Source organism: Cololabis saira, chromosome 11, assembly GCF_033807715.1.
Source record: "Cololabis saira isolate AMF1-May2022 chromosome 11, fColSai1.1, whole genome shotgun sequence".
Classification (NCBI taxonomy): domain Eukaryota; kingdom Metazoa; phylum Chordata; class Actinopteri; order Beloniformes; family Belonidae; genus Cololabis; species Cololabis saira.
The window spans coordinates 45957541-46018488 of record NC_084597.1 but is presented as its reverse complement, the minus strand read 5'-3'; the positions used below and the strand labels follow the sequence as shown (position 1 = coordinate 46018488).

The window sequence follows — 60948 nt, the reverse complement described above, 5'->3', positions numbered from 1 at the left end:
TTAATAGATTCTTTTTTGGGTTTAAAATCCCTCGGGAGTCCTAGATTTGTTGTCCCACAGCCACCTATCTTTTACAGTAATAAACTTGTTGGGTACAACCTTTGCTTACAAAGGAAAAATAAATTGTATTTATCAATCGTTCATATGAAAGCAGGTTCTAAACTGGATTGGTCTGAGTACATCAAATAAACAACACAACAGATCAATTCAATTCAAGGAAAATGTATTACAAGTTAAAATAAACAGACAGATATATATATATATATATATATATATCTCTATATATATATATACATATATATATATATATATATATATATATATATATATATATATATATATATATATATATATATATATATATATATATACATATATATATATATATATATATATATGTATATATATATGTATATATATGCATGTATGTACATATGGAGGAGAATACGACTTAATAAGGTGATTATAGGATCTTTAAACTAACATCAGAGAAGAACAGAAAGAAAATGAAAAGGAGAGAGAGAAAGGTTTTCTTGACCAAAAATCTGATATCAAATGTATATAAAAGGGACTAAAATACATCTGGCAACTAACCAAAAATTGATGATTAACCTTAAAGAAAAAATAGTAATAATGGGCTGTAAATCCTGTACATTCAAAAGATTCTTCTTTGGGTATAAAATCCCTTGGGTTTGATATCCTGTAAAATGTTGGGCTATTGGAAATCCTCCATGTTAACCTCCTGTAAAATCTGTGTATTAGTATTCACATATTTTTCCCTTTTCCGTTCGTTCACAAGTTTAGTTGTTACTTTGTTTTATGTTGTCTTCTTTTATTGAAGAAATAAATATTTGTGGAAGAGTGGTTGTGGGACTATGTGACGGAGTGCAGTCCTTCCCTGACTGTGGGTGCCGCACACACATACTGTACATCCGAACAACTACACTCATACACATACGCTGTACTTTCTCTCCGCTCCCTTTCTGTCTTAAGCACCATTAATGATCACCATTATCCTTTTTTCCCCCAGTTTAGTAGCACAACTGAGGGTGCACACTTAGTTGTCCTATGTTTATTTATGTATACTGGCACGCACGCACGCACGCACACACGCACGCACGCACGCACGCACGCACGCACGCACGCACGCACGCACGCACGTGCACGCACGCACGCACACACACACACACACACACACACACACACACACACACACACACACACACCGCATGGTCGTCAGCTGTGTCCCATTTAGTCTGATTGGCAAAAGGAGGGCGTTCCCAATCAGTGATTGAATCCAGGTGTAGTGGGAGGGGCTACAGGTATAAATGAAGCCGGTTTTGGCTTGGAAAACAGTGTGGAGTCAGCTGTATAGAAGCCAGCATCTCAAGTAGAAACTTAGATTTTTGATTAACTTCCTGTTCCATTTTCAATTAATTTCGTTTTTCCATTGCAGTCTATATTTTTTTTTGCGTTGTTGTAAATGATGCACCTTTGCATCTCGAAGGCTGACAACAATAAAATGTTGACTTAACATTATCTGACAGCCAGTTTTTTGGGGGGGGATTGGAGAGGTTTTCCGGAAAGAACCCCGTCACGGACTAGTTGACTGTTAGGCTGAGTAGTGTCTTTGTGTGAACTCTGGGGAGGAGACCTTATGACCTCTGTTTAACCAGTTTTCACGCAGAGTGGGCCGATTGCTGGCTGCTCTCCTTGCTACAGTCCCACAGCCACTTGTATTTTAAGACAAATTTGTGTTTTATATATATTATGTATGTATGTATATACATACAGGACTGAAAATTAGAATATTGTGATAGTTCTTTATTTTCTGTAATGCAATTTAAAAAAAAAAAAAAAAATGTCATACATTCTGGATTCATTACAAATCAACTGAAATATTGCAAGCCTTTTATTATTTTAATATTGCTGATCATGGCTTACAGTTTAAGATTAAGATTCCCAGAATATTCAAATTTTTTTAGATAGGACATTTGAGTTTTCACACACACACAGTCCTGTGTGTGTGTGTGTGTGTGTATATATATATATATATATATATATATATATATATATATATATATATATATATATATATATATATATATATATAGTAGGATATATTAACAATTAAGATTAAATGTATCTTATATTATAGAAAAGAATCATACAAAAGATTACATTTTATCATTTTATTTTATTTAGATTACATTATTTGAATGTGTGCGTGGAGTGAGAAGACCATTCCATTTATTTTCAGAACATCACTGGCATCGGGTGGACAAAGAACAAATTACATCAACAACACACTGCAAACAAATAAATTACATCAACAACACACTGCCAACAAACTCTCCTGGTGGAGAAGAGGTATAACACGCTCTGGTTCTATCTGGTGGACAAAGCTGTAATTGCAATTAACTGATACAGCCCCAGAAAACCCCACCAAGTAAGATCCCAACAACAATCCTTCCTTCATGACCCCCGTATTCACGAAAGGATCTATTAAACTGTCTAACTTACAAACTATTTTCTTATTGGATATTCTAATGATTTGTATTAAATAACATAATTTCGATATCTATTTGAGAATGTATTTTTACATCGAAGATAAAACAGAATGTATAAACTCATTTAGTAATTTAGTAAGTACATTGGTCATTCAGGCATTTCAGAAGATACCACAGTCCAAAAACCGGGTTTGTCAGGTTGACTGGTGATTCTACTTTGCCCAGGAGTGAGAGTCGTGGTTGGTTGTCTATATGTGGCCCTGTGATGGACTGATGATCTGTCCAGGTTGTCCAGGGTGTCCCTCTGCCTTCTGGCAACTTCCCTTCATCCCTTTTGTTAGTCAACATCTTCTTTAATTCCCTGAACCTTTTTTAATATATTTTTGTATCTAGCACAAACAAAGAGCACCTCCCTGCTCATCGTCTTGTATCATTTGGGGTAGTTATTGGATGATCTAGACTCCTCTCCCTGGCCCTGCCCCTTCTCAACCTTTCCCCGACCCTGCACCCCAACCTGGGACTTGATGATTGGGCCGGAGCTTCGGGAGCTGCGTGCTGGCCTGCGGTCCCCACCCCTGGTCATCCCGTTGCTGGCCCCCCCTTCTCCTCCCTTTTCTCTCTTTTGTCCTGCAGGTGGCCGTGGGTGGCTTGTAGCTTGCATTACGGAGCACAAGTCTTTTCCTGACCCTGCACCCCAACCTGGGACTTGCTGATTGGGCCGGAGCTTCGGGAGCTGTGTGCTGGCCTGCGGTCCCCACCCCCGGTCATCCCGTTGCTGCTTCCACCTGCTGTTGCCGTCCCTGACCCACCAGTCTGGCCCTCGGCAGGAGGGTCCCCCCTGATGAGCCTGGTCCTGCTCAAGGTTTCTTCCCTCCTAAAGGGGAGTTTTTCCTTGCCACTGTTTGGCTTAAGGTTTTTCTCCCACTAGGGGAGTTTTTACCTGCCATTGTTTATGTAATAACTGCTCGGGGGTCATGTTCTGGGTATGGGTCTCTGTAAAGCGTCTAGAGACAACTCTGTTGTATTAGACGCTATATAAATAAAATTGAATTGAATTGAATTGAATCTACATGTTAGTTGGGGCTGTTACAGAGGTGTGTGTAACGGATGAGCTGGATGAGTTACGAGCAGGCAGAGCTCAAACTTAGCGCCCTTGGAAGCTGAAGGAGATTTCACTGTAGTGGCCCACTTGGATTCACACACATGACTGTTGTGTGCTGCTGACGCCCCCCCCCCCACCTCTGGTCATCCCGTTGCTGCTTCCACATGACTGTTGTGTGCTGCTGACGCCAACCCCCCCCCCCACCCCGGGTCATCCCGTTGCTGCTTCCACCTGCCTGCTGTGCTGTTGACGTTCCTGACTCCCCCAGTCTGGCCCTCAGCAGGAGGGTCCCCCCTTATAATCCAGGTCCTGCTCAAGGTTTCTTCCTCCTAAAGGGGAGTTTTTCTTGCCACTGTTTGGCTTAAGGCTTTTCTCCCACTAGGGGAGTTTTTACCTGCCATTGTTTATATAATAATTGCTCTGGGGTTTATGTTCATGTTCATGTTTATGTTTATGTTTATGTTTATGTTTATGTTTATGTTTATGTTCATGTTCATGTTCTGGATCTCTGGAAAGCGTCTAGAGACAACATCTGTTGTATTAGACGCTATATAAATTGAATTGAATTGAATTGAATTGAATTGGATTCAACACACATACTGCTCAGAGCTTCGACTGGTGCAACTTTATTTTGCTCTCCTCTTTCTCCGCGTGCACCACTGTAGCTCTTCTATCCCTGTCCAACACCGTCCGTTTAGGGTGACTTTCTGTCAAGTCTATTACTGGTGTTGTTTCCGTTTGGTCTCCGTTCTCAGAGTGCAGGTTTACTCGTAGTTCCTAGAGTATCTAAATGTAGATTTGGAGGGCGGGCGTTCTGCTATCAGGCACCACTACTATGGAACCAACTTCCAATCTGGGTTAAGGAGGCTGACACCACCTCCACCTTTAAAACTAAACTTAAAACCTTTCTGTTTAGTAAAGCCTATAGTTAGTGTTTAGTAAACCTCTAGCTGGTGTTGGTAAATCTCTAGTTAGTGTAAACTCTAGTGTGTTAGTCAGTAGTCATAGTTGCAGCTATAGAACAAGACTATAATAGTTAGTCTCAAACATAGCTTGGTGGTAGATATGCTGCTATAGGCTTATGCTGCAGGGGGGACCGACATGATCCGCTGGGCGGTGCCTCTCACCCTTCTTCTCCTCTCCTCTTCCCTTCCTCTCTTCTCCATTACCATTTTTATTTATTATAAATATCTCATAGCTATCATTTTTGTCCATCGTTTTTGTAGTTTCTTGTGCCGGCCTCCCTTTTTTCTCTTTTGTGCATGTTTGCAGGCCGGCGCTTCGGGAGCTGCATGCTGACCTGCGGTCCCGGTCCCCCCACCCCCCTCTGGTCATCCCGCTGCTGCTTCCACCTGCCTGCTGTGCTGCTGACGTCCCCGACCCCCAGTCTGGCCTTCGGCAGGACGGTCCCCCCTTATGATCCTGGTCCTGGTCCAGTTTTCTTCCTTCCTAAAGGGGAGTTTTTCTTGCCACTGTTTGGCTTAAGGTTTTTCTCCCACTAGGGGAGTTTTTACCTGCCATTGTTTATGTAATAATTGCTTGGGTTTATGTTTATGTTTATGTTCATGTTCATGTTCTGGATCTCTGGAAAGCGTCTAGAGATAACATCTGTTGTATTAGACACTATATAAATAAAATTGAATTGAATTGATATGTTGTCTTTTGCAAAACTGCAGCTGTGGAAAAGCCCACCTAGGATCTGTCAGGTCAATGTATTGCGGCGGCATGGTGGCATTCACGGCCTCCATGTCGACTCGGACTTCCGACAGCGGCGGGGCGTCAGGGAAGGTACTCAAGATCTCCACATCAGACTCGTCTGAGCTGATGGTGATCACGTCCTCCATCTTTTTTGTGAAGCTCCAGTCCAGATACGTTTTTCTGATTGGCTATTCGTGTATCCCATTTCTTTTTTTTGATTGGCTGATAAGTGGCACCTCATGGCAGAACTCCAGGGGATTCTCCGGGGGAGAAGTGCTTGATTGCCCCATGGCCAGTTCATGTTTGCGGGCTGCGGCACAATAAATGGCTTAGAGTTTTTTTTCAGCGTGAGAAATACGATCTGTGGCGGGAGGGCATGACTTAAGACCGAAATAAGTGACAGTCACGCTCAAAGCGTGACACTTGAGAGCCCTGATGTTATTCTCCACCACCCAGACCTCCTCACCTTCCCCGTGATGCTCATAGAGCAGCCTTCTTTCTTTAACCTCCACTATTTGATTTTCTGCTCTCTTTGTTATCCTACATGCTACCATTCTATACTTTCTGGCATCATTCTCCCCTCTCATATTCTTGACCTATCCACTCTTCTTCTTTCCGCTCACACCATCTGCAAAGAATGCAGTCTGTCTAGATCAGGGGTGTCAAACATACGGCCCGCGGGCCGTAACCGCCCCCCAAGGAGGTTCGACCAGGCCCGCAGGATAATTTAAAAGTGAAAAAATGCATAAAAGACATGGAATTCAAATTTTTAATAAGATGCAACTCATGTATTGTCCGCTAGGGGGCGCACTGTTTTGATCAGAGTAGAAGACAACAGCGGTATCAATGCGCCATCTGCTTCTTTATAAATCTCATTTAATCTTAAAGTGCATTGCTATATTTTTCAATACCAATTAATTGTTAAAGTTGTGTGCCTTTGCACAATCAGTGGGATCAGTTGCAATGCATATATGTGAATGATAAAAGTAAATTGCACATTTGTCTAAGCCTAAGGAAATATGAGGTGTTCCATGAAATGTTTTGTAAAAGGAATGTTCATTGAATTTCAACATTTTCCTAATGTTCTTGCGCTTTTTTACACCAAAACAAAGGAAAGACATGATATTTTGAGTGCGGCTTCCATACATGCTATAATATAGCATAATAATAATAATATATATATATAATAATATATAATTTTAATGGTCCGGCCCACTTGACATCTACCGAGGCCTTATGTGGCCCACAATGTGAAATGAGTTTGACACCCCTGGTCTAGATGCTTCTACCGCCGCTGTTATATTCATGATCATTAAAGTCTCCTACTACAACCACCAACTATGTTGGTAACAAACAAACAAACAAACAAAAGTGATAGTATTTTATTAGCACAGTCAAATTCTGCACTGTGATGGGATGTCGCCCTCTACTGCACGCATGTAAACCGTTGCATTGCAGTGTAGTGATCCAGAGTCACGGACAGACTTCCCCCAATCAAGGGAGTGAAATACACGACATGACCTTTATCAGTAGGTCACACCTGGAAAGGTTTATATTTATTTTTTTTCTGCTGGCAGACCAACCATAACATCTGTAATGCCAGAGGAGCATCCATCCGGCCCCAGAGCTTCCCACTGAGGCCGGCTCTCACAATCCTAACCCAAGAAGCCCAAACTTATTTTTTCTTTCAAGTTAATCATCCATTTTTGGTTAGTTACAGTAACAGGATATCAAACCCGAGGGATTTTAAACCCAAAGAAGAAGCTATTAAATTTACAGGATTTACAGACCAATATTATTATTTTTTTAAAGTTAATCATCAATTTTTGGTTAGTTGCCAGATTTATTTTAGTCCTTTTTATATACATGTACTTGATATCAGATTTTTGGTCATTTTTGGCTCTTTTCTTCTCTGATGTTAGTTTAAAGATCCTATAATCACCTTATTAAGTAGTATTCTCCTCCATATGTACATATATGCATAAATATATAGATTACTGCGCATTTATCTGTCTGTTTATTTCAACTTTTAATACATTTTCCTTGAATTGATCCGTTGTGTTGTTTATTTGATGTACTCAGACCAATCCACATTAGAACCTACTTTCAGAAGAGAGATTGATAAATACAATGTATTTTTCCTTTGTGATCAAACGTGGTGCCCCAAAGAGTTTATTAATGTTGCCATAGATCCACTTTGATATTATATGTGATGTTTTATTTCAGGTGCTTGACTCATATGGTAACTTGTCACATTCATACAGTACACTATTATATCAATATCTACTTGTATGAAAGATACTGTACAAAATAAAAGCATTTAAAAATCATTCTTACAAAACAATTCTTTTAAAAAAAAGAGGAAATATCAACACTGATTTTTTTGACTGTCATATACATGTTTTGTTGTTGCTTTTTTTACAACAAGCAAATAAAAGGCAGCCTTAAAACATTCAAAATAATTCAGTTAAAAACCAAAACACTTCAACCACAAATCGATGTCAAGCTTAACACATAGTTATTTCTTTTTTGTCATTGAAACATTAGTTCCCATTAAACTTGTAGGCCCTAGCCTGGCCACCCCTTCTCCCTTAAAAAAAATAGATTTGGTTCCTCTGGATTTCACTTTGATGTCCTTGGGGAGTCCCAGCTAGAAGAACTGTCTCAGGACACCGTTGGAGACATAAAACCAATCAGAGAAACAATACATGATGCTGGCAGAGCGACTATCAGACTAGGATAAAAAAAAAAAGCATCCTCATTCACGTCATTTATATCTTTGACCTTTCTGTGCAGTCACATGATGACATCTCATAGTTCTTTGCATCAAGGACCTCACAAATGATACAGCCTTATCTCTAGATAATGCCAAAATGTTGGCATGAAATAATTATTTTAATCACAATCCTTGACATGTGGCCACAAAAAGTGTTTTGCTTTTATTACAAAATGTAAATAAATCAAATAGTAAAATGATTCTCTTCCTTTTGATCCATCTACTTTTCCTTCAAACGATGCTGTCGTGCAGCAGTGGCTCAAAGTCCTCATCCCCAGCAGTGGGGGGAATCTCTTCATCCCTGCCAGGGAGGGGGGTGTTACTGTGGATGCCAGCCAGGGACGGCATCGACTCTTTGCTTTCTGGGTGTTGCTTGTCACTGAGAGAGAGCTCAGAAGAGGAGGACTTCTTTTCAGGGATGAAGAGAGCAACAATGAAAGCAATAACCACTGCACAAGCCCCAACCAGGAAGGGTGGGCCGGGGATGAGGGGTTGCTGAGAGAGACAAAGAGAGAGGAAAGAGAGTTTAGCTAATAGGACTTGTTACAATCGCTAAGAAAAATACAAAGGGAGTTTGTTGCTTTGAGTTTTTCATTAGTAATTATTTTCTAATGACAAAAGTATATACAGCAAACCACTAATTGTTACAATAAGTAATTGAAAACAATACAATGAGAAAAAGGTCACAGATGATTATGATTCTGAAGGCTGAATGTTTTATAATTCTGGCTGGATGTCAGCTTTCAGCAGCTGAACAGTTTAATTTTGGCCAGTGCTAGTTAGTGCTGGGCAGTATGACCAAAAATGTATATCACGGTATTTTTCAAAATTATATCGGTTTCACGGTATATCACGGTATTTTTTTTTTTCATGCACAACTGGGTGTTAACCACATTTTCTAATGATTTGGAAAGGAATTGCTGCAGTAAATTGGCTTAGAATGGCCTATTTTACTGTCATGAGGAGGAAATATTGTAGAAAAACATGAATGTCCACACTAGTATAAATACAGGTTTGCATGGCCTCACAAAATGATGTCGTTTACAATGAGGTGGCAGCACTTATGATTCTAATGAAGTGAGAGAATCAGTCAGACAACACTTAAAGACTTTAAGTGTTGTGTGACTGATCTTTTACAAAATTACAAGGTAGAAAATATTTATCGAACATAAAAAACTGAAAATTCTTTTAATTTCCCAGCATTTTGTTGTTTTGGTTCCACCTCCTGGTGAATGTTAGGTAAAATTCTTATGTGGTTACTCATTGATTTGCCAGCGATTTTGCGAGTTTGTGGTGCGCAACCGGTACGGGAGCGGCCAGTCTATTTCCTTATATTACAACGCCGTTATTAATTGTTCGGTTTTTTTCCCACTTATTCCACCGAACACCGAAAGTGTTTTTTTGCCATTTTCGGCCGAACAATTTCGGTTACCGAACAATCGGTGCATCACTACTGCTAAACAGCCCCCTCACGCGCGGCGGAACGTAGCGCCGCGCGGCGTTCCCAACGTTGTGTACGCTACTGTACACTCACCGGTATTACGGTATATGAAAAATTCATATCATAAGAAAAATAAACACCGGTATTCGGTATGAACCGGTATACCGCCCAACACTAGCGCTAGTTTTCTGTAAGACAATTAGAATCAACATCGTAGACATTTCAAAGTACAATAGTGCACCTGATACTAGGAAAAGTTGTTATGGGCTTTTCGGTTCCAGTCATAAGTCAGATTTGTTTCAAGTGAGAGATGGACTCCGTCAGAGCTGCTTTTTGTCACTGATTCTGTTCAGAACCTTTATGGACGGACTTTCTAGGTGCAGCCAAGGAGTAGAGGGGCTGAATTGATGACCTTAGTACTAAATCTGCTTCATGCAAATAATGTGGTCCCGTTATCTTAACCACGTCGTGATCTTCAAACGTCACTGGAGCAGTTCACAGCTGGAGCATATCTACATGTGGCCAAGTCCAGACACGAACATGGGACAAGTTACGAGGCCCAAGCCTACCCAGTCCTCACTGGTATCACTGGGCTGCTCAAAAAGCCTTCTGCTGGTTCTCAACAAGAACCCCACTGACGTGGATACATGTAGAAAAAGATACTACATCCCTCCTTCTATCTAACTCATATTTACACTCAGCTAAAAAATTAAATAATCATGCATACAGTCCCTTTGTAAAAACAAATTTCAGGTATGGTAGGATATACATAAATATAAAAGAGAAATACCAAAACTCTCTTGATATCTGGGGCAACAGCAACTTCATACCTGGTAAGAATATGGGCTTTAAAATCTGGGCTGAGGAAGGTTTTGGTAAATTTACAGATCTATTCAACAAAGATATACTCCTGTGCTCGAACATTTTAGAAAAAGAAATTATGTTCAACCAACGCACTCCTTCAAATATATAAAATGTATATATAAGACGAAATTCTTTAACCCTGCTTGCCCTCACTTCTCTAAAAGAATATACTAGTAAAGAGCCACCCTAAAAGATACTGGACAAGATGGCGGCGCTTGCAGATGGAGCTCATAGCTGTAGTGTTTACGTTTTTGTTTATCTTATTTTTATTATGTTTACATTCACCACACTGCTGGAAGCTCTGACGCAGTACAGTAGGTCAGAACTATGTAATATTGAGCTACAGTTAGGACTCCACACACCCCCAAACTGGGCTTTATTCGCAGTTGCTAGAGACCCTAGAGTTCACAAAAGAGATGTGTGCTAGGCTACAAGCTAACCCACAAAGAACAGCGCTCCCCAGTCTCTTCCTCACCAACACCAGGTCTCTCGCCAACAAAATCGACCAGGTGCGTCTAAGGATTGTCTCTTGACGGATGGACAGCTGTGTCATCGACGTCACAGAGACCGGGCTGGACGACAACATCCCGAACGCAGCATTAGCCATCAGGACCATGACGGACTACAAACGCAGGAGTCGGCTGGCCGGCCGTGACCGCACCCTGACACCCTGAACAGCTTCTTTGCCCGCTTGTAAACGTTGAGCAGTACAAAGACCACACATCCCCCCTAGAGGAGCAGCACCAGCCCATTGGCCCACAGGAGGAACCGGTCGGCAGAGGACTAAATGACAGTAGTAGTAGTAGGATGCTGTCTCCATCACCTTGCACCAGTACTGGAGTTGAGGGGGGATGAGGGGGGATGGCATCCCCCCCCGAAATAAAAACGGTAAAAATCATCCCCCCTGTAAAACTGCCATCCCCCCTTAGTCATCACCAGAAAAATAACTTATTTGACAATTTTCACCTGTTTCAAGTAAATTTTCACTTGAAATAAGTAGAAAAATCTGCCAGTGAGACAAGATTTATCTTCTCATTACAAGCAATAAAATCTTGTTCCACTGGCAGATTTTTCTACTTATTTTAATTGAAAATCTACTTGAAACAGGTGAAAATTGTTGTTTTTTCCAGTGATGAGTCTTGTTTTAAGTGTAATGAGATTTTTTTACTAAAATTAGACATTTTAACTAGAAATAAGACAATAAGACTCTTGTTAAGATTTTGAGTTTTTGCAGTGATCCATTTTACTTATCCTGTGAAGGACAGAATCATATTGATAAATTCAGAAAAGTGTTTTTTATTGTTGTGTTTTGATGTATTTGATGTAAGCCCAGTGGATATTTAAAGCTTACAGAAGGCTGCATTTAACTGCTGCTATGTCATTCCTGCAGTATTTCTGCAGGTGTTTTGGTCACTGCTATTATTTGTAATATATTATATTATTTGTAATCAGCACAAATTATCTGTCCCCATACGATAAAATCCACCATCCCCCCTGATTTCTTTTTACAACTCGAGTACTGCCCTGCACACAGCCCTGACTCACCTTCAGCATCCCAACACCTACGCCAGGATGTGATTCGTAGACTTCAGCTCGGCTTTCAACACTGTTGTTCCAGACAAACTGGCGCTGAAGCTACGTGAGGTGGGCCTGCCTGCATCTCTGCGCCACTTGATCAGAGACTATTTCACTTTTTGACCTCCGGTGGCAATGCCAGTGGCACCATTTCCAGTAGCACCGTGTTTTCAAGTCCTTTTCTACGCTGTGGTGTATTCAGGAGGTAGCATCATAAAGAGGGACGCAGGGCGACTAGACAGACTGGTGAGGAGGGTGGGAGCTGTTGTTGGCACTGAACTGGACTGTCTGACAACAGTGTCTCAGAGTCGTGAAGTTCACTAACCCTAACCCTAACCCTAACCCTACTACTACTACTACTACTAGTACTACTACTACTGTCATTTAGCAGACGCTTTTATCCAAAGCGACTTACATCTGAGAGAACAACACAAGCAAGAAATCACATATGAGGTCCAGCTGGATCAGTGCTGGTCAGACTGCTGAGAGCTCAGGTGCTGCCATGCTAGTGCTCAATATTTTTTTTTGTTCCCCTCCCGCCCAACACAACAGTCCCTTTACACAACAAAGTTACGTCTTAAAAGACACCACCATACGTCATCATATCATAAGTGCATGCAGTTTACTCAGTGCTGAAGGTAGTCATGCAAAGAGCTAGATCTTCTAACTAATTCTGATGAGCAGAGAAATTTACTCGATACAGAAGTCTTTAGCTTGCTCTTAAAAATAAGTACAGACCCTGTAGATAGGACAGAGTTTGGTAGGTTGTTCCACCATCGGGGAACAATGGAGGAGAAGAGTCTGGCTACTGATTTCACGCCACGAGGTGGTGGAAGCACCAGGCGTCTTTCACTGGCTGAGCGGAGCTGTGGAGACTCGAGAGGGAGTGTAGCTCTGGATGAAGGAGTGATGGTAGGCAGGAGCCGTTTGGGTAATTGTTTGGTAGCCAGAAGCAGAGCTTTGAACTTGATGCTGCAACTGGAAGCCAGTGCAGAGAGATTAACATCAGAGAGACATGAGCTCTCTTGGGTTGGTTGAAGACCAGACGTGCTGCTGCATTCTGGATCATCTGCTGAGGTTTAACTGAGCAGCAGGAAGGCCGACCAACAAGGAATTACAGTAGTCAATGCGTGACATGACCAGAGCCATAACCAAGAGCTGTGTCCTATGTTCTGTCAGGAAGGGTCTGATTTTCCTGATGTTGCAAAGAGCGAAACGGCAAGACCGGAAAACTGAGGCAACATGGTCCTTAAAAGGTCAGCTGGCTGTCTAACATGACACCAAGATTCCTGGCAGAAGACGTGGGCACAAGTGTGGGGGAATCCAGCTGCACGCTTATCTGAGGAGGTAATGAATTACTGACTGGACACTAGACAATAAGCTCAGCCTTGGATAGATTTAGCTGAAGGTGACGGTCCTTCATCCAAGCAGAGATATCAGAAAGACAGGCCGATATTCCCATAGAGATGGCAGTGTCGCCAGGTGAGAAGGAAAGGAAGATCTGGGTGTCATCGGCATAGCATTGGTAGGAGAAGCCATGAGATCTGATTATTTCACCTAGTGAAGTGGTGTATAGTGAAAAGAGAAGAGGGCCGAGCACCAATCCCTGTGGCACCCCTGTTGCCAACTCATGGGATCTGGACACTTGTCCTTGCCATGAAACTCTGAAGGATCTTCCTGAGAGGTAAGACATGAACCACAAGAGGACAGATCCTGAAATGCCAAGCTTTGAGAGTGTGGAGAGGAGGATGTGCTGGTTGACCGTGTCAAAGGCAGCAGACAGGTCAAGCAGTATGAGGACTGAGGACAGACCAGCAGATCTGGCAGCCCGTAGTGACTCAGTAACTGACAGAAGGGCAGTTTCAGTTGAGTGGTCCTGGTCCTAAAGCCAGACTGAGGTGGATCATAAAGGTAGTTGTCATGAGTGTACTTATTGTACTGGTGCTGTTGTACTTTTTCTTCCTTTTCTTTGCACACGAGGGCTGCATTGCAAATTTCGCTGGACTAGTTCAGCGACAATAAAAACTTCTAATTCTAATTCTAAAAAGGATGTGATGTCCCGCTTCTACGATACCAGAGTGGACTACTATCAAACGGCCTCAGAAAACAAAAGGTTAGCATGGTGTGAAGACCTGAACAGCCAGATATCTGCTGGGGATGGCTGGGCTCAAACGCACCAACCTTGCTGAATCAAAGCTGCCTGGACGGAGATTTTGAATGATGTTTCTAATATTACCAGTGTGAAGATAAAAGTATGCCCTAAATTATTTCTTCTGGAAATCTATCCTGATGAATGCCAGAAAAAACTGACTTACATGATGAGGGATAAATACTCTACTTTTAAGAAGATATCTTCTCACAAGGAGGCGCGGTGGTGCAAAGAGAATGGGTCTCTTTGCCACCTATTAAATTCCTTGTGTTAAAAAATTGAATAATTAACAACCAAGTATATTATCTCAGCTGAAACTAGCGTCTCATTTATTTTGTTTTCTCCTGAAACCCCAATTCCACATTGGGCTGAGTGCATGGTATCTCACAAGGGGAAACACGCAAAACATGCATGGCAGTGGTACTTGGGGACTGGAACTGAGAAACCCTGTATGGTGGTAACTGCGATCAGTATCTAGGATGGGTTGGGTCATTCTGTACCTCCGTGGGACTGTGCACAGGGATGGGGTCGATGTTGAAGTCTCCCTGGATGGGCTCCATAGTATTGAGCTTGACATTGAAGAGGTAGAAGATAAATCCGTACAGAGCTGGACCGAGACCGTTACACAGACCTCTGATACCGGTGACCATGCCTTGGACAACACCTGCAGAGAGACCGGTCACGTTGGTCATGAGGACACAGTGGCATGTTTTTTATGGAGCTAGAACAGTCTCATAATTCGCAAATGCACACACCGTTTCATAAATGCACAGGACAAGTTTCACAAATGCACAGAACAATTCACACGTGCGTAGGACAAGATATACAAATGTATTTTTGATGCGCACACAAATATAACCCGATTTACAAACGTTTATTGTCTGTGAGCTGTGCTGGATTTGCGTGTGACTTTTGTGACTCCCCTGACGTGACTCGATCCACAAATACGTTTTTTTTTAAACACGGAAGGATCTGCAACCAATCAGATGTCTTCCTTTGTTTCAGCCAATCATAAGAGCGCACCCCACGTGGGGGGCGATTTACTCGTAAACCAATCAGATTAAAGGGGCGGATACACCTGCTGTTTGAACTGCGTTTGTGAATTTGTGAATGTTGTCTTGTGCATTTGTGAAACGGTGTGTGCATTTGCGAATTATGAGACTGTTCTAGCTCCATACTTTTTCACTTAAAGGGCATTTATTTCAAATTGTCAATAAGCCCTAAAAATAATGCGCTGACCAATTTGATCTGAGGGGAAGAGAGAGTTCATGTGTCACCTTGTTTATCAGGATCAGCAGACTGTGAGACCAGAGCAGAGACTGCTGGAAAGGTGATCGAGGACATTGCAGCTACAGCGCCAGCTGCCCACATCATCCTGTTAACAAACACCAACACACACACACACATTTACAATACTGCCCCCTGGTACCACTGAGACTGTGTCACTTTACACACAGCAGATTGAGCTGGCAGGAAACCAGACACAAGAATGCCACGGATGAAAGCAGTAAAACATCCTGATTTAAAGTCAACTGAAAGCAGAGTAGCAGCAGCTAAAACTGTTTTTCATTTCTTTGACTGGTTTACACGTTGCACAAAAATGAGTGTTGCATGCAAATAATTGTATGTTAAACCCTGTTCCTCAGGTCTTACCATGGCTCTGATCCAAATCCATACCAGGCCAGCTGGAGGATCTGGAAGCCCAAACCCAATAAAACAGTGTTTTTGTTGCCCAAAGTTCTCATCAGCAGGGTGAGGAAGAGAGTCTGAACATGGAGAAGAAAAATAAACATTAATTTTGTGAATATATTGTGTAAAATTAGTAAACAGTACATACCAGATAATATATCTGGTGAGTACATCTCTCTACAATGGTACAGAATTGTATTTTTAAATACGAAATTATATTTGGATGTTCTTACAAGTGTTATAAAAGGAGGTGGTGGGCCAGATTTGGGTTTAAAGTGTCAGTGATGTTGTAATATCTGCACATAGGGCCTTTTTGACCATTCATCCTGGTTGCCATGCACCTGATATGAGTTGATGGTTCTGTGACAGACTTGATAACAGGTTGAGGCTGATACATTGTTGGAGCAGAGAAACATCTGAAACATGGTGGGCAGTGACCCCAGAGCCTGAATTAAGCAGTACTGACCTTGGGTCTATCTAAAAAAATAAGAACAATGATGATTCATTTTACATAAGCACCTTTCGTGGTATTCAAAGTCACCGAAGAAATAAAGATTGAACGCACAATAAGAATAAAATGCTGTCCACCCGAGTCCAGCAAAATGAACACTTTCATCGACACTGGACCTGGGTGATATTTATTATCTGCGCTAGACTCAGGTGGTACTTTCAACTACGCAGCTGTTTTTGTGGACTTTTGTTATGGTAGTTATCTTTCGGAACTGCAGATCTACGGGATGTGAGTAAAATGTTTATGCTTTTAAGTAACTGAACATACACCCGGCTGTTTGTTTTTTTTTTTTACTGCACCCACACATTGCAAAACGTGTTTAAAAATGTTAAAATGTTGAATACTTGCGTAGTACTTTAATTCATTCAGTTAAGCAATAATTTGACACACAAGGTTTCACTTGAAGCAGAGCAACATTTGCCCGAGCATATCATAGCTCTGACTTAAATAATTAAACTTTGTCCACCACTGCCTCAAATACACTCAGGTAATAGATCATTTGTTTTACATAAGAAATGAACACAATAATGCTCTTTGTCATTTTTTTTTTAATTTTTCATTCTTCATCTGCAGTCACTTACTGGCGGAGCATCATCAAAGCCAGTGACTTATAAAACTGAACAAACTGATTTGAAGGGCGACTTTGTTCAGGAGACAGTCTTGGAGTCTGACTGTGTGAAGACAAATGCTTCATTAAAAGAAACAAAACACAGCGAGACGCCTGCACCACCTCCTCACAGTGTAATGATTCAACAACAAGCACCTTCTGTCTGAATGTTGTACAGATGGATGGATGGATGGATGGATGAATGAATGAATGAATGAATGAATGAATGAATGAATGAATGAATGAATGAATGAATGAATGAATGAATGGATGGATGAATGGATGGATGGATGGATGGATGGATGGAGGGACGGACGGATGGATGAATAAATGAATGGATGGATGGATGAATGAATGAATGGATGGATGATGGATGGATGAATGAATGGATTGATGGATGAATGAATGAATGAATGAATGAATGAATGGAGGATGGATGAATCAATGAATGAATGGATGAATGAATGAATGAATGAATGAATGAATGGATGGATGGATGGATGAATCAATGAATGGATGGATGGATGGATGAATGAATAAATGAATGGATGCATGAATGAATGGATGAATGAATGGACGATGGATGAATGAATGAATGAATGAATGAATGGAGGATGGATGGATGGATGGATGGATGGATGGATGGATGGATGGATGGATGGATGAATGAATGAATGAATGAATGAATGAATGAATGAATGAATGAATGAATGAATGGAACTGAACTGAATTGAGGACAGTGGGGCTGAAGGACCAGAATTGGACATCATAGGCCTAGAAGTTCTGAATTACCCGCCTCATGAAAATGACTGACTGTTAGCTAGATATTTTAATGGTATTTCAAAGTGTGGTCACTTTTTTCCTCTCTCTCTTGCACTGTATTGTTGGCCATTTATCGTGCAATTTGAGATCAGAAGAAACATGCCTCTGGTGTTGCTTCTCCAATCTACGATAACTCATGTGCTGGAAATCATTTGCCTCCTCCACATGATCTTGTCAGGGGATTTCCAGCTCTGCTGGAGAAGCTGAACACGTCTTGCCCTTCACATGAAGGTGCACGTAATCCAGCTATGTGGGTGTTTAAGAGGATAAGTGTATAAAAGGAAGACCTGTGTAAATGTGTTTGTTACCTGCGCTACGATGGACAGAATGCCCACAACGCCGATAAAAACAGCAAGGGTTGTTGAGGAGAAATTGATGACCTGGTAAAAGAGAGAAGGTTTTTGAAATTATAATCACATTCATATTTCTTGAAAAAAAAAAATTACAGTTAAGAACATTGAAAAGTTAATTAAAATGAATTAAAACAGTTCAGCTCTAATGAGGAATCCCAGTTGAAATTGACGGTTCAGGTTAGGGTGTACTCAGAAAAGTTGGACTCTGGACCACAGTAGTGTTTCCAGTCTTGGGTCTCCAAATACTAAGCTGCCCTGCATTTGTTTGACATTTCCCTGCTCCGATAAACACTGCTTAAAATGAATATCCCGGTATATGTTGGTTCAGTCACCACATAGCTTGTCTATTCAGGTATTCTTTTGTATGCCATGGTCACTTCAATGGATAGTCAAAGCCATGTGTAGAACCAACATGTGGACGGGATGAATGTCTGCCGGCAGCTCTGCTGCTTTTTTGGCGGGAACCAGCTGGTAGCTGGTTCCCGCCAAAACCTACTTTTATTGACAAACAGACGGCGTGCCGTGGCCTCCCAAGCTACCTGGCTGCACGCCATACTAAACAAATGACCTTCAAAACCAATGGGCCACGTGACTGTGGGTGTACCACCATAGCTCAATCTAACAGGGCCTTAACAGATTTGTCCAAAAGCTGATGAGCTACGGAGGTGACCCATTTGACTGGATCAGCTCAAAACTCCCCACCAATTCCTCTGCATGGAAGGAGATACATTTTCAAGAACTAAGAAAATGAAGTCCAGCTACCTTGATTCATTATTTTTCATTTTAAGCCTAAAGAAGTTACCAAATATGGTATTTTGACAAAAGGGTAAAGGTAATACATGAAAAATAATTATGAAAATAAAAATAAAGACAGTATTACTCTACAAATACCAGTTTTTAACATTTCTCTTAAACAAGAAGTACTACAGTTCACTGAATCTAGAACCACTGGAGAGAAGTGGTATCACTGTGTATCACCTGTCTTAGGTAGAGGAAGAAGCTGGAGTACTGCCCAGCCTCCGGCAGGTACGACAGGAATACGGTGATACATATCATTAAGACTGTGGGGTCCTGACCCACCTTCCTCAGAGACTAAAAGCAAGCAGAAATGGACAGAAAAAAACAAGTGAGCAGGATCAAATCTTTGATTAAAAAAATGAATAAATAATTCAACAGTAACCAGAAACACAATAGTAATTTAGCTCATTATTCAACCTGGAAATCAAACACTGGAGTGTAATTTTGTGTGGTTACTGACAGCGAAAGGGTCGGCCTGTTCCCAGGATATGGGCATCCCCCAGGTGTTGAGCCTCATCTTGTCCGGCAGAGACTCTGGAACAGCCAGCAGAATGAAGCAGATGTCGACGAGGGCAATCAAGGTGGCCAACAAAACCACAAGACTGTCCCCATACCAGGCCGACAGGTAGGCACCAATGGCTGGACTTGTCACCAAGCTGGCTGCAAAGGTGGCCGACACCTACAGGTAGGGCCAGATGCATAACACTTTGTATAGTTCACATGTAAAACCAAATGTGAGCAAAAAATGCAGACAATGGCTTACACTTGTCGCCCCTTATAAAGCTGTGCATTCAAATGGTTGTCTTTTATATACATCAAAGACATTGCTTCCCCCCTTCCCTGACGGACACACATTACACATTACTCATGCAGGGCCAAGAAGATAGTTGAGAACAGTCTCGACCTCAGGCATCAAGGCGAGAACAAAGACACTCAAAGACCTGAATAGTGCACTCATTTTCTCCTCCATTACAGCTTGTGCAAAAGCTCCTAACATTGCAATATATAACTACAGTTAGGTCCATAAATGTATGGACAATGTCAGATGTTTTTTTATATGTGAATATTTTTTCATATTTTAATTTTATACACCACCACGATGGATCTGTATGCAGTTACTACTACTACTGTCATTTAGCCTGGGTTCTCCAGACCTAAGGCCACCTCTGTAGCCACTAAACTACCACCCCCCACAGTTCTCCCTACATGGTACCAGTACCATGAAGTTGGTTTGCTTGTGACTGTTAATTTAGTAGTTATTGGGATTTAGTTCATGTGTTGAAGATACACCTTTAACACTTGTGTTATTCTTCTTCTGTTAGCTTAAGGAGTCACCACAAGGTAGTTGTTTGCCAGGCACTAACTAGCTTTGGATGTTTTTTATCTGCTTCATCGGTCACACCAGGTCAAATTTTGTATACGGGGGGAGGACTCTGTATCCGGAGATTGTGGAACAAATATGAGCCAGTTTCGTTGGAGCCATGGTGGATCTGTTTGCATCAAGAAACAATGTGCAGTGCGCTGTTTTACTCTCTGCACAGCATATATACTTGTAGGCAGTAGCGCACATCTGACCGCGTGAGTGTCTGTACGCGTTCCTTCCACTGGCCTTGAAACCCCCCACTCCGTCCAGAGTAAGACAGCACGGCCACGCACTGATTTTGATAGCTCCGCATTGGCCGGCGATGCATTGGCTAGCAGAGATATTTCAGTTGCTGTGCGCTCAACCCCGGCAGCCCCTGCTGCGCAGGGACCTGCTGTTGTCCATTTCTATTTGCTGGCCGTCTCCACTCCGTGCGTGGCACGTGCGGTTTTGCTGTCCTGATTGGAACCGAGTACTTTACCCTGTGTGCTTGTCTGGCAATACAGGAGCAACCATATCTCATAGTGAGACTTCGAGCAAAATATTTTGAAAGAGAACTTTAGGTTATTGACATAACCCCGGTTCTCTGAGTAATATGAGTGGGATGTCTCACCAGACAACCCTTCTTGCTTGGGCGAGTAAGAAGAGGTGCTTATCTTGAATGACATGGTGTCGTCCGCACGGGATGTTTAAGGTAGGTGGTACTACCTGCGGTGGACGGACACGTTTCACCAGCCAATCAGGATTGGCGTAATGAGATTAATCCTTCTGAGGTCTGCAGCGAGGCGTGCAGCCCATAATGAGACATCTCACTCATATTACTCAGAGAACCGGGGTTATGTAAGTTTTCTTTTTGCTTACTCTAGACCTCTTTCCTACTAGTTCCAACCTCATCATCCTTCGACCAATAGTTTTACTGTCCCTCTTCTGTAAATATTCAAATCATCTCAGTTTAGCCTCTCACTTACAAACACATGTAACGTGTTGTCCTTCTGATGTACTGATGTACTTATTCTTGACCCTATCCACCTTTGCCACCCCCAAAGAGAACCATAACATTTTAACTTCTGCTACTTCCAACTCTGCTTCCTGTCTTTTCCTCAGTGCCGCCGTCTCTACACCATCACTGGTCTCACCACCGCCTTGTCCACCGTTCTTTTCATTCTTGCTGACAATCAATATCACATCAATATCCCGACACTTTTCTCCAACGATCTCCGCTCATTGACACACATCCCGTCTTGCTGCAGCTCACCTTTATCCCTCTCCTTTCCTGTGGATACCTCCACCTCTCCATATTTTCCTCCACCTGCAGCCTGCTCTCAATACAGATCACAATATCATCTGCAAACTTCAAAGTCCATGGATATTCCTGTCTAACCTCATCTGTTAGCCTGTCCATCAACATAGCAAACAACAAAGGGCTCAGAGGTCATCCCCTCTGCAGTCCCACCTCCACCTTGAACTCCTCAGTCACACCTACAGCACACCTCACCGTTTTACAACCCCCATTCATGCCTTGTACTACTCTGACATACGTCTTCCTTGTTCTTAAAGATCGGCACCAGCTGACTTCTCCTTTTCTCAGGCATCTTCTCACTGTCTAAGATCTTCTTGAATGTCCTTGTCAAAAACTCTACTGCCACCTAGGAATGGGCGATATTTTACCGTTCGCGATATACCGTCAGAAAAATTCCCCACGGTAAGAATTTGTCATCTCGCGGTAAAAACGATAAATCCCAGTTGATGACGTTTTTGTGTAACAAACATGGCGGAAGGCGGATCTGAGAGCGAGGAACTCGTCGTTAAACGAGGCTCCAGCTCTGGAACTGGTTTGGATTTAAAAAGAGTGACGAGGAGAAAACTTTATCTATTATGTGCAGAGTCTGCAAAAACAGAAGGAAATGGTTGTTACATTTTGATATAATGTTTGACTATTACGAAAAAAAATTGCAATAGTATCTAATTTGTGGCATGTTCCAACCACAGGTTAATTTGCACATTTTATTTATATTAGAAGAGGTCATCACTGATAGGATTTTATTTTCAGTGAACTTTTTTTTATTTGTCCTGTTTCTTTATTTATCAGGTTGTATTTCTTTCTACATTGTGATTTTATTAGCTGAGAAAACTTGAAGGGCAATGGTACTTTTGCTGTTTGCACTGTTTAAGCCATACAGTTTGAATAAATGTTGAATCTGTTCTTACATTTCAAACTTGTTTCATTTGAGTCATTACAGTTTTGCAGTACAGGTGTAATAATTTAATTGGTTTTTATTAATTATTAATACTAATTAATACCACCCCTACTGCCACCTCTCATAAATACTTCCATACCTCCACAGGTATATCATCACATGTTTTTCCACTCTTCATCCTCTTCAAAGCCCTCCTCACTTCAGCGTTACTAATCTTTGCTACCTCCTGGTCCACGGCGGTCACCTCTTCAACTCTTTGTTCTCTTTCAGCTTCCTAATTCTTAACTCTAGTATGTACTGTCTCTATCTTCCCATCACACTTTGTCCAAATGTAGTTGGGGAGGTTGCCTCACAGTGGGAAGGTCAATCCTGGCTATATGTGGGTAACATGTTCTCCCTGTACTTGTGGGGGTTCGATCAGGAAGGCATAAAAACACCTGTCTGTCACTGTGTGCAGGATACAAAACCCTCCTTTGAGGGAAGGACAGCCAAAATATGATTACTATATTATTAAAGAAAACAACATATATTTTGAACAATCCTTATTTAAATTATTCTTACTTCATCACATCAGGCTTAAAGCACCCTCAATGCACATTTTTTGTTCTTAATACCAGTTTTATGTGTAGGCAGGATTTATGCAAATTATAGTTTTGAGGACTGAAGCAAAAAAGATGGAAAACATTATGATTATTATTGTTGAAGTTAGAGGAAGGAGAGAAAGGGCTAAACACAGATTATGTGAATTAAAGAATGGTACCGCTCCAGTGGCATCATGCTGCAGTTGCTCTGTCAAATTACATTTTTCTTTGTGTCACTGACATTTTTCTGATGAGCTTTTATCCATCTAAACTGTGATTTTGTTTTGCTTTTCTGCCTGGAGGATCTTCACTAGTAATTCTGGCATTTTTTTTACTAATGCTACGATGAGTGACTATAACAGTGGAAAGTTGTTGTGGAGTCAGAAATTCAAGTTCAAAACACCAACTAATAATAACTAGAAAACACCTCAAATGCAGAAGAGTTGAAGAAAATAAATTCCAGGATGTAGAAGAGTGATGAGGTCAAAGAGACTTTGTTTCTCCCTTAATCATGATGGGGACTGTGAAATCCTTGAGTGGTGGGGTGGATGTCTGTGCTTTCTTTATCTTTCAATTAAATATTTATATTCAGGGTTGACACGACAAAAAGGAGTCCTTACCAGACCATAGGCTGTACTCCTCTCTCTTTCTTCTGTCACGTCAGCAACATAGGCGAAGATGACTGAGAAGGTGACCGAAAAAGCTCCTGACATAGATATCATGGCAAAATACCACCTGGGAGAGTAGATAATAGGAACCAAAAGGAAACTGTCTCAGTTTTCAGCTGGCACACAGATTCCTCAAACCAACAGTGAAACTAAGACTGTAATCCTACACAAGATGGAAGAAGTTGTTAGAGTCTGGACTGACTTTTTATAGCAGGTACAGTATTTGACCAAAGAATTAAAGACTGGATTAGCTCGAGGAAATCACTGTGGAACCGTGTGGAAAACATGAACTGAATATGAACACAGAAGTGTACTGTCATTCTTCATGACTTTAAGAGTATCATATCATATTAAACTTATGATGACTCCTTATATCTGCATATCGTTTGACAGGTTTTCAGCCAACAGCAACTAGGAGTCCTACCAGGGGCTGAGCCTCATCAGAGGGATCGGAGCGCAGGTGAAGAAGACAGTGATCAAAAGGAAGGTCCGTCTTCCCCATACATCCGATAAGGCTCCGATCAGGGGAGCCGACATGAACGAAAGCAAACCCTTGACAGAAAGAGGTTGAGTCAATGAAAACTTAAAAACAGCCATCAATAAAGCCAAGGTCACAGAGCAAGGATTTTAGTCCAATCAGTGGAGCCCAGATACAGGCCAGGTACATTGTGGGGGTTGATGACAAATGCCAAGTTGTCATTCAATTAGCTGCCATCAATCAATTTGGCGGAACACTTCTGGTATGTGGTCTTTCCAATTTGTAGATACACTGAAAAAAATAAATCTAAGCGCATGTAAATATAACATATTTAAAGGAGCTTGAGGCAGGATTGAGGCAGGATTTATGAAAAAAATTTGTAAACGTTTTAAGTTTTTCTAGTAATAATGTCAGATGAAGCATTCTAAACCAAAAAGAATGATTCCTCTAGTGTATCTCTCCGTTGCCTTGAACAGGCTGTGTGCTGCAAAATGTGCTGCAATTCCGGGCCGGAATTTCCCGCGCTGTCCTGCGGATGTGACGTCACATGACGCTGCATGCACCTTCTCCCAGTTCTCCCCCGTGCTCCTTTAAAGGAGCTTGAGGCTCCTTTTAAGAAATGAGACTCTCTAGCGCCACCCTTCACCACGACGGCCGTCGGGGGTACTGCAGCCAACAGTGAAGCCGGCACGGGAGAACAGGGAGAACGCACATGCAGCGTCATGTGACGTCACATCCGCAGCCCAGCGCGGGAAATTCGGGACCGAATTGCAGCACATTTTGCAGCACGAGGCCTGTTCAAGGCAACGGAGAGATACACTAGAGGAATCATTCTTTTGGGTTTGGAACGCTTCATCGGACATTATTACTAGAAAACTTAAAATGTATACACATTTTTTTCATAAATCTTGCCACAATCCGGCCTCAAGCTCCTTTAAATCTGTGATATTAACAATTAAAAATGAAGTTTGTTGCTTTACATGAACACATCTAGTTTTGAACTTAATCTGCATTTGTTCAAAAAACAAGACATTGTGCATGTTTTCCTTAACAAGCAGTATTTATGTTAATCCCAGTAATCTTTTCATTTACACACAAACAACAAGCAATGATCTTGTTGTATTTACCTTTCCTTTAACAATTTTAATCTATCCAACGTTTAGATGAAACATGCTTTATTTGTTTAAGTAGAAACCACAGTAAAAAATATCTTGCTTGATCTACTTTAGAAAAATTAAGGCAACTTTTTCGCATGAGATTTTTATGTAGATCAAGAAAGACTAGTCTTTGTATAAACTACTTAATTTTTAGTATGTACAAAATTCATTTGCAACTAAAGTCAACTTATAACTTACAATTTTGATAAATAAAGTAAACTTAACACAATTAAGTTGACTGTACTTGCAAAATGTATTCATATTTACATACAAAAAATTAAGTAGTTTATACAAAGACTAGTCTTTCTTGATCTACATAATAATCTCATGCAAAAAGTTGAAAAAAAGTGAAGTTGAAGTTTTTTTTTTAAGTAGATCAAGCACAATATTTGTATCAGTGTATGGAGGAAGCTTCCACCAAGTATCTGGGATGCTAAAGATTTTGGAGAAGTTAGCACGATGAAGGCTGTAAATCTTAAAGAGCCAGAGTGATAAGTGAACAACAAAATGCTCCTGAAATAACACGACCCAGTCGGCATCCACAAAAGTTGGAGAACTAGGGGCAGCTGGACTGGCTGTGTTACGAACTGGCCAAGTGGCTGCATCATCCGCCACCAACGCAGCGTCTCCCTTCTACATTAGAGAACCGGCTACAACATTCATTCATTCAAACCCCAACATACACATTTAAACAATACTATCATATTACATCTCCATTGGTAATGGTTGTGACCATGCTGAGAGCCGAATGTTTTGCTTGAACTCTGCTGAAATACAAATAATCAACAAACTGAGAACAAAAATGGAGCGGTTTGTTTAAGTTCTAACCTTCACACCCTGGATGAGTCCATTCATCAAGAAAGTGTGCTCTGGGAATGTTTCGTGTAAAACCTTTGTGAAAAAAAGACAAAGATGAATAAAACCAACATATTTAAGGCATCAAGGAAGAATTAGGGATGGATGGATGGATGGATGGATGGATGGATGGATGGATGGATGGATGGATGGATGGATGGATGGATGGATGGATGGATGGATGATGGATGGATGGATGGATGGATGGATGGATGGATGAATGAATGAATGAATGAATGATGGATGGATGGATGGATGGATGATGGATGGATGGAGGATGGATGAAGGATGGATGAAAGATGGATGAAGGATGGATGGATGGATGGATGGATGGATGGATGGATGGATGGATGAATGAATGAATGAATGAATGAATGAATGAATGAATGAATGATGGATGGATGGATGGATGGATGGATGGATGGATGGATGGATGGATGGATGGATGAATGAATGAATGAATGAATGAATGAATGAATGAATGAATGAATGATGGATGGATGGATGGATGGATGGATGGATGAATGAATGAATGAATGAATGAATGAATGAATGAATGAATGAATGAATGATGGATGGATGGATGGATGGATGGATGGATGGATGGATGGATGGATGGATGGATGGATGGATGGATGGATGGATGGATGGATGGATGGATGGATGGATGATGGATAGATGGATGGATGGATGGATGGATGGATGATGGATGGATGGATGGATGGATGGATGATGGATGGACGGATGGATGATGGATGGATGATGGATGGATGGATGGATGGATGGATGGATGATGGATAGATGGATGGATGGATGGATGGATGGATGATGGATGGATGGATGGATGGATGGATGGATGGATGGATGGATGGATGGATGGATGATGGATGGACGGATGGATGATGGATGGACGGATGGATGATGGATGGATGATGGATAGATGGATGGATGGATGGATGGATGGATGATGGATAGATGGATGGATGGATGGATGGATGGATGATGGATGGATGGATGGATGGATGGATGGATGGATGGATGGATGGATGGATGGATGGATGGATGATGGATGGATGGATGGATGGATGGATGGATGGATGGATGGATGGATGGATGGATGGATGCATGGATGGATGGATGGATGGATGGATGGATGGACGGATGGATGGATGGATGGATGGATGATGGATAGATGGATGGATGGATGGATGGATGGATGGACGGACAGACGGATGGATGGGAGTGCTACTCACCGTGAGCATGGGTGTGGTGAGCAAGCCCCAGGCGAAGAACTCCAGGAAGATAACCACCACAGCATGATATACGCTGGGCCTCCCCACACCTTGCCGGGACTGAGTACAAATAAACAACAAATATATTAATGAACCAAAACTAATTTTACATTTAAAAATAATAATGATATCACACTTTTTTTAAACAATGTCACAAAGCCACTCAGCAACAAGAACCAACACGAAAACAATATAAAACAAAAGAATTCCCTTCGAAGAAGCTCCTGTCTACCCATAAACCCTCCCAACAAGTGGAGGACCCTGGGGGATCAAACCTGCGTGCCTTAAAGAGTGGGACCAAGGCTGCCAGAACTAGCAGCAATACAAGCCTCACATTGATCAAGCAATGTGTTCCCGAGTGCAGGGGAGCTTTCTCTATAAGGTGGGGGCTCTAATGGAAAAAGCCTGATCCGCTTTTGAGACCAACTGTGACCAGGGGTTAGTTACTGTGTACTTCATTTTTTTATTCATTTTTCAGCCCTATTATGATGTTTTGCCTTTACTTTTTAATTATTTTACTAGCCATTATGAAGGGTAATCAAAGCAACAAGAGAGTGATTTAAAAGTGAGAGCAGCTGATCAAGATATTAAGAAAAAGACAAATTATACCCAGACTGAGACATCAAATCCCCTACGAACTGAAGAGTAGACTTTGTGGATGTGGAACAGGAGCAAAGTAGGGACAGAAAAAGAGGAACCACATTTAGTTTAAATTAGCACTTCCCTTCTTTATTATGGGGGACGTGAGACTTTCATGAATAAGATGTAAAATATCAGCTGACAAGGACAAAAACTTTTCAGCGATGCAGTATTTAGTGTTTTACCCATATATGGCTACAGGAGCACGTCCCCGACATCGGTGTCTCTCTGGCCGACATTCAGACGGTACAGGCAGACGGAGACTTGACGAGGACAAGGCAAACGCGATGCAACTGTAGTGCTCGTCAACAACCGATGGTTTAATCCAGGACATGCTACTGTGAAACATCATTTCTGCAGCCCAGATATCAAACTGTGAGCTGAGTTTCTGTAATTATTTATCGAGAGAGTTCACGTGTTATTGTAGTAGCAGTTTACATCCCACCATCAGCTGGTACAGATGTTGCGTGATTGAACTTGAGTTGCAACCCTGAGAATGTTCATAAGAGGGAACACAGCAGATTTTACTGCTTGAGAAAACTTAGGTCCTTCAACGTTTGCAGCACGATGTTGTATATCTTCTATAAGTCTATTGTGGAGAGTTCAATCACATCAGCAGTCGTCTGTTGGGGAGCAGCATCAGAACCAGCGACAAACTGATAAAGAAGGTTCTGTTCTGGAGCCTCTGGAGTTATTTGCGCAAAGGAGTAAACTTCATAAAATGAAAAACATTAAAGACAACCCTGAACATCCTCTCCACAACAGAATAATTCAGCAACAGTGTGTCTTCAATCATTCCTCTTCAGATCCGCTGAACACACAGCGCTGCAGGGGATGCTTCCTGCCCACAGCTAAACATCTACAATGAATCTTCAAAGATATTTAAATCATGACAGCTACTGCAACAATGTATTTCCTTTTAGGGTGATTTATAAAGTATTTATTCAAAGAAATTTTACTTTGAATCAGCCAAAAAGGTTAGTTACTGAAAGAGGTGCATAGAGGAAAACCAGTACCACGTGTCCATCAAACCTCTTCAAGGGGTAAATCAAATGCAAGGGACAGATTTTTCTGTTGTTTCCCACATTCACTCCAGACCAGACGCTCCATTAGAGGGATCAATACAACTGTGTGTGGCTGAACAATACAATATTAATATGATATATTTTTATATATGTATACAAAAAGCCATGCACGTTCTGATAAGTATTTTCAATTTATTAAATTTTTTTAGTCTTAGTTCATTCTTTTGTCTGTAAACAGTATGTAGATATTTATATACGAACAAAGTAAAATCAACGATCGGCTCATTATTTTTTACAAGTTTGGACACAGTTACTGCTGACTTTGGAGACCACCTTCTCCCATTAACCATGACTTCTCACACGTGGTTGGTGACTGTGTTGGAGCCACAACCCCAAGACCTCATACTCCTTCTGAGAAGGTCCGTTCTAGTCTTCACCCCCTGGAGACAATGATAATCAGCAGGTCTGCACGTCTGGCTTGTACCTGAGAGTGAGGACTCTTTTACTGTTCAACATCCTGTACCTGGGAGAGAGAATTTTATTTATATCAAGCAACAACAGTGGAATATTTTTTGTGTTGTGTATGAATACGATTGTCAATGTATTTAAGTATTTAACTTTTTCTGCAAATAAATATATAATTCCACTCAGATAACTACAGTGATTTGCCAAGCAGATGTGTCACAAATTTAAGGTTAAAATCAAAACTTTCTATAAAAAAAAAAAATGTTCTAGATTCCTCCCATGTCTAATCATTAATAACATGTATTTGTAGACTGGTTACTTCAACCACCGTTCAACATGTTTCTGCATCAAAGGCAGCTGATATCTTCAACTTCAACGATCTCGTCAACTATGTGATAACTACTCACTACTGACTCACACTAAAACACTAACGTTGCATTATCTGAACTTGTTGCAAAGAAATTGACAACCAGGTGTAGTTTGACTCGGAAATAAAACCACTGCTCCTGGTAAAAATAGCAACGAACATGCTAACTACTGACACCAGTGTTACAGCCAACTCTGTGACCCCTCAGACTCTGTGACCTTTGCTGTTTCCTCGATTCACTTCAACACCCTGTCCAAGAACGCTACGTAGATAGTACCCTAAACTCCATGTGGGGGGCTGAGGTATATGCAGTCGGTGGGAGTTAAGTGCATAGTCTTGTTTTAAATCACGATGCTCTTTTAAAGATGCTCTTTTAAAGATGCTCTTTTAACTCTTTATCTTTCACATCCCTTCAGGTTCAGTCATTTAGATTTAGTCATGCAATTACTGTTGTCACTAAGCTGACAGAAGTTGAAACATAAGCCAGGATTGATGTGTTTGCCACTTTTTCAGTCTCACATTAAGAAAAAGCCGTATGAAACAAGGAAGTTGGTTGTCAGTGAAATAAGAGCTGGTGCTGGAGCTCCAGTTGCAGTCCTAACTGTAAACACCGACCCTTCAAGGCCAAAGTGACTCTGTCAGACTCTGTTATAAACACGTTACACATCATTTAAAGTTAAAGAATAATTTGTACTAAATGCACTGTATGGCCTTCATACACAAGAAGACCCGTGAATTTAGATCAAATTAATTGTTTGGAGTTTCGTTCACTTTCCCACTTTCAGTATTTCCCAGTATTTTCTGAACTGTGACCATCAGAAAAATGTCAGTATTTGTCCTTCAGTAGAGATGTTGATCATAGAGGTGAACAACTGGAAAATAAAATAAAATGAATACATTTAGTTAGTGTCACTCTTTTATTTTGTAATTTTTTACTGAAGTCTCTGAAATCTGACAGAGAAGACATTGGAGTGAAAAAAAGAGAGACTTTCTCTTCCAGCATATTTATGGATAAATAAGGAAATAGTCCATTTAAAAATGTCCCTGCTCAGTACTATCTCACAGAGTCCTTCCAGGCCCCGTCTGTCGCTTTTTGAGAGTTAAAGGGGACCTATGATGAAAAACAGGTTTTTTCTTGCTTTAACATATATAAAGTGGTCTCCCCTCAGCCTGCCAACTCAGAGAAGGAGGAAAGCAACCAAATTCTGCAGTGTCTGTACAGCCGCCCGGATGAGCCGTCCAGTGTGATGTGGATCTACGAGCCAATAAGATTCTGCTCCCGTCGTTACGGAACCAAAATGCAATTTACATCGGTTGGCCTCCGATGCGTGAAACCACGCCCACAACTAACTCCGCCGGCCGGAGCTTCCGCCATTTTTTCGTAGCGGTGTATCTCGTCATTCAGGCAGCCAATCAGCACAGAGCCTCATTATCATAGCCCCGCCCACTCAGAATCCCTCATAGATAATGAGGTTAGAGAATGGGAAGATAAAGACATGCCTCAGAGGCTGAATTTCTAATTTATTTAGCAAAAACAATCAAAAGCGTGTTTTTAAGACTTTAAAAACCTGTTTAAAAAGGTATTAGATGCCATAATAGGTCCCCTTTAAATAGTCCAGGAGACGTATACGTGCTGGGTGCTGCTCGTGTGGGGTCGGTGCAGCAACAGCTGGGCCGTCCTTCCTCCCAGTCTGTTTGGTCACGTCGTTGGGGGCACCAGCTGGTGCCTCCAGCGTGTTCATCTTGGATCATTGTAACCTATACCATTTCTTTTATTGACGCCATTATTCTCTCAACTACCTGCTCAGTAAACTCAAAAACTCTTATTATATATACCCCCCTTGAGTCTAAACTCAAAACTCTTAAAACATAAAATCATATCGTATATTGACCTAAAAAATAAGCATGTTTGAAAATGTAAAATTACATTTTCTATTTCTTAGATAATCATTCAAATTTCCCATTTCCAGCCATGATCGTTTTTCAGAAAAAAATTACCTCCTTGTGTGAAATGAAACTATAAAATGGATGCAGACAGAGCGGTTGGATCCAGCCACCCTGGACGTGTGTGGTGGTAGAGATCTGTTATGTAACAGCAAATGGGTCCATCTTGCCAACATCAGCACCGCACTGAAGGCTGCTTTATGGTTCCGCGTTACACCAACGCAGAGCTACGCCGTAGGTTACGCGGCGACTCGCGAGTCGCCGCGTACCCCACAGCGTAGGCTCTGCGTCGATTTAACGCGGGACCATAAATTAGGCTTGAGCTGAGCCGCCGACAGCGAAGCCTCCATTACTGCGCACGGTTCCCCGTCCTCAGCTGATTACACCTCCTCTGCTCCAGATCATTGATCTGGATTGGTCTTTTTTTTTTTTTTTTTTTTTTACTGCAACCTGTTATAATTAACTTGGTTGTTTTTTTTTTGTTTTTTTTTTTTAATTCTAGCTTTGAAAATGTACATTAAAAACACAATTTCAGAAATCAGCGGCAATCTGCGTCGTGCATGGGTATTAGTTTCATGCTGCACCATACAGGCCACATAAGAACGGTTCTGTTTATTCATCCGTGGACAGAAATGTAAACTAATAACAGTGTCAGCTATTTTCAAAACAGTCCAGAATTATTCTGGATCCACTTCGGCATTAAACGATGTTTTTTCCTCGATGTGAGTGAAAAGACGCCTGAATGAACTGCTCCGCCGTGCACCCACCGTGGCTCCATCCTTCATGACCATCTTCTTGACCAGCACCACTCGGCCGGTGCCCGGTGCCGGAGGTTCTGCCCCGGCCATCCCCTCACACCTGCCGCGGGTCCTGAAACATCCTTGTCGCGTTGAGATCCGCGGGGTTTCGGATTCTTCCAGGATTCCTCTCTTATTTGGCTCCAAAGGGATTAAACGTATCAGTAAAAGAAAAGCAACACTGACAGATAATACCCACTAAGCGCCTCCGCGGCTCCTACATCCCGTCCGATAGGCTGCGGTATCTGCTACACTCATTTACACCGTCAGATTAGACACCACCAGGACCACACTTCCGTTTATAGTGCAGCTCCTTTTCAAAACAACAGCCTAGTGCGTTCATCTGTTCATATGCAACACACCTCAACACCATCACTTTCTGAAGATGAACTATTAAGACTTCTGTTTTAGCCTGCAGCAAGGGGGAAATTGTGCATCTCATTCATATGTATGTGTATATATGTGTATATATATATATATATGTATATATATATATATATATATATATATATATATATATATATATATATATATATATATATATATATATATATATATACATATATATATATATATATGTATATATATATATATATATATATATATATATATATATATATATATATATATATATATATATATGTATATATATATATGTGTATGTATATATATATACACATATATATACACACATAGCCTATATATATACACATATATATACACACACATATACACACACATATATATATATATATATATATATATATATATATATATATATATATATATATATATATATATATACTATATATATATATATATATATATATATATATATATATATATATATATATATATATATATATATATATATATATACATATATATATATATATATGTATATATATATATATATATATATATATATATATATATATATATATATATATATATATATGTATATATATATATATATATATATATATATATATATATATATATATATATATATATATGTATATATATATATGTGTATGTATATATATATACACATATATATACACACATAGCCTATATATATACACATATATATACACACACATATACACACACATATATATATATATATATATATATATATATATATATATATATATATATATATATATATATACACACACACACACACAGGACTGTCTCAGAAAATGTGAATATTGTGATAAAGTTCTTTATTTTCTGTAATGCAATTAAAAAAACAAAAATGTCATTTGCAAGCCTTTCATTTTAAGATTAAGATTCCCAGAATATTCAAATTTTTTGAGATAGGATATTTGAGTTTTCATAAGCTGTAAGCCATGATCAGCAATATTAAAATAATAAAAGGCTTGCAATATTTCAGTTAATTTGTAATGAATCCAGAATGTATGACATTTTTGCATTACAGAAAATAAAGGACTTTATCACAATATCCTGATTTTCTGAGACAGTCCTGTGTATATATATATATATATATATATATATATATATATATATATATATATATATATATATATATATATATATATATATATATATATATATATATATATATATATATATATATATATATATATATATACATATTTTATACATATTTTAAAACTATTCTCCTTATTTATTTCATTTAACCTATATTCAACCTATGGATAAGCAGGTTCTCTTTTGCTGTGAAGATCTGGAGAGGCGGGTAGTTACAGTGTCTGGTGTATTAATAAAGGTGGTGTGCTCACTTAAATGTCATGTAAAACTGACAATTTGTAGTTATTGACATGAATCATGATACAAGAAGCCCCCAAATATCTGAAGTGGACCTGCAAATAGACAGCAAACCTTTCATATAAAACTGTGAAGCCAGCTGAGGGTCAGCCTGCAGTATTTTAAGTAACTAACAATTTAACACCACGTTACTGTAAAACCTTAACATAACTGTTTCACTATTTTCTTTCATGTATTTATCCATTTTATTTTCATGTGTGTAATTATTTTCGTGGTCGATCAGCGGCGCTTCCGCCGGCGCTGAGCGGCTCTGCGTCTCCTGCTGTAGGACTGTTATGTAACTCTAGAAACGACCCGCCTCCTTCCACCTGCCAATCAAAGCGTGCGGCCTCTTCTGCTACCAGCGTCACTCTGTGTACTAATCATGCAGCTGACTACTACATGAAGCTGTGTAACTCCAAATCTTCATAACAACTCCATGGCAGAAAGAAATGAGGGTTTTTGTCAAAGAATAAAGTCACAGAGCAAGAGCCCAAAGACTCGTTGGCAGTACTGGAGTTGAGGGGGCATGAGGGGGAGGAGGGGGATGGCATCCCCCCTGAAATAAAAACGGTCCAAATCATCCCCCCTGTAAAACTGCCATCCCCCCTTTCCATCCCTTATGTCATTTCATCAATGAATGTGGTTTTACTGCTATTTCAACATTTAGAGTCATCACCAAAAAAATAACTTATTTGACAATTTTCAGCTGTTTCAAGTAAATTTTCACTTGAAATAAGTAGAAAAATCTGCCAGTGGGACAAGATTTATCTTCTCATTACAAGCAAAAAAATCTTGTTCCACTGGCAGATTTTTCTACTTATTTTAAGTGAAAATCTACTTGAAACAGGTGAAAATAGTTTTTTCCAGTGATGAGTCTTGTTTTAAGTGTAATGAGATTTCTTCACAGTGAAGAGCAGCTCAGGTAGATTCCAGTATGATGGCTCCGCCAGGTGATGATGTCAAGACGACCAAGCCCTATTAAAAGCCTCCAAGAAATTCAATTGTACATTAAGTTTAATTTTTAATCAATGTACTTAATGTACTGTAGTCATAATGAAGGGAAGATAATCAAACTTTTTTCTTTTTTTTAATTTTTAATTGTTTCAGTAGCGTTGAAGACATGCAACAATTCTTTTAATTTGAAGGCAACCATGCAATTAACAATCCTCATTTAACATACATGTTTTTGGACTGTAGGAGGAAGCCGGAGTATCCCCAGAAAACCCACGAAAGCACGAGGAAATGGGCTCAACTACTTCAAGTTTATTATGACTTTTCTTGTTTTTTTTTCCCACCATTATATGATTTGCTGTTTACAATCAGTAGAGGGAAGCAGGGCGGTCACAGCATTTTTGGAGCCCAGCATTCATCTTTGAATGTAACTTGGCTGTAACATTGTATAATGTGGCCCAAATTTGATGGATTTGTTGCAGTCTGAGTCTGAACACATCTGCATTGTAATGTTTAAGAAAGGTTTAACGCCCAAAGAAATCCAATGTTCAGCATCACCACCTGGTGGTGAAAGGAAGACACTGCCCTAATGTTCCGATTTGTCCTTCCTCTCGATTAGAGACATGTCCAACTTTTCTAGAAAGTACTTAAGAAGTTGATGATGCCTCCAAGAAATAAGCAGCATCTCTCACATACAGCATCTCGATTGCTCATGAAGCTATATCAACACCTCAGACACACTAACATATTGCATATGTTCATACATATTATTTCTTAACATTGACCGGTGACACCAAATAAAAGCTAAAAAGAACTGCAAAAGATTTTTTTTTAATCACTCATTTCTTGACATGTATCCATCTTTAGGCAAGGTTAGGCAAGGTAAGTTTATTTGTATAGCCCAATGTATCAACAAGATGATTCAAAGTGCTTTAGAAATACATGAAAACATAAATAAAAAGCATGATTTAAAATTTAAACCAAAAAGAAAGAAATCTGATAAAATCAGTTGTTGAAATATGATTAAGTTTTGGGACTGAAGATTCTGAGCTTTATTCAAATGCAGCTGAGAACAGGTGAGTCTTCAACATGGACATAAATAAACTGAGTTTTTCAGCTGATCTGAGGCTTTCTGGGAGTTTGTTCCAGACACGTGGAGCATAGAAGCTGAATGCAGCTTCTCCATGTCTGGTTCTGACTCTGGGAACTGATAAGAAACCAGATCCAGATAACCTGAGGGGTCTAGAAGATCCATGGGTCAGGAGGTCACTGGTGTCCTGGACCATTCAGAGCTTTGTAGACCAGCATCAGAACTTTAAAGTCTATCCTCTAATGCAGTGTCTCCCAACCTGGGGTCCGGGCCCCCCCTGGGGGGGCGCCAGAGATCTCTGGGGGGGCGCGAAACTTTGTCTGCTTTGAAATTATGCAGTTGTAAAAATTATATTCATAAGTCATTCATAAGACATTGTTAGGAATAATTTATGAATGTCTTGAATATTTTTTGTGTTTTTTTTTACACTGGTGACAAACACAGGAAATTATTTCATTCCATATCATTATAATCATTACTCAACATTGAATCTACACCGACAGGTTGTTAAAGGAAAAATGTAAAAAAAATGTTGGTCTCATATTAAAAGAGACATTTTTCAGAAATATTTTTATGTCCTTTTATGTCCTTTTGTGCGTATTTTATACATTAGTGACATTAGAGAAAAACAAAGTCTACAGAGTAAACCAAAGACAAATGTATCAAAAAAACATAATTAATGTTCATTTTTTCCAATTAAAGACTATTTTGGTGCCAGTACGTACGGGTCGGGGGGCCTGGCTGGTCTTAGACGTAGGGTGGGAACAAGGAAAAAAGGTTGGGAACTGCTGCTCTAATGGACAGGTGGTCAGTGTGAAGACCTCAGAGCTGGACTGATGTGGTCCACTTTGTTGGTCTTAGTGAGGACTGGAGCAGCAGAGTTCTTGATGAGCTGCAGTTGTCTAACTGACTTTTTAGGTAAAGCTTAAGATGCTGATAAAATAATCAAGGTACTAAAGATGAATGCATGGACTAGTGTCTCCAGGTCCTGCAGAGACATCAGATCTTTTAACCTGGATATATTCTTAAGGTGATTGTAGGCTTTGTTATTGCCCTCATGTGTTTTTCCAAATTTAGACCCGGGTCCATCACTACACCCAGATTTCTGGCCTAGTTTGTGGTTTTCAGGTGTATATGTTGAAGCTCTGTGGTGACCTGTTATCATTCTCTTTGGCTCCAAAGATAATTACCTCAATTTTGTTGTTGTTTAACTGGAGAAACTTGTGGCACATCCAGTCATTAATCTCCTCAATGCATTTACCAAGAGCCTGTACTAGGCCTCAGTCTACTGGTGACATTGTTATATTATACATATCTGCATGTCATCTGCATAGCTGTGGTAACTTACTTTGTCGTTCTTTATAATCTGTGCCAGTGGGAGCATGTAGATGTTAAACAGAAGAGGTCCCAGGATGGAACCTTGGGGAACTCCACATGGGATTCTTGTCTGCTCAGAAATAAAGTTACCTGTTGACACAAAGTACTTCCTGTTCTCTAAGTATGTTTGCGAACCATACAACAAATTTCAAACAAAGATGATCCATGTGCAGGATAGTTCAGTCTGAAGATGCTGGAAGGAGTCAGATGTTTTGTTGGAAGTGTTTAGGTCTCAGCACATCAAGGAGTTCATGATATTCTGGTGAATTTCTTGAATAGAGGTGCTGTTTCTGCCACTGGATCACACTTTGTTCTGCTCTCCTGTCAATGACGCCCAGACTGCAATACTCTTTCACCAGCAGCTCCCCTCCCATGTCATGGTACCGCCTTGTTGCTTTTCCAGACAAAACATCAGATCCTTTGTTACATCGGGTTATTCCTGGAGAATCAATGTTCACAAAACAGAAATTATGATGTTTATTTCATATTTAATAAACCTTTCATGCTGTCACACTCAACATGACCACCTTATGGCTAGAAGTAGGAAATATAGTATATTTGTGTTCAATTCTATATTAGAATATCAGGGAAGGTGTTTCAAACTAATTAAATTATTCACAAACATGGACCAATATTTGCAGTTTTGCGATAAATTAAGTGACCCTGACTCAAAAAAAGAAAAAGAAATATGTTCAACACTGTCCATCAATAAATCAAAGTAAACATAAGAATCACTGCATATGTCTTTATTTACCTGCATTTTTCATATAATTGCAACCTTTTCTAATATGGAATTGTACTTTCAATGTACATCAGCGGGTGGAAACACCTGACATACCTGCATCCTTCCTGAGAGACTCCGACATCTCTGGGTTGGCCACAATCAATGACATCTTCATCAGTTTAACTTCATCACCACTGACAAGAACATCAGCCAGCTTAGCCCTGCAAGTAAGGAGAAAATACACTCAACTATCCACAAAGAAAACATGGCGGTTTAGCTCAGACATGAAGAAAAGTACTTTCACCTGATTTTATGGGACGGTTTGCTGTTGCCCGTGGTCAAGGCAACTCTGTGATGTTGTGTAAGAACCTCTCTGCATCGACGGTTTCCGTTTTCATTAATCATCGCATAAAGTTGTGGGCGCTCTTTCATAAGCTTCTCCCTCTGGTCTCTGTTTTCAGGCTTCTGCAACATTTCACGAGCTCTCTGAAATGTGTTTATAGGTGGGATGTGGTCTGCATTCACAGGAGAGCTGCCGCTGTTAGCTTTGACATTCGCAGGTCCAGCTGCCCTCCGGAGACCTTTTATACTTTGGAAAGTACAAAAATTTACAATAAGATTTCATTCAAAATAAATTGAATAGTCAGAAAATCTGATAATGATATGCAGTGTATTATAAAAGCCATGATGTACATGTATGTGCTAATTTTGAACAACCCACAGGGCCACCACAGAAAATAAAAAACAACTTACTCATCTGATTTTCCAACCAGACCCAGATTGTACGTTTTAATAATGGAAACCTCTTTTTCAGGTAAATCATTCATCTCTGCCAGGTTGAGTCCATCCTTAAACCTTTCTTTGGCCACATGTTGAGTCTTTTTACCTCCCCCCACGATGGTGTATTTGCAAGGAGACTTGTATGTTTCTTCATATCCTCTCTGCAGCTTCAGAACTGCTGCATATCTGGACTTATCCTGTTGAAGCTGAGTAACGACAGGAATACCATGATTCTTTATTTTGTTCAGATGTGTTAGGTTAAGCTTTGTGTGAAACCTTTTTACATGGCATACGAACAAAACTCACAGAAGACTTGACAACGTTCCGAAGGACCACGGCTTGCTGTTTCAGGTCCTGTGGGACTTTACTGGTAACCTGGGCAACAGCGTGATACAGGCAGTTCTGAGCCTCTGAATGGACCTGCGTCACTGAGCCATCCTTGTTTGGAATTTCAAAATGTCCACTGTAGGCGGTCTGTTCCCCGCTGATCTGTTTCGCCAGGAACCCCTTCTTCCTATCAAAATTATTAAACACAAGGGGATTTGTTCTAGATGAAAAATAAAAGATGTGTCATTGAGGAATTGAGGTTTTTCATAGAAAAGTCAGATGTACTGTATTATATGGCTGGGCTCAGAAATGTTAAAAGTCAGAGAATATGTTGTCACTTTCTTTTTTTTTTGTACATTTTAAGTAAATTTCCTGCTGAGGTCAAATGAGACATCAGGAAACATAATTGTTTCAGTTATGGAGCTTCAAACAAACAAAGGACAAATATACAGATACAACGGTTTTCAGGAAATAGTTGGACTTCAGGTGTTCATTAGTTTAAAGATGAATCGTACTGTTAGTTCAACACTAAGAAGAAATTCTGCACCTGCTCGGTGAAGCTAACAGGGAAACCTGAGAGATTGTGTGCAGTTCTTTATAATGTGAATTAAATTATAAACGTGGCCATGTGTTGTTTTTGCTTATGGGAGACAATGGTTCAGGGAGAAGAGTCAAGAAGGACTGATTATCACAACTGCAGTACATTTGTAATTAGTCTCTCTCTCTCTTTTCATAGTAACATGTTGCGACATGGGTCTTATTTAATCCAGTGTTTTATTTATTTTTTCCTTTCTCTAGAACATAATAACAATCACCTGATCATAGTGAGTCTTAGAATTAGGTCAATTCAAGCTCACTTAAACTAAAACATGCAGTAGCCAAGTCAAACACCTTGGTGCAAGAAGGATCAAAAACAGATCCTCGTCAGGTCTAATATTAAAGTACTACAAAAGCCATTTGTAACAGACTCATTAAAAGCCATCGTTAAACAAGATTCTGTCAAGGAGTTGGCTGTGTGCATATAGTACTGCCAGGCATTAGGGAGTGGCTGGTTTGGTTTTAGAATGTGGCAAAGAAACAGAGAATAAACCAACAAAATGGTCCAAAATACGGCAATTGCAGATCTGTGACAACCATAACAGAAGAAAGTTACACGCTGTTGTTCACGTGAGGTTGCATTTGCCTAATTCTAAGGCCAACTATGATCAGAGGATTTTTATTATATTGTCCAAAGGGAAATGAATGTATTATATTTGTACACAAAAAAATCAGGATCTAAGAATGGTTTCTAACTTTGGCATGACCATGTCATTTCAGCTTTCAGAAACATAAAACAGATGTTTTCCGGGTGACTAAGCTAGATGTTTAGAAACTGAAAATATTTATTTTAGCAGTTTGTCAAAACAGTTAACAGTGTATGCTGTTTTTTTCTTTACTAAAGATCCTGCTCCACTGACATGAGGAGACACTTCTGTTTGTTCCTCTCTGAACCCTACTTGCCAAGCAATAAGGAGTCTAGAACTATTTCTGTGTGGAGCCAATATTGTCAACTGTGCTTTGATGGCAATGTGAACAAACTATTTGATGTGCAATACTCACAGTTGTGGATTTTCTGGATACTTCTTGAGCTGTAGCACAATGTCCCCTGCAGAGCTGTTCTTCCCTGGATAGTAATCCTCTGTCAACGTGTTCCCCCGTTGGTCCACAGAAATCACTCTAATGCCTTTGCCTTGAAGAGCATCACTCTGGGTGAGGACATGGACGTCCACAGCTGTCGCAGGGTGGTCGACATGGCAGATTTTCTTGATGTAACCGTCCAAGTCCTTATTGTCGCCTTCTGACAGTGGCACGCGTGGACATTGGATGGCCTGATTTATTTGGTGCTTATACACTTGGTTTTGAAAAAAACTGTGTGTGTCACCCCTGCCGAGTATATTGCTGACAGCATGACCAGCCACATGGTTTATTTTACTCATGCATTTTCTGCTCACAAGGGAAGTCAGGTGTCTCGAACAAGCCTCAATCAATGACTCAGAAACACTGCCTGCAATATTATTCATGATTTCATCCTTAAGGCGTTTCGCATCTGATAGTTGATGTCTTCCATCTTGGTCATACTTTTCTTGTGGTAGTCTATTCATGTTCTCCAACAACTGAGGAACAAACGTGTGGCATACAACCTCCTCTGTGGGGAACGAGTTAAGCATTTGTACGCAAAGTGTGATATATTTTGCTGATTCCAGACACATCTGCGCATATTGAAATCCCTTCTGTTTGTCCATGTGCTGTGCCACAGCACCACAGAGCTCAGATAGTGTATCAATAACTTTACTAACTTTGGTACAATCCATCATTAGACCAGGGATAACATCTAAGGTGATCACATGAACCGAATTAAGGATTTCCTTCTCGCAACTTTTGTCAATTTTAAATTCACTAAACTCTTGTTCCATGGCAGTCTTTGGTATTCCTGAGCAAATGAGGTCTGTGAGAACCTTATCCAGATGAACGTTAGCCTTTATCAATGAAAACACTTTGTTCTTGAAGGCTGTCTTCAGAACCTTTTGGAAAAAAACTTTGAGTCCCTTATCAACAGTATAGTTGACAACAGTGATACATCCTTGCTTCCCCAGTTCCTGAGCAGCATACTTTGCTGCGTGTTTAAAACACTGTTTCATTGTGATGGCAGAGGTGCACTTAGCCCCAGTGACCAAGCCTTTTGTTCCACTACTTAAGGCACTCACGGCTTTCCTGATCCTGCCAAGTCCACCAAAAACCAGAGACACCCCGATACTGATGGCTTTGGAGATGGCCCACTCAGCCCAGTCAAATCCTCCCTGTAACATGCCTTTGACCCCATGAATCATGTCGGAGACCCCCTCACTGATCAGTCCAAGTCCAAGTTGGCTGGCGCTGCCAGATGACAGAATGCAAACAAGAACACCCACAGCTACTTGAAGAACACCAAGACCAAAGCAAACAAGGGCATCAACGGAGAACTCAGGCTTCTTTTTTACCTCAAACACAATGGAGAGGCCAAACTCATGGAGGACCATCAGTTCTTTGGTAGTGATGGGGTCTTTGTCTCTTGAAAGACTGTAGACACTTGAATCATTGATAATGGCCTTGCCATCAGTTTTTTCAATGTGTTCAAGAGTTTTCAGTGCACTTTCTATGTATCCTTTCCATGATTTGAAAACACTCATTCTTGATTTCATTTGGCTCTGCAAATTGCTGTCTTTGTGGTGTGCTGCAAAATTGTTCTTCACTGAGAAATTACAGAACATCATCGTGTTTGATAATTCTGAGAGGTACACATCAACTGCAGCCCTGGACTTTTCCAGTAACCCCTTTGCCTCAGTTATGCAGTTAGGCTTTTGCAGGTTGATGGTGATGTATGCTTGGTTGTAAAGAGCCACAGCGCTGTAGAAAGGATCACACTTGGCAGCTTTCTGCCAGTATGACAAAGCTCCAAAGTCACTCTCCTTCTTCTTGGTGCAGTGCATGTCAGTTCTGCGTTTTGCCATCTCAATGTAGTCATAGAAGTTGTTGCTTCTCCCCTGAAGTAGGCCATCAGCAGTTATCTTTAAGTTTCTAGAGAGGTCTTCTCTTAGCGTGGTGAAATCATCATGTCTGCTAATCTCCTCTTCATGGAGGGTCAGCCACAAAGCCCACGATTCTTTCAAAGCACTGACGGCAGTCTGATAGTCAAACTTGTCCTGATAAGTCTTAAAACACTCTGGGATGTCTTTTAACATCTTTTGTGTGAGGTCAGTCTTCTCTTCTAATGTGTAATTCCTGTCAAAATCATAGAGAAATTCACAGAAGCTGGAGAACAGATTTTCCTTCATTTCAATCTCAAGCAGCTCGTTTCTCTCCATGCTGTCCAAACGGATGACTTCATACTCCTCTCTGAGTTGTCTCATGGTTTCTATAGAGTGACCTTGGTATGCTACTGCAAGATGGTCCCTGTTGAGTATCATCTGGATCATGCCAGGGTTTCCTTTTCGGGCAGTGCGTCCAGACACCTGCCTCTCCACTCGTTGACTTCCAGGAAAGTAAGTGAGGAGCACAAAGAGACCTCCGCACTCATTCACTTCCGGTTGAACATGTACATCCGTCCCACGGCCTCCAAGGTTTGTAGCAATGATGATGTTTCCCTGTCTAAAGTTTTGTTTCTCAATGTTGTGCTTCTCGCTGATGGTGTACATCGTGATCTGATCATGCTGTGGAGTTTTGCCATTCATTTGAGTCTTAAGTTCATCTGCAGTCTTGACATCCTCACAAATGATCATGACAACTTGGCCCCTGTCTGCAGCAGTCCATGCAGTTTCACAGATGACCTGGATCCACTCAGTGTTTCCTCCAGTCACCTGAACAGCTGGCAGCTCCACCAGCTTTTTTTGGCGATGAGCTGGAACAACATAACTTGCTGTTTTGTATTGACGTTCAAGAAATGCTTTCTCAGCTTCACCCCCTAATGTTCCAGAGACTCCAAAAATGCCTTTCCCACTGACATACCTTTTGAAGAAGTGGACATTTGACATGTAATTTGTGACATTGGACAAGGTTGAAATTGCTAGCTGATGCTTCATCTCCAAAAACTGCTGTAGACCTTCACCCCAGCGCTTGTTCTTCTCCAACACTCCACTGGCCTGAAAGTCCACTGGAATGATGGTGTCATACTGATGAAGGACAGCACCACTGAAAGCAGTTCTGTCAGCTTCAGGTGCTCTGTCAATCATATATTCCCTTCCTAGAGTCATTCTGATGGCTTTCAGAGCATTTTCAGAGAAAACCGGTAACTGATTCTCGATGTATTCTTTCAACACCGAAGGAATTACAATGAACCCCTCAGATTTCTTCAGTGAGTCCAAGGTAAACTCACTTGAATATTTTATTTTGCTTTTTAATTTGGCAACAACTGTGTCAATGAGTGTTTTTGCAGACATGATTTCACAGGCGCGTCCATTTTGGAGTAAAAGTATATTCACATCGGACTCTCTGCCACAGCTTTCTTTCCCATAAAGTTGTGCTTTGTTGCTGAAGAGTGAGTAACAGTCTACTGCCATACTGTTATCAAATGATGACTGAAGTTCACTGAGCAGCTCATACTGCTCTTTAGGTCCAATCTTCCCCATGATGTTCTCAATGGCTTTCCAATTGGTATCCTGCTCACCGTCCATCTTCATTTGTGTTTCACACAAGGCTTTGTTGAATTCATCCACGTCTTTCTGGGAATAGAAGCCCATCCTGGCACCCAGCAGCAATATGTCATTGTCTGAAAAATCATCAGAGTCTGAGCCAATCACAGCTTCTTTAGCCACCTTGTGGAAGTACTGGACACTGGTTGTCCAGTGGATCTCCCCCGTTGTGAACATCTCAAGGGTGCAGCAGGCAGACACCATGGCCCAGATGCTTGCCAGGACCTGTTCTATGTGCCTCAGGCCACTGGCCTGATGTGACAGAAAGGTCACTTGGACCCCACTGTCCAGCGTCATATAGTCCACTTCATCGACAATCACACAGTCACACTTCCTGTCCCCTCGAGTCCTCTTCTTCTCAAACTCTTGCCTCAGTATATCTGCCGCAAAGTTACTAACAGTACCATAAATGACTTTCTTCCTGTATGCATCCTCAAGCCATTTGTCATGATTCCAGAAGGAGCTTCTTTCTTGGTGTTGTGGAGGTACTGTGGATGATGTCACACCAAACATGGTGTATAATTTTTGCCACTGTTCGTGGTCACGAATTGCAAGCAAATGAGAGCTTGTCACTATGTCCACCGCCATACCACGTACTGCCTGGATTGTAGCAAACATGGCTAAAATGCAGGTCTTTCCTTCCCCTGTTCCGATTTCCAAGAGACATCCTCGTTTGTCCTGGACCTGAGGCAGCAGCAGTAAAACCAAAGAAGCTAGCTGAGTCAGTCTGGGGAAGTAGCCCTGTACTTCTTCACCACTTGTGGTAACAAATGTTGTGCATTTCTTTACAGCTAACGACAGCACAATCAGGATGTTTTTCAGAGTCTCGCAGTATGTTCTATGCTCAGAAAAATCAAGAGAAATCATAATTTTTGTCCCATATTGTATCATTTTTTCATTGATGTCTACACTTTTATATTTTGGCAAAACTTTTGTAACATCTCTCAGAATATTTTCAAGTTGAGACACAATATGCTCTGGATAGTTGCCGTCCTGCATTTCCTCCAAGATAGTATCGACATCTTTGTCCAACTCATAAGATACACAGCTCTGTATGTACCTCATAGGATCTCTGTCATTTAGTGCAGAGAGAGTCAGGGTGCAGCTGAGTCTATATGTGCACACTTTGTGAAGGATTTGAGTGACTTTTTCTTGATCCATACTTAAGCTTCTTTCCATGAAAAGCTTGAGTTCTTTTGGCATCCAGATGTTGTTGAAAAGTATTTGACTCAGGATTTCCCTTGAAGCCATGGGCAGTTGTGGACTAGTTTCAAGTATATTTACTAAAACCTTTCTGGCCAGGGTTGGATTAGTGTCTTGGAGCTGATCTTGCAAGTTCAGGAGGAATTCAGTCTTCTTGTCTTGTCCAGTTGTGAGATCCTCATAATCCCCCTCCACGGTCACTTTCACAACTGCCTCCAGGATATTGAACTTCTCAGTTAGAGACAAGTCCACATATCCAGTTGCCTGGTCAAAAGCCCACAGCGATGGAATAGGGATGTTGTGCTCTCTCAGGTAATCTAATGTCAGCTCATTTTGCAGAGTCTTCATTCTGTCTTCCAGGTTACTATTTAAATCTCCCTTCCCGCTGATTTGGTACTTTGACAAAAGTTCTTCAAATTTGCCACCAACATCTTTGAGCTACACACACACACACACACACACACACACACACACACACACACACACACACACACACACACACACACACACACACACACACACACACACACACACACACACACACACACACACACACACACACACACACACAAAGACAATAACATTAGTATCACATCCAAAGACAGATATGAACTGTCAGAAAAATGTTAACAGTGTTGTAAATTTGACTTGTCCACATTTTTTGAGGCTAGTGATACAGTGGTTGAGAGGTGCAGTTGCAATTTACAAGTGGAGCAAGGAAGTCAATTGACCCTTTGTCAAGCCCCGCCCTTGTTGCTAGATCAGACAAAACTGTCATCTCTCCCATCCACTCCCATTGTAAAAACAAGGTTTTACATCACTTTATTAGGGCCCGAGCACTTACAGTGCGAAGGCCCTATTGTATCTGTAGGAATTTTCCATTTTCTTCTTTTTCTTTTATCCTTTATATTTTTCCGACGAAAGGAGGGCCTTTTTGCCCCCCTAAATGTGCCCCAAAAGTCACCAAATTTTGCACGCAAGCCAGGCCTGGCGAAACATTTTATATTTAATGGTTTGCATTAATGGGCGTGGCAAAATGGCTCAACAGCGCAATATGGTTTGACGTACATGCATAAAAATCGGTACACACCTGTATCATGGCACAACTTAAAGAAAAGTCTCTTGGCGCCATGGTCGAAACCTAACAGGAAGTCGGCCATTTTGAATTCATTGTGTAATTTTGCCGCAATTTATGCCATGTCTTCGGCTGCTTCTTGGCCAGAACCGTAACGTTCACCCAGGTGTGTTATACATCAAAATGTGCACCTCCATCCTGCAACGACGCGCATTACTTTTCTCAGTCAAAAGCGTTACCGTGGCAACGATAGACGCAAAAAAGCATGCCCCCCCTTGATCTGATTGGTCAATATTTGATAGTCCCTATTCTCTGCCATAACCTTTGAACGGGTTGTGATAAAGACTCGTGGGTGGTGTCATCGGACTCGGTATTGAGTACTTGACCTTCATTGGCCTAAATTAGCCCCACCCCTTCTTCTGATTGGTCAATATTTGATAGTCCCTATTTTCTGGCATAACTTTTGAATGGTTTGACATAAAGACTCGTGGGTGGTGTCATCGGACATGGTTTTGAGTCCTTGACCATAATTGGTTCAAATTAGTCCCGCCCCTTCTTCTGATTGGTCAATATTTGATAGTCCCTTTTTTCTGCTATAACTTTTGAATGGTTTGACACAGAGAGTCGTGGGTGGTGTCATGTGACTCGGTTTTGAGTACTTGACCTTCATTGGAGAATTTGCCACGCCCCTTTTTCTGATTGGTCGATATTTGATAGATCCTATTTTCTGCCAAAACTTTTAAATGGTTTGACATAAAGAGTCGTGGGTGGTGTCATCAGACTCGGTTTTGACTCCTTCACCTTAATTGGTGCAAATTAGCCCCGCCCCTTCTTCTGATTGGTCGATATGTGATAGTTCCGATTTTCTGCAATAACTTGAATGGTTTGACATAAAGACACGTGGGTGGTGTCATCTGACTCAGTTTTGAGTCATTGAACATAATGGCTGCAAATTAGCCCCGCCCCTTCATCTGATTGGTCGATATCTGATAGTTCCTACTTTCTGCCATAACCTTTGAATGGTTTGGTATAGAGAGACGTGGGTGGTGTCATCTGCTAAATGTCCAGGCCTGAAGAATCTACATGCAAGTCATACAAGCTTCCACTTCAGCACGCCTGAACGTGCACAAGGGTGCGAGGGCCCGTTCATCGCTGCTTGCAGCTTTAATTTCTAATTAATGTTCCAAAAGAAAATCAAAGAAAATCAACAACAACTAGATATAAATAAAGTTTTTCTGTAAAAACAAGATATTTTGATTAGTTGAGCTAATAGCATGGTGGAAGGGTTGAACTGCGGGTGTGACTATATCCAAAGCAGACATTTTTTGTAATTTACCATTGGTTTTGGGATGAAATGTAGCTATGGGTTGTAGCCTGCTGCCGAGCCAACTTTGTTTTGGCAGTACAGATCAGATTTCTGCCAGTTTGGGGATAAAAAATACGCTGCAACCTCACTACACTGTTTTAAAAAAGCTTTAAAAAAATAATCCAGTGATTTAAATTTTGATACAAGGCAAATAAAAACTACGCTTTTCCCATTTATGTGATAGAAATAGAAGGCTATTTTGTCCAAATTAGATATTCTGCCCCGGATGTAGCGACCGAGGATGATTTTTCTGATTGGTCAGTCAGGGACCAATCAGAAGGCTGACAAAGGGTCAATTGTGTCTGCTTGTGCCTCAAGGGAGTAACACTTACGCTGCACCACAAAATAGATGACTGGAAGGATGATAATGGTTCTTGAACTGGAAAAATACCAGTCGGCCACAAAATCCTTTACCTACACTTATAGTACCATGAGTTTCTGATAAATCATCCACAACAAGAGAAGAATATTGTTTTGTACTGTAGCAACCCTACAAAACCAGAGCTGAGCCTACCTCATCCCTCTCTATGTGAGATGCATGATCCTCCACGAGCTGGTGCAGGATTTGGGAGTGCTGCTGATGGTGCTTTGCTGCTTTGAGGTTCTGCTCCTGCTGAAGCTTCTCATGTGCATGGAAGAGTTTTATTCGCGAAGCCTCATTTTCTTTGTCAATCTGCTCTTGGATTCTCCTCTTTCGCTCAAGCTCTGCAATCCGCCTTTCCTCCTCTTTTTCTTTTCTTTGTTGTTCTTCTTGTTGACATCTTATTTTCTCCTGTTTATGTCTTATCCACTCTAGAATTTCCAACCTCTCCTGCTCCCGTCTTTCCTGCTCCAACCTCTCCTGCTCCCGTCTTTCCTGCTCTAACCTCTTCTGTTCCCGTCTTTTCCATTCTCGCCACAACTGTTCAAGTCTTTCCTGCTCCAACCTCTCCTGTTCCAGTCTTTCCTGCTCCAACCTCTCCTGTTCCAGTCTTTCCTGCTCTAACCTCTCCTGTTCCTGTCTTTCCTGCTCTAACCTCTTCTGTTCCCGTCTTTTCCATTCTCGCCACAACTGTTCAAGTCTTTCCTGCTCCAACCTCTCCTGTTCCAGTCTTTCCTGCTCTAACCTCTCCTGTTCCCGTCTTTCCTGCTCCAACCTCTCCTGTTCCCGTCTTTCCTGCTCTAACCTCTTCTGTTCCCGTCTTTTCCATTCTCGCCACAACTGTTCAAGTCTTTCCTGCATTAACCTCTTCTGTTCCTGTCTTTTCCATTCTCGCCACTCCTGTTCTCGTCTTTCCCACTCTAGTCTCTCCTGTTCTTGTCTTTCCCACTCTAGCCTCTCCTGTTCCCGTCTTTCCCACTCTAGTCTCTCCTGTTCTTGTCTTTCCCACTCTAGTCTCTCCTGTTCTTGTCTTTCAAGCCTCTCCTGTTCTTGTCTTTCCCACTCTAGCCTCTGCGCTTCCTGTCTTTGTCTCTCAAGTTTCTCCTGGCGCTTTTTTTCTTCCTCTATCTGGCATTGCTTTCTTCTTTCCTGCTCCTCTCGCTCTCGTTTCTCTTCTTCAATTCTTCCTGTAACGAAATGTATGAATAAACTCATGAATTAAGTTTGATTTAAGACACTTACTCACAGTCAAACATTATACTCTCTATACAAAACAGAGTTTGAGATAGATTACAAATGGTTTTATAACCTTCATTACTGTAATTTGATGTGCAGTAATAATTTTCAGAACCATCTTAACTGTCATAACATTTCCTAATTAGGGCTCGAGCACTTACAGTGCGAAGGCCCTTTTGTGTCTGTAGGAAATTCTTTCTGAGGGTCTGTTGGGAACGTCTGGCCGAGCCCTCTGTCAGGGATATCTTCAACTCCCACCTCCGGGAGAGCTTCTCTCGGATCCCGGGGGAGGCGGGGGACATTGAGTCCGAGTGGACCATGTTCTCTGCCTCCATTGTCAACGCGGCGGCTCGAAGCTGTGGACGCAAGGTCTCCGGTGCCTGTCGTGGCGGCAATCCTAGAACCCGGTGGTGGACACCGGAAGTACAGGATGCCGTCAGACTGAAGAAGGAGTCCTACCGGGCTATGTTGGCCGGTTGGACTCCTGACGCAGTAGATAGGTACCGGCAGGCCAAGCGGGCCGCGGCTCGGGCAGTCTTGGAGGCAAAAACTCGGGTCTGGGAGGAGTTCGGGGAGGCCATGGAGGAGGACTTTCGGTCGGCCTCGAGGAAATTCTGGAGGACCGCTCGGCGCCTCAGAAGGGGGAAGCAGTACTCTGCCGGCACCATTTATGGTGCTGGTGGGGAGCTGTTGACCTCGACTGGGGACATTGTCGGACGGTGGAAGGAATACTTTGAGGATCTCCTTAACCCGACTGACATGCCTTCCACTGAGGAAGCAGAGGGTTGGGGCTCGGAGGCGTGCTCATCCATCACCCAAGCCGAGGTCACCGAGGTGGTTCGTAAGCTCCTCGGTGGCCGGGCACCGGGGGTGGATGAGATTCGCCCTGAGTACCTCAAGTCTCTGGATGTCGTAGGGCTGTCTTGGCTGACACGCCTCTGCGACATTGCATGGAGGAAGGGGACAGTACCGCTGGGGTGGCAAACCGGGGTGGTGGTCCCTCTGTTTAAAAAGGGGGACCGGAGAGTGTGTTCCAACTACAGGGGGATCACACTTCTCAGCCTCCCGGGGAAAGTCTACGCCAGGGTACTGGAGAGGAGATTACGGCCGATAGTCGAACCTCGGATTCAGGAGGAACAATGTGGTTTTCGTCTCGGTCGTGGAACACTGGACCAGCTCTATACCCTCCGCAGGGTGCTCGAGGGTTCATGGGAATTTGCCCAACCAGTCTACATGTGTTTTGTGGATCTGGAGAAGGCATTTGACCGTGTCCCTCGTGCCATTCTGTGGGGGGTGCTGAGTGAGTATGGAGTCCGGGGCCCTCTACTAAGGGCTGTCCGGTCTCTGTATGATCGAAGCAGGAGTCTGGTTCGCATTGCCGGCAGTAAGTCAGACTTGTTCCCGGTGCATGTTGGACTCCGGCAGGGCTGCCCTTTGTCACCGGTCCTGTTCATAATCTTTATGGACAGGATTTCTAGGCGCAGCCAGGGGCCGGAGGGGATCCGGTTTGGGAACCTCAGGATTTCGTCTCTGCTTTTTGCAGATGATGTTGTCCTGTTGGCTTCATCAGACCGGGACCTCCAGCATGTGCTGGGGCGGTTTGCGGCCGAGTGCGACGCGGCAGGGATGAGAATCAGCACCTCCAAGACCGAGGCCATGGTTCTCGACCGGAAAAGGGTGGCATGCCTTCTCCGGGTGGGTGGAGAAGTCCTGCCTCAGGTGGAGGAGTTCAAGTATCTCGGGATCTTGTTCACGAGTGAGGGAACAATGGAGCGTGAGATTGACAGGCGGATCGGTGCAGCGTCCGCAGTAATGCGGTCGATGTACTGGACTGTCGTGGTAAAGAGGGAGCTGAGTCGAAAGGCGAAGCTCTCGATTTACCGGTCAATCTACGCCCCTACCCTCACCTATGGTCATGAACTTTGGGTAGTGACCGAAAGGACAAGATCGCGGATACAAGCGGCCGAGATGAGTTTCCTCCGCAGGGTGGCTGGACGCTCCCTTAGAGATAGGGTGAGGAGTTCGGTCACCCGGGAGGAGCTCGGAGTCGAGCCGCTACTCCTCCACATTGAGAGGAGTCAGCTGAGGTGGCTTGGGCATCTGTACCGGATGCCTCCTGGACGCCTCCCTAGGGAGGTGTTCCAGGCATGTCCCACCGGGAGGAGACCCCGGGGAAGACCCAGGACACGCTGGAGAGACTATGTCTCTCGGCTGGCCTGGGAACGCCTCGGACTCCCCCCGGAAGAGCTGGAGGAGGTGTCTGGGGTGAGGGAAGTCTGGGCATCCCTGCTGAGGCTGCTGCCCCCGCGACCCGGTAACGGATAAAGCGGGAGAAGATGAGTGAGTGAGTGAGTGAGTGAGTGAGTGAGTGAGTGAGTGAGGAATTTCTTTCTATCGTTTTTATTTTTTCCTTCTTCCGACGAAAGGAGGGCCTTTTTGCCCCCCTAAACATACCCCAAAAGTCACCAAATTCTGCACGCAAGCCAAGTTGTCTCTTGTCTAGAGACAACATCTGTTGTATTAGACGCTATATAAATAAAATTGAATTGAATCATGTCGCAACTTAAAGAAAAGTATCTTGGCGGCATGGCTGAAAACGAACAGGAAGTCGGCCATTTTGAATTAATCGTGTAATTTTGCCGCAATTTATGCCATTTCTTCAGCCGCTTCTTCGACCGAACCGTAACGTTCACCCAGGTGTGTTATACATCAAAATGTGCGTCTCCATCGTGGGATGATGGGCATTACTTTTCTCAGTCATAGTCCATATTTGATAGTCCCTACTTTCTGCCATAACCTTTGAATGGTATGACATACAGAGTCGTCGGTGGTGTCATCTGACTCGGTTTTGACTCCTTCACCTTAATTGGTGCAATTAGCCCTGCCCCTTCTTCTGATTGGTCGATATTTGATAGTCCCTTTTTTCTGGCTTAACTTTTGAATGGTATGACATAAAGACTCGTGGGTGGTGTCATCGGACTCGGTTTTGAGTCCTTGAACATAATTGGTGCAAATTATCCCCGCCCCTTCTTCTGATTGGTCGATATCTGATAGTTCCTACTTTCTGCCATAACTTTTGAATGGTTTGATACAGAGAGTCGTGGGTGGTGTCATCCGCTAAATGTCCAGGCCTGAAGAATCTACATGCAAGTCATACAAGCTTCCACTGCAGCACGTCTGAACGTGCACAAGGGTGCGAGGGCCCGTTCATCGCTGCTTGCAGCTTTAATTGGGGTTGTACTTCTAAGGGACCAAGATAGAGGCATAAATGAATGTGGCGGGGGTGGTAAACATTATGCAGATGTCCTGATTTGGACTGATTATGCCAGTGCTATTAATTATAAGTAGCTCATAACCATCATTGTTCTCCATTGTTCTTGTAGTTTGTTGTGCTGGTCTGCCCCCTCTTTTTCTCTTCTGTGCATGTTTGCAGGCCAGAGCTTCAGGAGCGGCATGTTGACCTGCAGTCCCCCCCTCTGATCATCCCACTGCTTGCTTCCACCTGTCTGTATGGATGTCTGGTAGATGCCTGCTGACATCATGACAAAACAAGACCTCTGAACTCATCCCAGACACAGCTCTGTGTACAGCTGGAGTTCGCTACTGTTAGTTTACTGTTAATTATTTGAAACATGTCTGAATATTTGTCAAATTCTGAGGTTGTGGACGACGACTTTGAATATGATGGACGTCCTTACCGTTTTGAGCCAGAGTATACGGCTGAAGAGCTCACTGAACGGAGGACAGAGTGCGCGCACAGAGATGACGTCATGCAGGTCAGAGGTCTTGTTTACAAACTGATTTATTTGTTACACACACAGCCCCAGATGTAGACAACAGGTCCTGGAAGCAGATCTAGTGATTCATAAAAGAAATGAAGAGTTTCACAGCAATCATGTGTTATTTAGACGCTGCATCGTCTGTGTCCCGCTGTGCCCCGTTCACTACCGTTATATGGAGAAGCGGCTCGCAAAAAAAAACCCTAATATCTTCCGATGGACTCCAAATGACACCAAACTTGCCTGGGTGAGTATACGACCATAAAAAATGCCAGAAATAAGGTCCAGGTTGTAAAAAACAGAACTTTCCCTTTAAGGCCTGGTTGTCCCCAAACACAATGGTTGGACCTTTGTCACAGGGGTGGTTCAAGTCCCCAATGAAATACTTTCGAGGGTGAGCAGCGCTTAGTAACCCACAACAAAAAGCAGGAGTGCAGCAACAGACATTTATTGCTCCAAGACGGTTATAAAATCAGGGGTGGGGGAGTCACTAAAAATAGAACTATTTCTAAAATGGCCAATCCATAAAAGGTTAAAAAAGGTTAAAGATGAACAGTCTCAGTCTTTCTGGGCTCACTGTCCTCCAGTGCCCTCTCAGTGCCCTCTCAGTGCCCCCCCCCCTGTTGGCCCACGCCAACAGGGATCCCCGGTCCGAGTCCGCCGGGGGCTCCCCAACCACCTGGGCCCCCATGGGCCTCTGTACGTCAGTCCATCCACTCTTGTTCATCAACTCTCGTCCCTCATGGGCCTCTGTCCGTCCGTTCAATCTCCCAGCTTGAATGTCTGCCTTGAATATATAAGGGGAAGGGAACCCTCCCCTCGTTCACCATTGGTCTAGGGGGGCCAGCCTGCAGTGGTTTATTGGCCACTGCAGCTGTCTGTCAGGATTCAGTTGATTGTGTTCAGCTGTGTCTAATCAACTCAAACAAAAGGTAATTGCATGCCAACTCAAAAACAGAAGAAGTTACATTTCAAACAATAATAACTAGACAAAGCAACAAAACATGCATGCAAATAAAATGTTACACTAAAATTCCAAAACAATAAAACGATTAAACACAGCCTGACACTCAGCATGACACCTTCTGCTATCAGGACCATTACTATGGTTTGGGTTGAGGAGGCTGGCACCACCTCCACCTTTAAATCCAAACTTAAAACATTTATGTTTAGCAAAGCCTCTAGTTAGTGTGAACTCTAGTGTTTTAAGGCCAGTCGTCATAGCTGCAGCTACAGGACTATAACATAGCTTTGTTTTTTTTTATTTTATTTATTTATTAATTTTTCAAGTGTTGCAGAATACATTAAATCCTAAAACATTTCAATAAACATAGTAAACATAATATAAGATGTACATCTTGTGGAGCTATTCCAAATATTACAATCGTAGCAGAAGGTCAGATGGGTATTGGGTGATGGACTTTCTAATCTGGAGACCACAAGTTTTATGGGTGAACAGCAACATCTCCAAGACCATAATACTATGCACAGGGGCTCCACAGGGGTGTGTGAGGACTTCATTACCAACAAGAATGAAGCCAGCAGGAGGGAGCTGAGCAACGGGGCCAGTGGTGTAAGAACAGAAATCTCTTCCTCTTTGCATGGCATTGAGACATGGAATTTTGATTATTCTGTACGTCCTCCACAGCAAATTTACAACAAATAAATCTTAATGTGGTACTTACCAAAGTTGGGACAGCGGCAAACTACTTCATTGGAGGAGGTCTTGACTAGTTCAAATTCTTCACGGTCATCACTTTCTCTGATGGTGTATGAACAACTAATATCGCGATTGCAAAGGTCACACCCTGAGTGACCTCCATAGCAAAAGAAGGTGCCTATACAACAATCTAACGGGTGTAAAGATTGAAGGTAATCACGGAATCCTATCTCAATTCTGACAAGAGTATTCCCATTCAGTGTTTCAGTGGCCTAAAGAAAGGAAAAAGAGCAGGTTTAGCAATGAATACATTCTTGTACAAATATTGAAACTTTTTTTTGTAACTTTACCCCAGATATTCGTTTGGAAACATGCCAGGTATAAGGAGTGTCATTCGTTATCGTCTGTGTGAACATTGATCAACTTCTGTAGGAACACATGAAAACAATGTTATGAATTTTCAGTAATAATAAATATATTATAAACTTTAAGATTACACACACACATCTGCACTCTTTTCTTGTATTGTCTGCTATTGATTACGGTCCGATTCTTTTTCCAAATATGTTAATCTGCATTTTTATGTAGATTTTTGAGGTTATTTTAGGGGGCCATGTTGAGCAGTTTTTGAATTCACTTCAACCCTCTGCAGTCATTCCCCCAGTTCATAGGTCAAGGTCAGGTTTAGTTAATCAAACAGTTGATTCTGCAGTAAGAAGTACTTGTCTCTCATGTCCTCAAGCTGCGGCAACACATAAAACCCCATTGTCCACTGTGGACTCCCAGTGTATGGAGTCACGTTCATCACCCACAATATTCCTACATATACATGATAGGTGGTGATAAGATCAGAGCACAGATCCCAAAAGTCACATATCTTATGAATAAGAATACATTTTAAGTCTTCATTTATCAGGTTGACTGAACATTGAGTTGATATTTTTTCTGTTGTCTGCATGCGTTTGGTAAAACAGCGTAGCAGGGCGAGTGCTACGGGGCCCGACCAACAGGATAGAGAGGACACGGAGTTTTCGTGCAGAACCCTTTATTTAATCCACCGGAACCTCACACCCAGGACGCACGTGCAAGCACAGCACCAGCCGACATCAGCAGCTTCTCTGTCTCTCCCTTATAAGGCTGGCAGGGTGGAGAGGCTGACGGGCCACACCTGTGTCCCGTCAGCCTGAGTGGCTGCAGCTCCTCCACCCTGCCCCAAACAGTTTAAATTTCCTTTTCATGAAAAGAGAACAAATACAGATGCACTCTGATGTTGCCTTAATTAAACTGTCAATCTCTTCTACCACTAATTGTGAACTACTCTCCCCTCATAAAGTACAAACCGAGACATAACTCCTGCACTTTCAGCAGAAATTTGTGTCCAACCAAAAAAACCTGTACTGATGCTCCATGACCAGGACAAATATGACACTGTTCATCCTGAATTTATGGTGGAACACACAGCCAAACTCATCTCCTCACTTGCATACAGAAATTGTTGCATGAAAATGGGCTAAACATGTATTCTTCCTGCCTTCACACTCTAGTTATGCATTCACAGGAAGAAACTATAGTCCCTCCTCAGTGTCTGGATCCACAAATCTTTACAGCGTTCTGAAGATATTAATCTCATCTGGTTTTGTTCACATTCAGCAGGACATTCCTGGTGTCTCTGGTCACCGAACAATTCAAATTAAGATAAAGTCTTTATTTTTCCATTTGTACACATACATTTGGTGTGGATATAAGAAAAAAGTATAAATAAATTTCACATACGAAAAAAAGGAAAAGGAATGATTTGAGTTGTAGGCTATATTTTTATTGTTTCAATTAAGTAACTATAATCTGATATCACGCATGTGACTACAATGTGTTGCTTCCAGATGAGGTTGTGTGTATTGTAGTTGGTCCTTATTCAGTTGTCATCAGTGTGATTGTAGCAGGACAGATGCTGCTGTGGAAGTGCGACCTGGATTATGTCTATCAAAGATTTAATTAGTCTATGCTAAATAAAACACAAAGCAGATTCAAAAATACACAGACATTTGATCTGGTTTTTCACCGCGGCTCTGCTTCAGCCCCTCTGGGCTGCAACAGCTTTCAACCAGCAGTCAGTGTCTCATGTCCAATGACAACGTAGTACAACCCCACCATGTGAAAATTAATAAATAAAAACATGGATTAATGATTTCTATATCCCACAAATCCATATTTTCATCTCAATAGAACATAAACAACATTTTAGTTGTTGGAAGTGAGACATTTTGTCATTTGATGAAAATATTAGCTTATTTTTAATTTGATGGCAGCACCACATCAGTAAAACATCAGGAGAGGAGCAACAAAATGCTGGAAAAGTAATTATCACAAATAAAAAACTAAAGGATTATTTGACAACTAATTAGGTTAACTGTTAGATATAACGTAAACAGGTTTAGGCAATGACCTATAGGTTCTACCTCTGCAGATCTTTATATACTTGTCAGCAACACTCAGCTTTAGATGCAGTTGCTCCTTTGAGAAAGTGGGTCTCTAACCATAGGAGCTTAACTACCTGGTATAATTCAGATATCCGAAACAAAAAGATTTTAAAGTGGAAAGGAAGTGGTACTCTTGTAAATGTGGAGATTCTCAGCGTACATCAAAACATAATTCATTCATGTTTAGTATTCATTTTTATTCATTTTAAAAGTCCTTCGCAAAGCTAGAACAGCTTATTATTCATTGTTGATAGAAGATAATAAAAGTAACCCACGTTTTCTGTTCAGCACTGTAGCCAGGCTGACAAAGAGTCACAACTGTTGAGTTGTGCATTCCTGCAGCTCTCAGTAGTGAAGACTTTATGAGCTTCTTTAGCGGTAAAATCATCAGAATTAGAGAAGAAATCAACCAGGCTCACCCGGTAGCGGCATTTCTTCAGCTTCAGTGACTTCCTCAAGTCCCGTCCTGACTCTAGACCGTTTCCTTTGTATAGACCTAACTGAGCTGTTATTAAACCATTACTTCAACTCTTTTGACCCAGTCATTCTACTTAATAGACCAATATCCAAACTAGCATTTAGTTTTATCTTGTCCCTATTTGGCTCAAAGGGTTTTTTCCTGCTCGGAGGTTTTCTTTACTTGCTGTTGTTTCTTTAATATGTGCTCATGTTCTTGGTCTCTGGAAAGCACCTCCTGATAATGTGTGTTGTAATAAACGCTATAGAAATTACATTCATTATCCCTTTATTCTAACTGTGCAACAGCCATGTGGTGATCTTTTTGTTTCACTGTACTCACTCAAAGACCAGAAGACAAGGATCATAAAAATAAAAGGACCCCCCCCCGAGGTGGTTCTCTGCAGCACATGCTTACATTTGCCCCTCTGAATGGTTTATTCCAGTAACTCCATTTGCTGTTTGACATGCATAAGTAAGTACCAGTTGCTCAGACGCTAACCCTACCTCCTCCTCCTCCTCCAGCTTCCCCCTATGGGCTCTGATTCTATGGAGGGTGGTTCGTTCTACACCCCTGTATTTCTATGCAAGCCTGATGAATGGTGCTTGAACAAAGCATAAATGCCAAAACCAAGCGCGTTTTATGTATAAATGTTTCAGAAAAACTCACTACGTGAGTTGTCTGACTGAACTATTTGTTGAAATAAGAGACATTTATGAAGTCAATTCTAATACTATGTGTATAAACCCCTGGAAAAAGTATCATGGTGCACACTAAGGGCCTGATTTACTAAAGGTTTGCGTGCGTAAAAACGTGTGCAAACTTGACATCACCCGCAAACCAATGTGCAAGCTGATCTACTAACAGCGTGCAAAGAGGACTGCGCCTCTCAAATGAGCAAAATAGCACATGCTGTTCATTTAGTACTTTTGCCCTGATGAATAATCAATATGGGGCGTACCCGCCAGAAAGCGCTAAATACTGGGAGGGGAAAATGCAAATAGGTTCATTTACCACGCGCAATGAGATTTACCAAACCTGAAAGTTATTGCGGGGATTGTGATTGCGTCTGTATTTAATACATTCGAAAGGAAGGTGCTAATCTGCCCAGCATTACGCACCGATGGCTGCTGTTATTGTGGCAAGGAGGCGACATCCAAAATCAAAGAATACGCAGAGAGAGAGTCTTTATTCTGCTGCATGCTATTTTAAAAATGGTTGCACAAGTCTTATTAAAGGCCACTTTTTCTTTAGTACTTCGCCTTATATCTTGCCACCTTCTTTTAACCTCATCTGCCGTTCTTTTTGTCTTACCAACTGCATTTATTCTATCGCAGATTTTCTCCCATATTGCGTTTCTTTTGGTAATGTTTAAATGTCTTTGCTGTAGTTCATGAATGTGTTTATTTGCCTCTTCCACTAATATCTCTGACTCCAACTCGTCAAATTTCATTTTACGCTTGTGACTATCCTGCTTTCCATCCAGACTCTCCATGGCACAAACCGTAAGACACGCAACACCTCATTTAAATACTGCGGTTTGCACCTGTTATCAATTGCGCAAGCATTCTTAGTTGATCACCTGCAAAACACACAACAACAGCACGTGCAAACTTTTTCAGTGCACACGCAATTTAGTACTCTTTATTTAGGATCTTAGTAAATCAGGCCCAATGTGTATAAACCTCTGGAAAAAGTATTATGGTGCACACTAAAAGTGGAAAAACTGTGATTCTTTCAAGACAGTGTGAACATATTTCTTGTGTTTCTCATTAACCTAACTTCATTTTTGTAATAATCCTGCTACACATTTCACAAAAGTGTTGATAATTTAGTGATGGAGGGAAAAAAGAAAGAAGAAAGGGGACAAAAGGATGCTATTTCAACTGTTGAAAGTAATAATAGATAGATAAGTGGCATCCATAAAAGCCAGAGAGCCAAAGATAGACAGGATCTCCACCTTTTCAATAAAAGCATGAGGAAAATCACTGGAAGATTAAAAAACGTGTTGCTCCGAGAAAAACTGCCAGGATGTTTGTCCTTGTACAGATCAGATTATCATGAGAGGAATCTGGAGGAGTTTCACCATGTACAGAGAGCAACTTTAAACTGGACATATCTGATCCCTCAGGGATCATTCATCAAGCTGATGTGACCACAAGGGTTGCCATGGAAACCTGTACACTACAATAGAGAGGTAAGAAGAATGAGAAGTTTGACAGGAATCTCACCGCTGCTGCCGGGGTTCTGGAGTCGGTTTGGGGTCCAGGAATGAGTCCAAATCCATTAAATAAACGGCTGCTTTAGAAGTAAGAAGCTTTTTAAAGGAGCAGCAGAATGACCAACAACTATTCAAACAT

At 41.5% G+C, this 60948-nt stretch overlaps 2 protein-coding genes across 2 annotated transcripts; both read right to left on the bottom strand.

Moving 5' to 3' along the window:
• Positions 1–7506: 7506 nt before the first annotated feature.
• LOC133455527 (hippocampus abundant transcript 1 protein-like) lies at positions 7507–32982 on the bottom strand. The gene is made up of 12 exons (XM_061734607.1): positions 32695–32982; positions 27449–27547; positions 26169–26231; positions 24130–24257; positions 23658–23772; positions 19356–19574; positions 19076–19189; positions 18053–18124; positions 15769–15881; positions 15393–15490; positions 14616–14779; positions 7507–8581 (listed from the first exon to the last, which is right to left on the bottom strand). Exons 1-12 carry the CDS (start codon positions 32773–32775, stop codon positions 8318–8320), a joined length of 1530 nt encoding a protein of 509 aa, XP_061590591.1. The 5' UTR covers positions 32776–32982; the 3' UTR covers positions 7507–8317.
• Positions 32983–37147: 4165 nt separating this feature from the next.
• On the bottom strand, positions 37148–58563 carry LOC133454486 (uncharacterized). The gene is made up of 9 exons (XM_061733211.1): positions 58551–58563; positions 55680–55844; positions 49133–50166; positions 41370–46615; positions 39750–39957; positions 39417–39649; positions 38968–39252; positions 38778–38884; positions 37148–38378 (listed from the first exon to the last, which is right to left on the bottom strand). Exons 1-9 carry the CDS (start codon positions 58561–58563, stop codon positions 38143–38145), a joined length of 7527 nt encoding a protein of 2508 aa, XP_061589195.1. The 3' UTR covers positions 37148–38142.
• Positions 58564–60948: the final 2385 nt, after the last annotated feature.

Bases quoted from the DNA above. Each gene is read 5' to 3' on its own strand.
- LOC133455527 (XM_061734607.1), bottom strand. From the start codon at position 32,775: ATGGCCGGGGCAGAACCTCCGGCACCGGGCACCGGCCGAGTGGTGCTG. The intron at 27,548-32,694 runs GTGGGTGCACGG...ATTTGTACTCAG, and splicing joins TCATGAAGGATGGAGCCACG to TCCCGGCAAGGTGTGGGGAG. The intron at 8,582-14,615 runs GTACAGAATGAC...TGTCTCTCTCAG, and splicing joins CTGTGCACAGTCCCACGGAG to CAACCCCTCATCCCCGGCCC.
- LOC133454486 (XM_061733211.1), bottom strand. The intron at 50,167-55,679 runs GTAAGTACCACA...ATTTCGTTACAG, and splicing joins TTGCCGCTGTCCCAACTTTG to GAAGAATTGAAGAAGAGAAA. The intron at 39,650-39,749 runs GTGAGTTTTGTT...GTCGTTACTCAG, and splicing joins GGAACGTTGTCAAGTCTTCT to CTTCAACAGGATAAGTCCAG.